General features: G+C 38.1%; 1 protein-coding gene across 5 annotated transcripts; it reads left to right on the forward strand.

Moving 5' to 3' along the window:
- The first annotated feature begins 3,428 nt into the window (after positions 1-3,428).
- ATP6V0D2 (ATPase H+ transporting V0 subunit d2) lies at positions 3,429-60,137 on the forward strand. Of its 5 annotated transcripts, XM_037802341.1 has the most exons (11): positions 3,464-3,715; positions 9,514-9,586; positions 10,926-11,233; positions 21,095-21,266; positions 45,727-45,905; positions 47,827-47,906; positions 49,360-49,437; positions 55,716-55,892; positions 57,117-57,194; positions 57,358-57,518; positions 59,111-59,251. In XM_037802341.1, exons 3-11 carry the CDS (start codon positions 11,104-11,106, stop codon positions 59,118-59,120), a joined length of 1,065 nt encoding a protein of 354 aa, XP_037658269.1. In that variant the 5' UTR covers positions 3,464-3,715; positions 9,514-9,586; positions 10,926-11,103; the 3' UTR covers positions 59,121-59,251. The 5 variants fall into 5 exon arrangements, with proteins under 5 accessions (XP_037658270.1, XP_037658269.1, XP_037658271.1 ...); XM_037802342.1 differs by lacking the exon at positions 9,514-9,586 and having other exon boundaries at positions 3,429-3,715; XM_037802343.1 differs by lacking the exons at positions 9,514-9,586; positions 57,358-57,518 and having other exon boundaries at positions 59,111-60,137.
- Positions 60,138-72,089: the final 11,952 nt, after the last annotated feature.

The following is a 72,089-nucleotide window of genomic DNA, read 5'->3' on the forward strand; positions in this document are numbered from 1 at the left end:
AAATTCTCATTTTTGTTTCCACCATAAGGGTCCATTTCACAACGAAGCTCCAGGTACTTGTCATTTACTGGGTCCCCAATAATCTCTCAGGAATTTGACCCCATTTTTGACAAGTACCATTAGCCAGAGAATGGGACATTTTAGTTCCATCAGGTTGGATGAATAATATGAAAGGAATGGGAAACACTTTGCCTGCATCATACATTGATCTCATATTAGCACTGAAAGTAGGTGCCCATCATTTGTGGAATTTCTCTCTACATATAAATTTAAAATAAGGCATGTTAAAAGTTCTTTTGAAAAAAAAAAAAAAAATCCATTCTTTTTTGATCATTTTGACATGCCAGGCTGGCTGTAGGCAAAACTTTGAAGATTTTGTGATGTGCCATAAGTATTTAACAATTGGCTTTCAAAAGAAGTGTGCATGTATATGTGTGGTAGGTTGAAGCTGTTACAAACCCCAGAAAAGGCCATGTTCTTTTAATCCATTCCTGTGGGTGCAGACCTACTATAAGTGGGGCCTTTTGATTAGGTGGTTTCAATTGAGAGGTGACCCTCCTCATTCAAGGTGGTCTTAATCCCTCTACTGGAGTCCTTTATAAGAGGACAAAACACATACAGAAGCTAAAAGATGAAATTCAGAGAAGCTCACAGAGAAACAACAGAGAAGTTTAAAGAAAAAGTCACAGACAGAGAAGCCAGAAGCCAAAGCAAGGAAAACTGGGAGAGAAGGACCAGCAGACATCGCCTGTGCCTTGTTATCTGACAGAGGAGTCGCAGGTAACCAGTCTTCAGAGAGGGTATCATCCTTTGATGCCTTGAGTTGGACATTTTCATGGCCTAAGCACTGTAAATTGTAAGCTAATAAATCCCCATTGGTAAAACCAGTCTGATTTCTGGTATATTGCATTTCATCAGCTTTAGCAAATTGAAACAATATATTTATTACAAATTTTATTAATATAAAGGACGTGTCACCCAATTTATACAAGTAACAATAAAATATACAATACTCTTTATTGTAAATTCCATATAGTCAATTGATTTGTGCAGAATGCTTTCATTGATTTTTGTTCAACTCTTGTGACTGTAGCCAACCTATGGTTGCAATTGATGAATGAGGTTAATTCCAACATGAATGCTGGTTGATATTTTCGTTTACATTAGTGAGTAGGATGAAAGTGAAACAATGAAGACATATATCAGAACTTCACAGTTCTTCATTAATGTTAGGTGGCTTCTTTACTGAATCAGATGGTAGTTTTCAAATACTGAAAGAATATTTCTTCACATTTTTTTTGCGATTCACAATGTAATGGCTATAGACACCACAAACTTTTAGGTTTAATTTGCATTATTAACATTTTCTTCATCACTTTCTTAAGTCAGTACAATGAGCCAAACAACGAATCAAGCCCTGATTTGTAGTGTTTGCCTCTTTTCCTGGTGTAAATACTCCTCACAATTTCAAGCTACCATCGTGATGCCATTAAACTTGCAGTTGAGAAAAGATACATGGTAGCATACATACCATTATATAGACTATGTTCCAGATATATACAGTAGACATAAATAACCTCAGATGCACAAATTATAGGAAAACCTAGTAAAATAATTAGAAAATGATGTTTTTATAATTTATTTACTTGTAAGTTTTTCATTTAAATTTGAATAATGGCTATATTTAACAATCAGCTCACAAAATTCCTGAAAAATTAACAATTGACTTTCTCAAGACTGTAGGGGCGAGCTGTAGCACACCGTTACCTTTCTCTAACTCCTCCTCTTATTTGAACACCTACACTTGCACCCCGTTTTCAGTAACTTCACCTCCCTAAAGTTGCTCATGCTTTCTCAGAACAAGAAAGCCCTCCTCTTCCTCTGGCTTTTTTCCTTGTTTTCAATCATATCCTTTTGACTTTGCTGTTCTTTCTAGTTACTGCATCAGAATGGGGTTAGGAGGTAAGGGTCACAAGTGTAACTAAGGCCCCCGTCCAAGAGCCACAGGGCAAGTGTCAGTGAGGCTGCAGAAGGGCTCCAGTTCAGCAGCGTCGGTGCTACCACCCTCACCGCACATCCAGGGTTCTCTAAGGGGATGCTAGAAAGGAAGAAAAATTTCTTCTTTGCAGGGAGGGATATTCTCTCCCCTCACCTCCTTGAAGCCTATGGAGGAAGGACCCAAGAAAACCATTCCTAAAGTTTGAGGATACTTGAAAGGAGAACTGGCATTTTATGACCCTTTAGACATCTACTAAGCCTCTGGATGTAAATGTCCTGCCCCTGTGCAGGATTGGGGGGGAAGCATAGGATAATATACTCTGATGGGGGCTGCCAGGTGCAAGAGGACAGACACTGTTCTAAGTAATTTTTCACTGAGCTTGAGAGAGGCATCAGTCCCATTTTACAGAGGAAAAAACAGAGGCACAGAGAAGTTAAGTAGATAGCCTGAAATTACCAGCAGTAAGTGGCAGAACAAGTTTAAAACCTAGGCAGCCTGGCTTCAGAGTTGGTGCTTCTAATCATTATTTGCTCTAGTATAGAAAGATGGCAGTTCTTCCTCAAAAAAAAAGGTGAAGTCACAGGACTAGGTTATTATGTCTCATTGACAGTAATTTCAAATACTGATTGCTCCACAAAAATCAGTCACCTGAAAGAAACTAACAAACAGAAAATGTTGAAACCATAGCATGTTACAGTGGATGTGAAGATGGTAGTACAAGAGAAGGTAAAATCTGGGGGAGATTTTGTGCCAGAGCATCCTGTGAATTGGAGTTGAAAGATGGAATGATGACATATACATGGTAAAGGGGCTAGAAAGCTAAAATTTTACCATCTAGAGGAGATTAGGATGTTTGCTAGCCTCCAAGTTCAATTTGGAATGCGGTTGTGTGATGTTCAACTTTGTTATCATGCAGGGCTGGGTTGATGGAGAGTACCCACACATATGTCCTTGCAGTCTAAATAAAGCAGTCCGGCTCTGTGCCCAACATATGAGGCATTGCTGTCTCCTGATTTAGAGGCATGAGATATCTGTCTGTCAATCTCATTCTCTCTCTCTCTCACCATATATATATGGGTTTTGGTGTGTGTTTTTTTTTTAAGTGAGGTCATTAATAGAATGTTGTGGAACTTGCATAGAAGGGAGACTGGCCCTATTCTAGGGTGTGTAAGGTTGCCAAGACAATTAATTAAGAACAGGAGGACATCAGAAAACCACAATCAGAGACTTCTGGTTGACCCCAATATTCATTGTCCCATTAATTTCAATGTCACGGGGGTTTTAGCTGGGTTGTCTGGAGTGAAGACCACTTTTCTCAGCTCTCCTTGCAGTTCACAATAGCTATGTGACTGTGTTCAGTGAAATGTCAGTAGAAGTGACATTTACACATTTCAAGAAGTGTCCTTAAAGGGAAGGCCACTCACTTTACCTTCTTCTTCCTCCTTCTTGTTGGCTGGAATGGAGGTATGATGGTTGCAGCTAGACCAGCCAGCTTGCCCATGAAGTAACCTTGGGACTGGAGGCAAATCAACAAGATGGTTGGAGCTTATGCCTTGAGGAGAGCTGCTAACATCAGGACTTCCCAAATGTGACAAGAAAGAAATATCTACCACGTGAATGCCACAAGCAGGGGAATCAGTGAATAAGATCAAGACTGGATTTATGGCATCAGCCCCAGTGCTGAATCCTTCAGTATTACAGGAATGGGGAGATGGCGTGAGTAGAATTTCTTATGTTTCACTCTAACAAACATGAATGCTGAGGCTTCTGGTAGAGACCAAATGGTCCCGACCATGCAGGGAAGGTCTGAACAAAACCCATATTTAATGAGAGGAGTCAACTTCAGAACTCTGGTAAAAAGCCAGACTCCATGGATTCATTCCCCACCTCTCCCACTCTGAGCTCAGCCTTGTTCAACTTCTCACAGTCCTTGAAACTCCCCAAATTCTTGCCTACCTCCTCACCTCTGCACATGTTCTTTTTCATGCAATCTTTTCTTACTTTGCTGCTTGGCAAACTCCTACTGTTCCTTTGGGAAGAAGATTGAATGTCACCTCCTGTAACTTCCCCAGTCACCCTGACTACCCCACACCAAGTTCAAAGCTTCTAGTTCTGTGCCCTCATGTCACTCTGCACGTGACTCTATTACTGCATGTCTCACATGGATTGTAATTGACTGTTGGTGATTTTTTCACCTCCAGACCAAGAAGTCCTTGAAGGCAAAGATAATTCCTTAGCCATGTTTTAACCTCAGTGCCTAGCACAGGTCCTGGCACAGTAGATCCTTTAAAAAATATGTTGAAAGAATCAGAGATGAGTAGGGCTGTCAAGTAAACTGCCACTTTTATTAGCCACCTTGCTGTCAATGTTTACGATTTAACTTTGTCTATTAGTGGGTATAACTCAAGACTAAAGTGCTTACACATTGCTGTAGAGTATAAAAATTCTTGAATCCAACTTTTGGTGGCCAAGAAGGAATAGAGGAAAATAGGTGATTAGATAATAGGGAAATACAAATTCATTTCTAATATGGATCCCCATTACCAGAATAACATCCCTAATATTTAAGAATAATACACTGTTACTTTCCATTAGTTAATATATTTTGAGAATATGTAAAAGGCAATACAATATAGTATAAAGGGTGTGAACTTGGAACCAAGAAAGACCTACATTGGAATTTTGACTTGCCCTGTTATTTATTGCTGTGTGGCAATGGGAAGTTGCTTAACATCTTTGAACTGCATCTGAAAGTGGGACAATAAGTTTACTGCAAATTTTGAATGCCCAATATATGGAGAGCTTAGCATAGTCACAGGGTAAATAGAAATACTCAAATTATTGTGACTATCATTATTACTAGATTAGAGTTTATTGTTTCTAAAACTATAAATCAGCCCCTGCATATAACTTGAAGGGAAATGAGAGGAGAGGATTTTATGAACTCCTTCAGGTCTTTTCTTGGACTTGGTCTTCTCGACATATTTATCAAAAACTTAGATGAAAATACAATTGTCAGTCATCAAGTTTGTAGAGGCCACACCCCTAGGACAGAGAGTCAATAAAATGGATTAAAGAATAAAATACTAACAGAATTGAGCAGCCTGGAACATGGGCCAAAACAGTCAGATAAAATTAATGGGATTATTTATAAATTCTTACATTGGGTTAAAAGAATCTACTCTATAAATATAGAATATAAGAATATAAAACCTGGTTTAATACAAATTTCAGTTTAAAGCAAATAAGGGATTTTCATTGATTGTATATTCAAAACCATAATAAGTCAAATTCACAATATTCATGCAAATGAAGTCAGTCTTATGTTGCATTAACAGAAATATAATATCCGATCCATAGAAGGGAATAGCCCTCCTGTATCTTACATTAGTCAAATTATATCTGGAGTCTTGTTTTCAGTAGTCTATGTTATATTTTAAGGCAGATATTAATGAATTCATAAACATTCAGAAGAATGTTATGAGGGTTTTGAAATATGATGAAATTATCATCATCATCATCAAAGTTAACATTTATTGAGGGTTTATTGCATTTGCCAGGCACTGTGCTAAACATTTTATCCTCATTTGATCTTCACAACAAATCATTTGAAGTAGGTTCTATTTTCCCACCCATTTTACAAAGGAGGAAGCTGAGTCTTAAAGTGTTCAGGAAACTTGCTCAAAATCACAGAACTAGTAAACAATGAAGCAGGAACAGGAATAATAACTGACAATTTTCGGTATAACCCTTTAAAATTTACATGACACATTTATTTCCATTATCTCAATAAATATTTATTGACTGCATGAAAGGGTGTAGATCAAAGTGTGCCATTGTTGAGATTAGGAAACTAAGGTTCAGGTGTATGAGAGATCTTGTCTAAAATCACACCACGAGTGAGTGGCAGGACATTAAGTGTGTGTGCATACATGCACACAAATGTAAGGCCTACAAGAGCAGGTGTATCTTTGTCTGTTTTGCCACTGTCTCAGTGCCTAGAACAGTGCCTGACATACAGTAGGTGAAAATAAATATTTGTTGAAAAATTGAAGACCCTCAATCCCAAGGATCTTTTTATTCCAAACTCCTTTATAGTTTCACTATCACAATCCCACCTCATGTTTGGGTAGAAAAATTGAAGGAAGGAGGTATGTCTCTCCCAGAAAGAAACGACATAAGGAGAGTTATTTTCAAATCCATGAGGTGCTGGCATTTGAAAGAGGGATTTTCTTTGGCTTGTATAGTCCCAGGAGACAATATTATGAACAATGGAAGTGACAGGAGTTTTAAATTCAATATAAGAATGAACATCAATCAATGATATCTGCCAAAAAATAAGATGGACATTGTCTATGTCCATGGAATGGGCCCATGTGTCACCAAGACCTATGCTGATTGGGATATGCTGCATTTTATCTGCTACGCTGATATCTTATGGTATTATCTATCACTATAAGATTCAGAATAAATGAACAATGTATCTTTTTTAAAACAATGAAATGGACAGCATTTGGAGAATGGAAACTCCCAGTCAGAGCAGGTGTTCAAGCAGGAGAAGAGCTTTGTGAGCGATGCTAAGCAGTAGATGTTAGCCCTGACATGAAGGCTGTTAGGGGCTGTTTAACGTTCCTTTCCAATTCTTAGATTCTGAGATTTCATGCTTTACTTATTTTCTATACATCTGAAGAACATGAAAGGAAACCTAGATAAAAAGGAGACAATTTGAAGAATACTTATAGCCATTATAATCATAGCTGCAAACAGAGCACAGCTGCAAAACAAAACAAAACAAAACAAAACAAAACCATATAATTTGTGGCCAAGATCTAAATAAACAAACAATTACTATGCAAAAAGAAAATTAAGGTATGGAAGTAATGTCTGCAGTACAATGGGAGGACAGAAACCTGTGGTGAGGAAAGAAGGTTTCTTCCTAGACAAGTGTTTCAAAACCCATTTTTTATTATTGCCTCTATTAAGGAGCCTTTTTAGACTCTTTTCTCCTAATCGAACTTCCCTTCATGAAATTTAAATACCACATATTGGGAATTGAATCATGTCCCCCACAAAGACATGTTCAAGTCCTAACCCTGGATCTTGTGGCTATGAACCCATTTGTAAGTAGGATCTTTGAAGATCCTGTTAGTTAAAACGAGGCCGTACTGAATCGGGTGGGCTTTAATCCAATGTGACTGGAATCTATACAAGCAGAGGAAATTTGGACAGAGGAGTATGCGAGAGAAGGAGACAGGTGGCCGTGTGACGGCAGCAGAGACTGAGTTGTAGATTGCCTGCGAAACACCACCAACATGCTTCAGACTTCAAAGAAGGCATGTTCCTGCTGACGCCTGGATTTTGGACTTTGAGCCTCCCAAACTGTGAAACAATAAATTTTTGTCATTTACACCAACCAATCTGTGGTGCTTTGTTATAGCAGCCCTGGCAAACTCACCACAGATACACTGTCTATGTACTCTATGTATTATCTGTGCTTTTTACATAAAGAGTAAGTTTTTTTGGCTCCTAATTTTCACCCTCTTGGGGGTAATATGGCCTCTGTTGGGAATGCATGTGTTAAATAACTTTGAGCTGAGACTCAAAAGTTAAGCAATTTTTGAGAAAAACAAGTAATAATAATAATAGTTAACATGTTGTTGGATTCTTATTCTGTGCCAGGTGTTTTTCTAGGAGCTTCACTGTATTTACTCTAGAACAGTCATGCAAAGGGATCGAGGCACTAGAGCTAGAGGCCACTTCTGGGAGGATTGTAAAGGGGAAGAGATAAAAGCAGGAGTGGCTGAACTTCAAGGGCAGACAGATTAGCAACACCCGGAAGGATCTTGTCTGCCATGCACACAAGGTTAGAGTTTTATCCTATGCCTGCTCTTCTGATCTGCCAGCTCTACATCCCAACTTAGATTACCCCACAGGCTTCCCAAACTAAACATGTCCAAATCTGAATTCTTATCTTTATAGGTCCTTCCTCACCTTTCCTATTTTACTTTATCTTAGTGTAGTATTTCTCAATTTTTTTATCATGATCCATAATAAGAATACATTTTACATTGCAACTGAGTTAATATGTATGATGTGTATATGAAACAAAATTTTCACAACATTTAGCGATGTGCTAAGCACTTCGAAATTTTCTAGTCTGTTGAATACTGGTGGTGATTCACTATCTTGTGTTCATGATCCACTAATAGGTTGCAACTGCAATTTGAAAAATGTAGAAAATAATCTCTAAATATTTCTCTGCCCCTAAAGCCTGCTTCTGTCCAATAAACATCTAATAAACAAGGTTATTAGAGATACTGCCTTGAGACTAGAGAAACTTTAAAGTAGTAACTATTGCTAATTCAGTGTGAATGTCAATTCTTTCCAAAGGGAGGCCCAATGGGAATCTACAAAGGAGGTGGTGAGGGCATCTAGCATGATGGACAGCACAAGGATTCTCGGTTGTTCCATTAGACCAGTGGTTCAGAAACTTCAGAGTCCATAAAAATCTCCTGGAATACCTGTTAAAAACAGAGGTTCTTCAACTAGAGATACAAATGAAGCAGATGTGGTTAGGACTAGGGCAAATCGGGCCAAAGGACTGCGTTTTAAAACTTCAAATTCCATGTGAAACCAAGGAAAGAGATGTTTAGTTGGTGCAAGATTTATATTTCCTAAACAATTTAACTTGTACAGTTTGTTCAAATACCGTAATTACATAATTATATTCAGGACCCCCCTGAGAAGCCGGGGGGAAATGCAGAGGTGTTGGGCTTCCTCACCTGGAACATTGCTGGTGTTCTCACAAACATTGAGGACTGGTGGTTTGGTGTGCTGAGCCCTCCATCATGGGACACCCTTATGAAGCTCATTACTGCAAAGGAGAGGCTAAACCTGCTTATAATTGTGCCTAAGAGTCTCCCCCTGAGTGCCTCTTTGTTGCTCAGATGTGTCCCTCTCTCTCTAACTAAGTCATCTTGGCGGGTGATCTCACTGCCCTCCCCCCTACGTGGGACGTGACTCCCAGGGGTGTTAATCTCCCTGGCAACGTGGGGTATGACTCCCAGGGATGAATCTGGACCTGACATTGTGGGATTGAGAACATCTTCTTGACCAAAAGGGGGATGTGAAATGAAACGAAATAAAGCTTCAGTGGCTGAGAGATTTCAAATGGAGTCAAGAGGTCACTCTGGTGGACATTCTTACGCACTATATAGATAACACTTTTTAGGTTTTAATGCATTGGAATAGCTAGCAGTAAATATCTGAAACTATCAAACTACAACCCAGAACCCTTGAATCTTGAAGACGATTGTATAGCAATGTAGCTTATAAGGGGTGACAGTGTGATTGTGAAAACCCTGTGTATCGCATTCCCTTTACCCAGTGTATGGATGGATGAGTAGAAAAATGGGGACAAAAAACTAAATGAAAAATAGGGTGGGGGGGATGATTTGGGTGTTCTTTTTTACTTTTATTTTTTTAATTCTTATTTTCACTTTTTCTGGTACAAGGAAAATGTTCAAAAATAGATTGGGGAGATGAGTGCACAACTATATGATGGCATTGTGAACAAATGATTGTATGGTAAGTGAATATATCTCAATAAAATTGAATTTAGGAAAAAACAGGTTCTTGAGTCCTTCCACACACAACACACACACACACACACACACACACACACACACACGTGCGCACGTGAGCATTCTTTGATTTAGGAGTTCTGAGCAATGTCCAGGAATCTTCATTTTGTAAGGTGCACCTCAAAACAATTCTAAAGCAGGTGATCAAAGTGCATTTTGAGAAAACATTGCATTTTTGTATCACAAGTTGGAACCTGTCTAGCCCCAGGTACTAGGTTGAACTACATGAAGTTGCTGATACAACCACCATTTTTTAACCCATGAAAGTGGAAAGTTTATTTGATTCAACCTAAAACATAGGGTGTTAGGGAACGGTAGAATTATTGGAGGCCAGGTGGTATTAATGATAATAATAAGAGCCTCTACACTCTACCATTATGAATACTTTCAAAATGCTGGGCAGTGAGTTAAGCCAAGATTGAGTCTCTGTGATTTTCAACAACTAAAAACAATTTACATTGATTCGGTCTTATCTAGCTTTCTCCAAAAGTTTGGGAATACTGAGACAGAGACTGGAGAATTTCTAACATTTGAACTTCAATTAAGAATTTGACATATATTCTATATCTGAAACTAAATAAGCAAAACATTTGCCTTCAGGATATTGGACACAATTTTTGAGTCAAGTGTATGGGAGAACAAGCACTCCTTTTAGAGCATGAAACTCAACGAGGAAATCTTGGCTTAATTAAGTACTTAGTATTAGCAGCTGTGCGTTTGGAATGACCTCACAGCTTCTGAGAGTTTGTTCCTTGTCTGTGATTCAGGTAAATTTTGCAAATGTAATGGCTTATTATTACAGAACTATATGTCTGTGTGTCTGCTTCCAGAATTGTTTTCAGAGCTCTGCCCCTAGACTGGGTGGGATACAGCTACCTGCCTTTGGGAATTTTAAGACATTACTAACCATTTGTTTTACAAACAACTGTATTGCCAAATTAGCTTCTGATGATTCTTCAGACTACTTGCTCACATTTGATTTATTCACATAAATTAACTTTTTTTTTTTTAAGTCTCTTTCTTCTAATAGTCCTCAGGAAATTTAAGACAAATGTAATTTACAATTGAAAGCTCTGGTGGGGGGCAGGGAGGAGGACTGTTTATAAAACATTTGGGCATTTCAAGCCTTCCAGTAGCAGAGCGGGGCAGGGGTCAGTCGCTGTGGGAGGGGATGCGGTAAACCCCTAACTCCCTACAACTCCCTTACTCTCCCTCTGCCAGTAGTGGTTTGCTTCCTGGTTTTCTTGGGTCATCTGGCTGATTCACTGTTGCTGTAAAAACAGGGTGAACACACCATTGAAAGCCACTGAAACTGGGGGAAACTAGTCATAAGAATCCTGACTATCAGCTGACCGCCCGCCTGACAGTTGCCAGTACTTTATCCAGCCTCGTACCAGTCTCCAGGAGCTGACCGGGACGGCAGGTTTTCTGGAGCCTACATCGCCTGAGTCCTCTTTCCCCATGCCTGAGAGTGCAGAGCTGTACTTTAACGCAGACCATGGCTACCTGGAGGGCCTGGTGCGAGGGTGCAAAGCTGGCCTCCTGACCCAGCAGGACTATGTCAACCTGGTCCAGTGCGAGACCTTGGAAGGTCAGTACAGCTACTCTCACCATTTAAAAAAAAAGGGGGGTGGGGGTGAGGAATGATCTTGCCCTTCATAAGAATGGAGAAGGGATTATGTTCCCAAGGCGTGAGAGTCCTAAACTGGTTCTTATTCCCGGGGTCCAGACTTCAGGGGTCCATGAACTTGGATGAGGAAAAAAAAAATCTCTATTTTCAATATTCTCTAAGTGGAATTTAGTATTTCCTCTAATTTTAGTCTAAGCAATAAATCCTGGTAGTTATTAGCAGTACTTGTGACTTTGTGACCACTAGAAATTCTCAATAGTTTAACATCCCTTTACAGTTCTTGCAGATACCTGGAAATGTTGTTTCTTTCTTTCATTATTTCAGTTACAGTAGATGTTACACTCAGCATTTAATCTTGATATCTAATGTCTTAATAAATACTTGCACTATTTATTACAAATTTTAAAAATGTTTTCAATAATTTAGATATATTGGTTTTCCTTTGTAAGCCTATATATTTTTATTATACACATTTATAAACATTATTCTGAGAAAGGGGTCCATAGTTTTCACCAAATTGCCAAGGAGGCCACAGCAAAAAAAATTAAAAAGCTAAGAAGCCTGGTCTAGAAAATTTTATTCAATCCCCAGCATCTCAGCATCTATCGTTTTGAGAGTTTGAGGTTTGTCTTTAACTGAAGCTTACGAAAAAAAAAAATCAAGAGAAGTGCCTTGGATTGGAAAAAGTCCCTGCATTGGCCTCTGCCAGGTCAAGGTAGGTGATTTGGGGCTCACAGCCCCTGAATCTCATTCTGCATTTGTAAAATGTGATCGTAATGCCTGCATTGCAGAGTTGTAGGAAGAAATAAATGAGGTAAAACATGAGAGAAGGCATCAAAAACTGAGAAGTGCTCCCAGCAAATGGAAAATTATCGTTAAGCCACCATATTTTCAAAATCTTTCTAAGGATAATTTCACATCTATAATAGTATTTTTATTATTGAAAACAGCTACACTTGCTCATTTTTAAATGTTATTATGAAATCAATGTATGTCAACAATAAGGTTTTCAAAACTTCCAGATTATTCTAGAAAAAGCAAGAAAACAGTGGCCATCAAGCTTCCTAGAAATATATTAGAAGGTAAACACACAGAAAAACCTCTGAAGGTGACTTTGCAGGCAGCTTGAGAAGTAGAGCTGAAGGCTCCAGAGGCCACTCAATTAAAGTTCTGACCAGTTAAAGCCAGAGAAAAGCTGCCCAAGTTGAGCCAGCCCTCGCCTTTCAGTGTCCATGGAAATAACTTGAAACTGATTCTCTCAGATGATAACAGTGACTTTGTTGGCTATAAATAATTACCATGTAATCCCAAATCCTAGATCACTTCAGCATTTGAGATTAAGAGTTTAGTAATTGGAGAAGGTTAATAGTGTATAGAAAATTGAAATAAATTGAGGTAAAAAAAAATTTGAGTATACAGGATGGAATAAGTGCCTCTAAGAGAAGCCATTTGAATGAATTCTATTTCGTTTTCAGTCAAGCTTTTAAATGAGCTAAGGAACGCAAATTTAAATGCAAAATACACATGAAATATCGTTTTGTACAAAACACCATTTAGCTCTCTCAAAGAGACCAGAGAGAAATCAAGGGTAGTCATTCTAAAGCCACATAGTGAATTTTAGAAAATAAAAAGGTAAAAAAGATGAAAATCGGGAATTTAAAAGTTGCATCCAAGTATTTTCTGCCAAGGGCCCTTTTGATCAAATGATTCAGTGGAGGGAGGGGAGAGAAAAAAACAAGGAATGAGGTTTTACAGATCTATCATCTCTCCAGGCACTTAGCTGAATGTGGTCCCTTCAGTTTCAATTTGGGAGAGAAGGAAAGGTTTCAGACCCCTTTGAAGACCCGAAGAATGAACCTTTCTGAGAAACAGACACCTAAGTGCATACACACAGAATCACCCACACAATGTCAGGGGCTTCGTGGGCTGCTAGAAGCTCATCCCTCCCTGCATTTGGTTAAGATACCTTGCCGTGGACACATGGCTTTTTCATCATCGCGCCTCATGGTTTCTATCTTTCTCCCCTCCCAATAGTATTTTCAACCATTCATTTCACAAATATGTTTGAATCCATGTGCCATTCTGCTCTTTGGAAATTCCCAGAAATGGCAATTGTGAGTCATCAAACCATGTTTGGCTTATAATGGCTGTGGAGAAAATAAACCTAAATAAGGATTTCATGTCCTTAGTTAATAACTGAGGAAACTGAGGCTTAGAAGGGCAGCCTAGCAGACTGTCACCCATAGAGGACAGAGATATCTGGGTCTCTTTTTTGGCTCTGTTATGCCGCTGCTTCCTGAGTATAAATTGAAGACACTTGATTTGGTCTGTGATAAGTTGATGTCAGCTCCATTTGGATATAGAAATAATAAGGACTGTCCTGATTATTTCATAGGCTGTTGGGAAATAAATAACTTGTGAAAAGCAATGCAGCTATTGCATCTGTGAATGAGAGACCCAGTCAGCTTCTGAGCTGGATTAAGAGTTGAAGATAAATCTAGGACATTTGTTGGGATAGAAGTTAAGGACTTCAGGATTTCTGTTTACTTTTGCACAAAATATGCACGGCTGGAGAAGAGCACATAAAACTGTTTTTATAGGAGTGTGTGTAAAGCAGGCACTTTATGTAAAAGAGAAGCGAATTTGGCAAAGATTAAATTTGCCTTTAGTCTTTTAAAGTTCTCTGGACTTGGACCAAAAAAAAATTGTTCTGATATCAAGAAATTGTTTTACAATGACTTACAAGGAACACAAAAGGTTTGTGGTAAATTTGGAAGAGAGAAAATAAAGATTGTACAGAAAAGCTTTGAGAAGTCTTAGTATTCATAATTGTAATTAATGTGGCATAATTGTGCAAGTGTGGTCAGAAACACGCATCTGTTCCAAGCCTGCTCCTGACTAACAGAAAAACCTGAACCAGTCACCAAAATCCTCTGTAACTCAGTCTTTCCTGGGTACAAAAGAGGGAAGCTGTTTGTGTCACTTTTGTCACTGGTAGAGCTTTGAGGCTATATCCATAAAGAAGTTTGAAGGTCTTTAAAAATGACTGAACCAAAATAACTTCAAAGGGGCATTAAATATTTTCAAAAAAATAAAACATTGCTAGTTTCTTCAGGAAGCTTTATTTATTTATTTATTTATTTTTACAACTAAGACTGGGATGTTATAAATATTCTTTCCTCTTTGAAAAAGACAATGTGGTGAAATTAATATTTTAGGGCTCTAGAATTTAATAATAAATGGTCTTCTCTAAAATCTATGGTGAAAGTGCCCACTTGGCTCTCAGGGAGAGTTAGTGAGAATAGGCTGGGATTGAGCCTTTAATAGTAAAGGCTTCCCTGACACAATTTTTTGGAAAAGAGTGAAGAGAGCTGATTATATTTCACCAACACTTACATCCCTTTTCTAGGACATCAACTTCATCCCTTCTCCAGCTGGGACTTCCATGAGGAATTAATTCAACAGCCATATACTAAGTACTTTCTAGCTAGGGCCAAGGAAGAAAAGATGAATAAAATATAATCCCTGCCTTAAAGAGGTTCTACTCTACAGAATAAAATATTAGAAAAATAAGAAACCCTTAAAGAGGGCAATCATGCAGTACCTATCCAAATTCCAAATGCATATACACTTGGCCCCAGAAATTCCAAGTTCCACATGCACACATGTGAGATGACAGCTGTATGGGGCTCTCCTCCGCTGTACAGCTGTATATAGCACTGTTTATAATAGCAAAAGATGTCCATCTGCAGGGAATTGGTTAAATAAATTACAGAACATTCACTTAATGGAATCTTCTGCAGCTCTAAAAAAAATGAGGACACTCAAAGAGGACTGATACGGGAAAATCACCAAAATATATTCAGAAAAGCAAGGGGAAGAACTATATGTATGGGATGATATTCTCTAAGAAAAATGTGGGGTAAATAAAAAATATATTTTCTCTATGCTTGTCTACATACAAGGTAATTGAAAGGACCCCAAAAAACTAAAAATAGTATTTACCTGGGGCTAGAGTGTGGCAAGGGTGGTGGGTGGGTGGATGGATAGATAGCAAGTTTAGGAGACTTCCACTGTATAACTATATATTCCTTCTACTATATATATATAGGAAGACTCCTCATGGAAGTAATCATGAGCTTTTCTCTTGCTCTCTTAGACCTTATTTGTACCTCTTAATTATAGTGCTTAGTTTTTCCGTTTTGTATTAAAAATGCAAATCCAATCCTGTTACTTTCCTGTTCACAACTTTCCTGTTGCTTTCCTGTTCAAAAACACATCAAAGCTTCCCATCCGGCAGGATAAACTTCACTCTCAGTTTTAAAAATTGAGTAGGCCAATCTCTACTTTGTAAGCATTTTCCTTAGAATCCTTCTGACTTTTTTAAGGCTAATCCTTCAACCACAAATTCCATTCTCTTTCCAGTTTGCCTGGAGAACACCATTCTCTTTAAAGTCTCCACTCCAGTTATCTTCTCTATGAAGCTTTTCCTGCTGTATCCCTGTTAATGTAGAATTGACAAGCCTCAACTTTGGGTTCCATTGTACCTTGTACTGAGCCTAATCTTGCATAGCATATGTTACATTTGCTTAGGTTTGTCACCCCAGAGCATTTGTCTTTCTAACCCTAGAGCCAATCACGGGGGCCTACTCAGGAATGAGTAAATGGATCTATCCTTTCCTATACTGTAGGCATCTCAAGGGCAAAAACTACACCTTTCATTTTTCTCTGCTCCACCTCTCCAGCCTAAAGCTTTGTTTTGCTTATAGTAAGAATCAGAAAATACACTTTAGAAGTGTCTGCATGTTTAGTTTCAAGTCCTGGCTCTCTTTCCTTGCTCTGTGATGTTAAGCCAGCTGTTTTTAACCTTTGGCATGGTATTTTCTTACTTAGAAAACACTTAAAGGATGCTTAGAGGATATCTTCCTGGCCTAAATCACAGTTACCAGGAGAATCAGAAATCTCTGAAGGTTTTCTGCTAACTGTAAATCTTAAATATTCCTAGGATATACCCCATGAACTACAGTGGATATGCAACAAGAATTTGTTTTTCCTCCTCTGCTTGACTTTTGAATTCCTGAGGTAGTCCTTCCCATTTCATTGCCTTTGGTTAATGGTGTTTGTATATGATTCTTTTTAGTTGATTCCATTATCCTTCAGAGAGTTTTGTTTTGGAAATATTCGTTCTGGTGTAGAAGAATCTAAATGGGGTGTTTTAATCCTGGTAATACCCACTGAACTTTATAATGAAGTTCTGTATGTCCATACATTTCCTGGCATATTGGTGCCAGATGATAATCACAAATTATTTCTAATATTCAAGAGTCATCTATATGACAATAATTGTTTCAGGTGCTGTGGAGAATATGAAAAAGAATTAGACTATTCCTTGCCTAAGCACCTCCACAGTTGAGAAGATATTATAAATAATTTTTTTTAAAAATTAATAATTAAAAAACCAAGAACAGTCCAAATTTATAACTAGGATGTGGCCAATAACTAATGTCCAGGTAAGAGAAAGAACACCTCAGGTGAGGCAAAGGTTATGCAGATATAGACCAATGGAAACCAGAAGGATTATGGGCTGTGAAATGGCCAATGAGCTGGGAGTGGGGGGTGGAGAGAAGGAATGGGAAGCCATTCTAGGCAGGCAGGGGGTGAATTACAGGTAGGAAAACCTGGAAGTGTTTCCCATGGGGAGTACAACAGTTTGTCTTCAATGACTAGAATAGCTGGAGATATGGTTGGAATTTAGGTTGGGAAAAATTTTGAAAGACCTGGAAAGTCTGATTATGGTTGTGTTTGAGTCTTCAGTCAAATACTTGCAAGCACAGAAAACTCAAACAAATTACTTCTTCTAGCCTCAGTTTCTTCATCCGGGAAATGAGGATTACTGCTGAGGTTAAGAAATTATGTCCATTAAAACAATTCTGTCAATGGTAAAGCACTCTATAAATAATATGAAAGTTGTTTTTAATCTCCCAAATTTCAGTGGTTCCAGGCTACTTGTAGGATCATTACAAGATGAAAATAATTCTTAGGAAAGATTGAACTTGAGGCAGGAAGCAGATCCTGGAAAAAGGAGACAAGACAATCTATTAAGAAATTGTCACAGTAATCCAGGTGTCAGATGGTCATATCCTAAACCAGGAGAGCAAGGAGTGGAAATTAGAGAAGACATGGAGGAACAATTCAGGGGATTTGGAGTAATAAAGCACCAAAGAGGACATTAGCGTTTCAACACACTAAGAATGGAAATAAAGGTAACAGAAAAAGAAGATTAAGTATCTGGTTTTATAGATACCGATAGTTTTATTAAAACTCTTAGTAATTATAAGATCTGATGGCAGATGCCAATACAATGGCTGGGGAAATTCTGGACTAGAGAATAAAAGCCAAAGCCCTTAGCCAACTGAATTGAATTATTTTGAAAGTAAGTGGGACCAAGCGAGAAGAGAAAAGAATTAATGTTTTGTTGTGCTTTTGTTTGCTGGCTCTTCAACTAAATCATCTTGTTTAATCCCCACAACCACCTGAAAGCTTAGATCCGATATCAAGTTTGTAGATGAGAAACTGAATTGGGAAAGGTCGGATAACGCAGCACCAGCGGAGTGTGGGAAACAGCACGGCAGCCGCTCCAGGGAAACCCCTTTCCCATGGGTACCGCTAAGGGCACTTCTTTAGCATAATCTACCTGGAGTGTGAAAGATCTGGACATTTACCTATAGAGAGGCCCAAACAGGATACTGCACAGAAAAAATAAAAATAATCTCTCATCTTTCTAAAAATTATCTGCCCAAACAAATTAATTGGAAGAAGATCACCATGAAGTCCCAGCCTTTATCCTGATTCATTCATAGCCAGGTGACCTTGGATACCTCCCTTAACCTGGTGACTGCAACCCGCAGAAGAGAAGACACATTTTACATCACGACCCTGGGAACACACTTGTCAGTGCACACACATTTGTGCTACTCTTTGTGGTGTATTTTGGTATTTGCTATTATGGCCAAATCATTCCTTTTGTTCTAATGTGGTTTGGGCCCCATTAAATTGAGTTAGTCAGTAGTGATGCTACAGTTTGGAAAACATTTAATTTCCTCATTTTGAATAAAAGATGGAAAATGTTACTTGCCACAATAACTCTGGATCATTTCTAGGATTAAAAAAAAAAGTAGTGTGATTTTCCACAGTGTGTTCTGAGGGTGGTTCCACTGTTTTCAAGTGACTTGGGAGATTTTCTAAACATTACTCTTTTAAGAGATACTCAAACTGATATATTACAGACTTTCAATTCCTACAGTAAAGAAACCTGTTTATTCCAAACTTACTTGACCACAAAATCCCACCCTTCACATACCTACTTAGAAAGGCATTTGAGGGAGGGCAGAAAAAATGTCTGTGAGCCCACTTGGAAAGCTATAAAGCTATAAGCTATAATGGCAGTCTGTCATCGCTTCAGAGCAAACATTTTAGATCCTAAGATTGTCTTAGAATCTGAATGCAAGAGTCCCCTTGACGGGATTTGGTGCTGGAGAAGATGAATCCTTCTTGTATCCCATTTGCCTCTCTGCCAACTAGTTTTACAAGATTCCTACAGGGACTGAAACACTTGGGACATATAGTTTCAGGATGTCACTGGCAGCTGAAAGGTTTGGAAGTTATTCTATTTAAAAGAAACATATGTCACATAAGCAAAATATCATGGTTTTTAAAGGAATACCATTTGTCATGTCTGTTGGCAAATATTCCTCAGTACTGAGAAGGCAAACTGTCAGATTGCATAAAAATCTGAACTGCCAAAATAAAAGCCAAGCAAAAAAAAAAAAAAAGTGCAATTGTTTTAAATTAAGTTAATTAAATAGATAATTGAGAAAACAAATTCTGTAGTCAGTTAAAGAGCATTTCCTATGCTTAATCTACTCCAGACATTCAGGAAGAATGCCTGTATCCCGAATCTCTGCCACTCAGGAACCACATTATGTCTAACTGCAAACCCCCCTTTCGCCAACTGCCAGAGCAATCAATTTATAATCCACAGTGACTGTCTGTTGTTCTCAGGATCAAGGATGTCATGATACCAAGCTCTCCTTGAATCAACCCCCTTTTAATTCTCTAGCTTCATTTCTTACATTTCCCTGTCTCCCGCTTAATGCTCCAGCAACACTGAACTGCGTAGAGCTTCTTGCACATACCATACCTATACTAGTTCATGGAATGTCTTCCTCCCACTCTGAAGAGCACTTAAAGGCCCATCTCTGGCTTAACTGCCTTCCAGAAACTTTCCTAGGCCTTTTGCTTAATCAATGAACTTGTCACATTGTTTGAATTATCTGTTTGTGATGGTCTTCTCCCCAACCAGACTGTTAGTTTCTTTGAGGACAAGGTGTATATCTGGTTCATCTTCAGTTCTCCTGTAGTTAACACATAATAGATGCTTAATAAATGTTGGAATGAAAGAATTGTGGTTTATTAAACTCCAGGATGCTACATTGGCTCCAGCCGTGTGCTAGACAGTGCCAAAGACCTCTCTGATAGCTTGATACTCAATAACATTTAAGTGTTGGGTTCTGTGAAAGGAGCCACAGATAACTAAAATGGTGTATTTGCCTTTTTGGAGTTAACTTACTTAAGACTATATGAATACACTGATATGGTGCTGTGCTACAGGTTTTGTCAAAGTACTTTGAAATTCAGATGAGTGAGATTGAATAATTCTTCCTGAAAGAAATTAGGCTTTACAGAGCAAGTGATACTCTAATTAAATTGGTTGGCAGTATAATACAGGTTTTAAGTGGCTTTGGCTTAAATCCCAGATAAAACTGGCCTTGAATCCCAGTCTGTCTCTGTGATCTTCAGCCAGTTACCAACCTCTCTGAACTTCAGTGTTGTAATGTGTAAAAAGGTATAAAAGTCATTCCCACCTCACAGGATTGCCATGAGTATTAAATGAGATAATCCAAGCAGCTTATTACAATGCCTGGGACAAAATATATACTCAGTCATTGGTAATTGATTTTAATGTCATGACCCGGACCATGAAGGATACATTATAAGAACCAAGTCTGATAAGGGGATGAAGGGAGAAGGGGAAGGAATTCTGGAGAGTGAGGTCAGGATTAACAAAGGTATAGATGGTAGAAAACACTTGGTTTGTTCAGGAGGAATGACAGCAAATGAGGCTGGAATTCTTTCCTGTTAGCTGGCAACCATAGATGCTGCTATTTAAAGGGTGTATGGCATAATCCAGTGGAAATAATATTGGATTTTAAAGAGTAGGGACATCTATCTCCTAGTTCAAGCTCAACCACTATATAACTCTAGCTCCACTTGCCTCACTTTCTTCATCTGTAATAGAGATTGAAATAGAACAATTATGGTTGCCCATTCCACCTCCCATACCTATAGTAGATGTTAACTAATGAATTACTCTTTTCCACCAAGCTGGGATGGAGCCTTACTGTCCTCAGTAGTTTTCCAAGCAGCTATTTTCAATCAAATAAAACTGGATCTGGGAAAACCTATTGCCATCTCTGGACTAGATGTTTGTTAATGTTCTTTTCAGCTGTGCCTAGTAATATTAAATGTCTTAGGTACTTGAAAAATTTTTGTTGTACTAGAATATCCTTATTTATATTGAATATTCCATTGGTTTGAAGATTAACACTGAAAACTAAATCATACATGGGCCGTATGTTAAGGTTTAGTAAGATAGTAACTAAATATGCATTTAACATAAAGAAAGTTACCATAAATTCAGTTAACATTGTAAAGACTATTAGTGCATGCTCAAAACTGATTTGGAGTTTCATTCAATTTCAGATCTGAAAATTCATCTCCAGACCACTGATTATGGCAACTTTTTGTCTAATCAAACGGGTCCTCTTACTGTTTCCACCATTGACACTGAGATGAGGAAAAAGCTTTGTGGAGAATTTCACTATTTCCGGAATCATTCCCTGGAGCCACTCAGCACATTTTTCACCTATATGACGTAAGTGAAAACAAGGAGCCCTAATAAGCCCCAATTTTATTTATTGAGTAAATGACTTTCCTAACACTACAGGTAAAGTATTAAGACAAAGTAAGGCATAAGACTTTTTCTATTGCTATAAGTTTGAATTCACTCAAATTTTAGCAACTATAAACTCACAAAGCAATATTTGCATTATTAGAAAACAGATTTTGTTTACTTATAAAAATGACAACATAGTTGGTGGCATCCTCCATATAAAGCAGTGTTTTCATTTTCAAAAGTAAATAACACCAATACTTAAGATGCTCCAGCTGTTAGGACTGAAGGCAAATATTACATAACATTTGTGGATTGCGTATTTTTAAGTGGGAGTGGGGTTGAAGTATCAAACATTGTTCTAAGGCCACATTTGACCTTCCCTGATTCTCCTATAACAGGTTAAGTACCCCCATCATAGTTATATACATATAGTTACATAGAGGGTTATACAGTCATATATAGTTAATTTTTTCCTCTCCATTTTTTCCAGTTCTCCAAATTTTTCAATGTGAAAACCCCTTATTCTTAAAAATATTTGAATTCCCACATAACAGTAATTTTTACTTTTATTAATTAAGTTGTTAAATGATATTTAATGCCCAAAGAGGCCATTTGAAATAACTTTGTCTCTCTCCAGTTGTCCTAGCTGACAAGCCGGGAATGAACATTCCCAGTCGATGAGTTGTTTTTTGTGTAGATACAGGTTCGATGTAGGCTACATCTAGGCAGATGCCTGGCACGCAGGCACTCAATATATTTGTGGAAAGAAGTGTGCCGGTTTGAAGCTGTTATGTATCCCAGGAAAGGCTATGTTCTTTAATGCAATCTTGTGGGTGCATACTTATTACGGGTGAGACCTTTTGATTAGATTATTTCCATGGAGGTGTGACCCTGCCCATTCAGAGTGGGTCTTGATAAGTTTACTCGAGTCCTTAAGAGAGCTCAGGGGCCGACACAGAATGACGCTTGGAAATGCAGATAGAAAGATGTTTGGAGATGCTAAGCTAAGAGATGAAGCCCAGAGTTTGTCCCAGAGAAACTAAATGAGGATCCCCAGATACTTGGAGAGAAACACCCTGGGAAGACAAGCGAGAAAGCACAGGATCTGAGAGAGAGAAGCTAAGACAGAAGTCCAGAGACATTCTGGAGAACACCATTTTGAAACCAGAACCTGGAGAAAAGGACCAGCAGACACCAGCCACGTGCCTTCCCAGTGAACAGAGGTGTTCCAGATGCCATCTGCCTTTCTTCAGTGAAGATATCCTTTTGTTGATGCCTTGGTTGGACACTTTATGGCCTTGGAGCTGTACATTTGTAACCTAATAAATCCCCCTTCTAAAAGGCTCTCCATTTCTGGTATTTGGTAAAACAGCAGCTTTAGCAAACCGGAGCAAGAAGCTAACAATGAAGAAAGAATAAGTTGTATAAACCAAAAATGGAAAGAGAAGAAAAGAATAGGGCTTGGAATTAAACCCTGTGTTCAGCACTAGAAATAGGAACTTAGAGAACTGTTGTCTTGAATAAAAGAAAATGGTCATCAGGATTTGCCAAAGCATGGCTTTGGATTTTTATAGGCAGGTTCCAAGAGACTAAGAGAATGGCTAGATGAAGTGGGTGGCAGAGGGGCCTTCTGAAAGGGCAGCTTCAGCCTACACTCAGCTGATTGGGTTTGGTACTGAGTAAAATGATGGGGCTGCCTCAAGGACCAGGGAGAGAAAAGAATCAGCTAATCTGATCACGATACTCTTAACATCTTTCTATCCCTTCTTCCCTATCTATCCATTCCTCCATTCTACAAATAGCATGACTCTGACCTAGAGGCCTTTGATAGTCCAGTAAACAAAAGAATGGAACTAAGAATATCCAAGTGTATCTGTTAAGCTGAACAAAGCTAGAAGGACTCAACTGCTACACATGACTTGGCTTTGAGAGAAAAATAATGTCCAAGTCAGCAAGACTCCCCATGCTGTAGCAGATGTTTCTTGAAATCTAAATATGGCAATCAGAAAATACTCTGGAAACAGAACTGCATTCCCAGGCCTTTGACACAGAAGGAAATCAATGTAAACCTTGTATTGCTGATAGCAGACAAGACTAGAAGTAAAAACCTTTCTGTTTGGCATTTCATGTCACATTATGCTATTCAAATATCAAATTTACTTAAAGAATAATATATTTAAGAAACAAAATTATCAAAGGACATGATTCCAGCCTTCCAAGAGGAAGGCATAAAATAGAAGTATCTCTCTATTCCACATTTCCCCTTGTTCTCCACTGAGTTCCTCTCCACAAAAATAGCTGCTTCTCAGATTCTTATGTAGTTTTCAGAAAAATATGTATGTTTATCTGTGTATATTGATCCTCATTCTCCCTACCCTACCCCTTCATTTCAGATTTATACAAATGGAGTCGTATTCGCTCTGTGCTTTTTTCCCACTTAATATTTCTCAGAAATATCTTTGTCAACATCATTCTTTTAAAAACGGCATAGAATTCCATGTTTTGTATGTATTATGATTCAATTTACCAGTCATCTGTTGATGCACAACTAAATCACTTCTTTTTTTCCCCCTCCATTGCAAAACATTTTGGAGTCAGCTCTCTTCTAAGCTAAATTTATAGCAGTGGAAGTGGGGAGTCAAAGGGATGTGACTTTTAATTTTGGTAAATATTCTCACTGAAGGCAGTGCCAATTTATACTTTAAAAACATACATGAGGGGGCCTCTCTCCCTACACTGTTAGCAACATTAGATATTATCATTTTAATTTTTGTCAGACCTATAGGCTTGAAAATGGGGTCTTTTTGCTTCAGTTTGAAGCATTATTCCACATTTATTAGTCATGTATATTTGTTACCTGTCCAAATACTTTACCTGATTTTTAATTGGCATTTTCAACATTTTTTATTGATACATTAGGGCTTTTTGTAAATTAAGAAAGTTGGCCCTTTGTATTATATGTCATAAAATTGTATTCTCAGTTTGATATATATATATATATATATTTTTTTTTTTTTTCGGTTGTTTAAACACTGAACATTTTTAATTAGCTGCAATTATCAGTCCTTTCATTTGTTGGCTTCTGGTTATCGTACCCTGCTTAGAAACGCCTTCCTCACTCCAAAATCATAAATAAATTCACCTGTCTGTTTTTTCATTCGTTGTTGTTGATGTTGTTTCATTTGTTTTTTACATTTAAAACTTTGGTCTATGTGTAATTTATTTTGGTATAAGGAGTGAGGCTAGGGATCAAATTATTTTTTCAATTGCTCTTCAATTGTTCTTACACCAATTCTACAAATAATCAAGTAGAAAAATGACTGTAGGTCAAGGCAGGAAGTAATCATTGATATAGCCAAGATATTTAGTTAGTACCTCTGTCCCTGGTTTGGTCCAGCTGGTCCTACTATTGGTTAGGCATTATTCTCTCCATTTTATTTGTAGGTGAGACACAGACTGAAATTTTTTAAGAATCCACGAATATACAGTCAGGGATGAAGACTTGATATGAACGTGGATCTGACTCAGTCCAAAAACCCAAGCAATTTCTTCTTCATCACAATCATTATGGGAATCTAAAGGAAGGAGAGGATTTCTTTACAAAATATCCTGGAAAGCCTTCCCAGAAGGGCTGACCTTGTTGCTGAGCTTGAAAATGGGATAGAATTTGGAGACTCAGGAGAAAGCTGAGAACCTGGGGTCACACGTGTGGATGGGAAGGGTGTCCCACAGGTCAGTTTGCTGGAAGAGGAGAAATGGAAGGGGAGGATAGAAAAGCAAATTATAGTCTTGAAGGCCAGGACAAGGAAGTTGGGCTTTAGCATGCCAGAGAGTGTTTTTCAAGCATGTGTGTGTTTTGTTTTATGTCTGCAGAACCTTCTTTTCCAAACAAAGTCTTAAGCAGAAAATCAAAATGTGAAAGATGAAACAAGAGGCCAGGTTTGGTCGCTCTTAGGTTTTTTTGACTGGGAAGAGAAGAGATCAAAGGTCAATTGGAGAAAGTTTTATTGTAGCCATGTGCGGGGGGCGGGGCTGAAGCCTAAGCGTGGCACAGCCTGGAACAAAGGTGGGAATACAGTGTTATAGCTTTTTGGGAGGGGGGTTGGGGGAATAATTGTTGGTGGGTAAGATAGAGAAGTAAGGAGTTGAGCCAGGGGATTGGTTTGCTCAGGGTAGGATAAGGAGTTGATGTCAGGATAAGATAAGGAGTTGACGTCAGGGAGGTTATTATGTTATGGAGAATTTGTTTTTGTCCTTGCTCAGACTGTTACGTTAGCTAAGAGTGGGTTTTATGTAAACAGTCACGTCCATTGTGGGAGAGCTTCCTGCAATATTTATTATTAAGGGTGTGTTGTGTATGTGTTGGGGGTGGGGAGTTTTGCCTAACACTCTCCTGACTCTTTCCCCTCCCTGCTGCTGTCTTCTCAGTAGCATGTAAGAGAGGCTTTGCAAACTGTGATGCTCCTGCAAAAATGTCTGCCCTGGGTAATTAAGGAGACATTAGAGGTTCCTGAGCCCAAGGACAAAAGGGTCCTAGTTGTGAAGAAGTAGAAATGATAATCATGAAAATTGACAACATCCATGGAGTATCCCATACATCAGGTCTCTGCTAAGTGCTTTACAAACATTATCTCATTTAACCTTTGTAACAATTCTTACTCAGTACTTATCATTGCCATTTTAGGGATGAGGGAACTAAACTTAGGCTGAGTAACTTGGTGAGTGTCACAGATCTAACAAGCAGGAAAGTAATGATTTGAAATAAATGTTAGCAGTAGGCTTTTTAAAATTATTTTGCTCAGATCTTAGATGAGTTCATAATATCTGACCAAGATGATTGCTGAGGATGGCCCAATTTTAACAGAGTTAGAAAGTTGTCTGGTTTTGTACTTTTTGGGTTGGGAGATGGATATGATGCAAAGGAAACTTGCCCAAAATATATTGGGAAATGTTCCAGGTCTGAGAATGGCTGAGTCATTTGGTCAATGGTTCCTCTTGAGTGATGATAATGCTGATTTATTGTTTCCTATTCACAGACTTTTAGACCTGGTAGGAACATTAGCATTAATTAAGCAAGCATCTTTATTTCACAACAAACTACACTTTGGTCTAGTTAATTTATAATGTTTCTAAAAATAAACTACTTTAGAAACAAATATTTCTAGCCATTAATGAGATATTAAAAATGGAATGCAAGGATGCAGATGATTACAGGGTCCTGGGTAGAGTGTTAGGGTAGGATTGAAGGTGGGAAGGTAGTTAGGGTGTTATTAGTATTGTTAGAAGTGTTAGTAATGGACATCTTTTAATTAATCTACTCTCCCTCCTGGCAGTAAACTCTTTGGATTAGTTTTTTAGTATCTCTATCTGAACTTGTTAGTACATAATGGGTGTTAAATTTTTTTTTAATTGATATATAATCCTGTATTTAGCAGCACCTTACACAGAGCTAGAAAAATACTTCCAGAAAATTCAACATTTTAATATTTTATATAGCCTTTGAATATTTGGTTTCTATTGGCTAGTATGTTAGGTGTAAGAATTGGATACCATGCCTGCAGATATATTTTGTTTGGTCAGCTCTGTGTTTAAAAAAAAAAAAATTTTTTTTTTTAGCACATTTAGTCAGATCTTGCATTCTCTGGTTAGCCACAGTCACCAATACTTCCTATTGCCTTACAATATTCTTCATGCATTTAAATTACTTACTTATTTGTGAGTGCTGACCTAGATGTTTTACCTTCATCTCTTCACAAGAACCCCACAAGGAAGATGTTTCTATCTACGTTATTAAATGGAAACTGAGGATCAACAAGTTTATGAATTTTCCAATCACAAAATTACTAAGAGCCTTGAAAGTGATTCCCTTCCAGTTTCATCATTAAGATAGCTAATGAGGCTGCCACTGTCCCAGTAGTTTATAACAAGGCGGAAGAATCAGAAACATCTGTGAGCTTTTAGAAAGATAGATAGATAGATAGACAGACAGACAGACATATGGATAGATAGATAGATTGCTGATCCCTACCCCCAGGAGATTCTGATTTAGTAGGCCTTGGAGGGGACCCATCTGTATGTTGCAAAGTTTCCCCAGGTTATTCTAATTTAGACCTCTGATTAAAAATTCCTCAGCATGGTACCCCTTGAAAGGCACTTTCACAAATATTCTCATGAGTTTTTCCCCACAGTTATCTACACTGATAGCATTTTCTCCTTGTCAGTGACAAGAAAGGTCAATTACCCCAAAACTTAGGTCTTCTGATTGGTTGGTCCCATCATGTCATGAGACTTGCCAGCCTTGTCAGCATCTAGCTACTCTCTGCAGAGCTTAGAGATTTAAAATAATAACAAAGGCTGTAGGAATGGGGGAGAGGTGTCCCATGGTTCTGAAACCGTTTTACTATTTTCTCTTTCTTCTAGAATATTTTGAAAAGTCAAGCGTCTACCTAGCACTTACAGGCTTCCATGATATAGGGCACCTCCTGTCCTAGTAGGAAATGCCTAGGGCAACATTACAGAAACACTAAGTCAACCCTGACAGGGACTCTAAAATTAAGTGGGTATATTAAATACAATCTAAGCATTGCACATTTTGGGTGATATAATTACTGTACATGTGAAGCTTGTTTTGAAAATCTGGAATGGATATTTTTAAATACTTAATAGCAGGAAGAGCTGGAGATTTTGTAGACTATAATTACACACAGTTGTATGAAACAAAGGAATGAATCCAATAGCATTTTAATGATGAGACTATTTAATATAGGCCTGAGGTTTTTTTATTTTCCTTCCCTCCTACCCAACACTTCCAGCAACATTTCAACTTCTCATCTCTTTTGAAATTAACTGTCTTTAAAAAATAATCTCTCAAGCATTCAAAGTATCCCACCTTAGGGTCTATAAGTTATTTGGATATAAGATGGTCAAGGAAAAAGGGTCTTCATTACTTACACAGTAGTATCAATCAAAAATCTTAGGTTAAGGCTCATACCCTGAAAAATTTTTTAAAGATTCATTCATCAAGGCTAGTCCAAGTTCTTGACAAATCCTGGGGATGTAGTATAAACTTCCTGTAGGCTTCACACTGTGTGTTACACTTGTTACACTGCGATGCCCCACTCTTCTGGTTTACCCAGGACTGAGCGGTTTCCCAGGATGCAGGGCTTTCAGTGCTAAAACTGGGAAAGTCCTGGGCAAACTGGGATAAGTTGGTACCCCTAGTTCTTGATAGACAAAAAATGAATGATATAATTTTGGGCCACTGGGAGCTTATATTCTAATGAAGCAAACAGATGCGTCTACAGGAGGTGAAGAAATAAGGCAGAATTAAGGAATGGCTATAATAGAGGTTTGAGTAGTCAATTGGAGGAGTCTAGAGGATAGAACAAATAGTTCTGATTTTAAAAGATTTTGCCAAGAAAATAGAATTTAACCCATATTTTAAAAATGGGTGTTAGGTTGAAGGAATAACTTGTGCATTAGAGAGGCATGAAAGGTTTTTGTTTTTAGAAATGACACAGTCCTCTCAGATGTGCCTGGAGTCTAGACAAGAGCAGGAATGTAGTCTGGGCAGGTGAAGGGCTTTCACCCTAAATGAAGGGAGGCTGCTCAGACCAGGTGCTCCCATTTGCATGCCTCTTGTGGGCTCCAAACTGCACCTCTCACGTAACTCATAACCACTTTGTAAGGTGTTGTGGTAGGTTGAATCATGTACTCCAAGAAACACATGTTCTTAATCTTAATCCACATTCTGGTGGGTGTGAACCCATTACAAATATGACTCTTTGAAGATGTTAGTTTTAAAGTGTGGCTATCTGAAGCAGGGTAGGCCTTAATTGGATTACTAGAGACCTTGTAAAGAAAACCCAGAAGTCAGAAAGGAAAGGCCTCACCACGTAGCAGGAGGCAGAGATGCAAGCTAAGGAGCCCAGAGGATTGCCAGCTGCTTGCACCAGAATGCCAGTCTTTGGGGAGGAAGCAAGCCTCACTGAAATCTTCATTTTGGACTTCTAGCCTCAAAACCATAAGCAAATAAGTTCCCCTTGTTAAGCCACTGTTACCGTGTTGTGATAGCAGCTCTGGCAAACTAATGACACGTGAGGAATATATTCCTACCAGGCAGCCATATGACACAGTGGTTGAGCACTTGGCAGTCTTGGTTCTGCAGCCTCCGGCGGTGTGCCCTGAGTACACAATGTCAGAGGAAATCCCTAAGTGTTCTTTTCCCACCTAGCCAATGAGAGAGGATCTGTTCTTAGGATTATTGTGCTTTGTGCCTGGCACGTGGTGCTAATTCAATAACCGTAACTGTTATTCTTATGCTCATTACCTGAGGCATACTTAAAGTGATCAAGCCTCATGGCTACTAAGTAGAGAAGATGACATGTAACATTTCTCTCTCCAGAGGTGATATTTTATCCTTTGTTTTCTTTGTTTTTTATTTTACAACTCTTTACTCTCCCCAAAATGAAGGGAATGATCTGATGTGTACTTTTAGGAAGATGATTCTGTTGATATTGTGAAAGATGCATTGAAGGGATGGGACTTGAAGCAGAAAAATCATACTGGAAGCTATTTAAAAAGTTTAGCTGGGAACTATCGACAGCAGAGGTAGGAAGGGAGGTGGTGGCTGGATCCATTTGAAAGGTAACCTTAACAGAAGTTACACATCTTGACTTATGCCAGGGTAAGAATAAACAGGCAATGCTTCCTGGGAGTTCTAAGCTAAGGGAAGAGAGAATTTGCAAGAATGATGAACAAGTCTAATCAAATCACCCTTAATCTCACTATCAGTTGACATAATATAAACTCTTTTCCATGCATTTTTAAAGTACTAAAATGATTCTGTTAGTACAATTTTGAATCTTAGTTTTTCTTTTGTATTCTATCAGTATCTTTCCATGTCAAAAAAAATTTCTAACATTATGTAACCTTCCTTCCAATCACGAACATTTTAAAAGTGTTGCGTTTGTGCCCCCTTACCTCAAAGTCTGCATAGTATTTAATTGCTAAATTTTGATTTTCTATAATCAGATTCTCAATAATATTGTCTGATTAACCAACTGACACCAAAGTGGATTTGTGACTCTGAATCTTTTTTTTTTCTAATCATGTTTTTTTTTTAATTGTGTAATATAACATATACATAGAAGTGATAACTTCTGAATCTTTATTGGTCAAAAAGTGTCTTCTGAAATCTTAAAGATTATGCTGTCTTAAAGGTATTTTATCCATGGAGTCAATATGAACGTTTCAACTGGGAGCAAATGAAGGGCAAAAATGTCTCAACTGTAGTTGCTGATGAAGTCTTCAGCATTTCCAGTTCTCAAGCACTTTGTGAATTGAAAACCCTAGTCTGCAAAAGCAATGCTTGGTCTGTCTGTAACTTGAATGATGTTCATTGAATCAGCAAAACATTTATTAAGCAACTGCTGTAAGTGAAGGCCTCTGCTAGATTCTAAGATTAGAGATGAATTGAATATAGACTTTGCTCTCCAAGGCAGCCAAAGAATTGTTTACAGTGGAAATTCCAAACTGTGCCTCTAAAAATTCTGATTTAATAGGGCCTAGAATGTGGTCTGAATTTGCATTTTTAACAGGCCCTCCAGGTGACTCTGATTCTCATGCAGGTGAGAAACACTCTTAACAACCTGTGGATTCTTATCTGGCTGCAATATACCAGCTGTGGGACCTTGACAAAAGTTACTGGTCACTCAAAGCCTTGGTTTCTTCATCTATAAAAGAGAAATAATAATTATCTACAATATAGAGTTATGAGTTTAATTTGAAGGCAGCACCAGTACATATTGTGCAGGGTCCCATGCAAAATGAAAATACAAGGCCCTTTGTTAAACTATTAAGAATTTCAAGGGGGCAACACAGAACATTGAGCCAAGTATGGGGTCCTTCTAAGTGGCCCTGTGCCGCTATCAGATCATACTCCCATGAGGCTGGCCCTGATTGAAAATATTATTAATATAAAATATGTGTACAAATACATACATACACAGTGCTCAAAGAGTGTAGCTAACTTTGTGTAATACAGTATAATGTTCCACCTGTGGGAGTGAGAAGTTTTATCAGGGAGGTGATGCCATGCTAAGCCTTCAAGGATGGGAACGTGACGATACATGGATGTGGCTGGGTCAAGGCACCCTGACAGAGTGAGGAGAAACCAGGGGCTTCATCAGGCTGCTGTACGTGGAGGATGTACCATAATGTCAGGGGAGTGAGTGTTTGAAGATTAAGGAAATAATGAATGTGAAGGAGTTTGGGATGCTGTCACTACAACAGTTCACTGGCCGATGGGATACAAACCGGGGCCCAGGCAGATTTGCTGGATTGGTGCCTTATCGACCACCAGGGGGCATAATTGGTCCCAGTAATCTTTTTTCCAAAATACTAATTTTCGTGTAAGATTTGGGTCAGTCCTATAACCTGAGGAGATTGAAATCTACCCTAGTTCTGATCCAGAGATCCGCTGTCCTTGTTTTATATTTATATGTATATATGTATATATTTATATATATATTTTAAGAAGCATGCTTTAAAAAAACAACAGGAAATTAAACTTATTTAGTGTTCATTATAACCCAGCACTTTTATAATCATTTTACATGTGTTAATTCATTTAATTCTCCCAACAACCCTATAAGGTGGCCCTGATATTATTGGCTTTTTAGAAATAAAGGAAGCAGATTAAGCAAAGAGTATACTTCAATATCCATTTCCCTAAAACCAAGAAGTAACCAGTCTTATAAAATTGGTGCATGTCTTTCAAATTTTTTTCTGTGAAAACAAATTTCATATATAGCTTATATTTTTAAGATAAATATAAATATACACAGTTGTTTTAGAAAAGTAGGGTCAAATTATATGTATTGTCTGCAGTTTTTTTACATAACCTATTAGGATTTTTTACTACATAATTACATGTAGATCTATCTTATTTAATGAACATGTTGCATTCGATTGTATTGGGTGTACCATAATGCATTTCGTCATTCCCCATTGACCATCTAGGTAATTTCATTTCTTTGCTATTTTAAGTAATAATGCCACAAACATCATTTGCATCTATTTTTGCTTTCTAGTACCAGAATTTCTTTAGGATGAATTCTCAGAAGTAAAATTGCTTTGTCAAAGGATATGCAGGCTTTAGATTTTGGTAGAAATTACCCGATTGCTCACCAATGATATAGGAAAGTCTTGTTTCTCTCCTACCTTCTCAGCTGTATTTTTTCTTTCTTTGTTAGAGGAAATGAGATTCTCCAAAGCCCCTTATGACTGATGTTTTGAATATAGTAAGGATGAGATCCATCCACCACTACTCTTGCCACTGCTCTTGACCCTGTGAAGGGCAGGCTATGATAAACACACAGCAGGTTTTTAACCTGTCTGATAAGAAGACTCTCCCCATTGGTGTTTTCCTATGAGCTACCAGAATATTCACATGTATGGCATGGGAAAAGGTGACACTGGAGCAACTTCTCTAATATAATGATAATTCTCCTGAATGGAAAAAATGAAAGACAAAGCAAGGACTAGGCAGCCATGACTCCAAGAAAGGGAGTTTAGGGAAAGATATCAGGGAGCTATTATAGTTAATAAAATGCGTAAAAATGGGTAAAAAAAAAAATTTATCTGCAAATAACTATATTTGAAATGAACACTTAAATTGACTTGCCTAGGAGTCCACAGCTACTTAGTGGCAAAATTGGTGCTGGAATCCAGGCCTTATGTCTTACTAGATATGTAAAATCTTTGTATGAATGGGCTAGCTATTTGCTTACGTTCACCAATGTTGCTACCAATGTTTATAGACAATTATATCCCAGGATACATTGAGAGAGAGAGAAAAAAGATATCACTTCTAACTGGAGACATTTAAAAAGCTTAATGAAAAAATGTTATTTGAATATGGATCTGAAGGATGGGAAGTATTTCAACCTCTAGCAATTGATAAGTGAAGGGAGGCTTCATAATTCTAGAGAAAAGTAGGAACAAAGATAGCAGGTGGAAAAAGCCAAACCAATTTGAGGAATTTTTAATCCAAACAGATGGGTTAGACTAAGATCGTAGAGAATCTTAAATAAGAGACAAGAGTTTTCTAAAGATTCCAGAGCTACCAGTGAATTGGGAAATACATAGTGATCAGCATTCTTGTTCTAAAATAAGCTAATATGGGCAATGCTGACTTCTGAGTAATTTTTCCAGTATTTTATTTTGCTAGAAGGAAAACTGATTGTGACAGCAAGATTAATTGCTTTAAAAATTATTTTAATTTTCACTTCCTCTCTTTTAAAACAGGGTAACTCAGGGGAAGTATGTTACCACAAATGTCCAGTTTCAGAAGGAGGCAGAAAGTTGATGTGAATATTCTAAATCTCAAACTATTTAGCAAATCAGGCAAAATGGCAGGGCTGCCACATCTGAGCATATGTGGTTAACTTGGGATTGATTACTGATGTAATCAAGGAGAACTTTCATTTGAAAATTCATACATTGGAAGAAAGCATTTTATCCACTTCTGACATGGCCCTCATCTTCCATGTCACGACAAGTAACTGTTGGGCTTGTTAAGAGAAGATCAGCACATGAAGGAAAGGTAACTGAGCCTCTGAGGAAACAACTTCTAAAAAGTACACCAAATATATTTCACCTCCTCCGCTATTGTTTCCATGTACAGTCACCTCTAAAGATGCGTTTTACGTCTCTGCATTTTCCATATGTACAAGTGTGACCCAACTAACATATCACGGAGTTCTGGTCACCAAAAACAGAGATTGTCATTGATGATATAATAATATGTGTTGCAGATGAAAGGATGCTGACCCTGTCTCCTGGGTAGAAAGGAACCTGTAGCAAGTCAAAGCCTGACATAAAGATGTGATTTTGCAGATTCCTGAGATGAAGCCAAATCTTAGTTATAGAGCTTTTAAGTAATGAGTCTATTGTAACCACCGAGTTATTTACTTTTCAATGTAAGGGTCTTGAAGTGCCTACATTTAACAAAGAGATTTAGGCGTTTTTATATGTGAGTGGTTACTATTTATAACAACCTTTTAGCAAGCATTGTTTTGAGATTAATGATTACATTCCCCAAGAGGTGACAAAAGTTTTTGAAGTTCGGATATCTCAAGGGAAACCTTAAGTAAAATAATCATAACAAGGACACTTCCTATGGTTCTAAGATTCAGAACAGAATGCTTACAGTTTTATAAAATGTGTAAATCAGATTTGGGGCCCAGTATCCCAACCAGTAGCAATGTAGATGGTTTTGTGGATGTTCACAGTCCTTCAAATGGCTGTACTACTCAGCTTCTTGTCTACAAACCCCACCTGGGTTGATAACCCCTTTTCTTCCTAGTGCAGTGTATGAATTTAGAAGGGATTCTATTGACTAGAACTAAATGCAAACTCAGAGGTAAAGACTCAGGTTTAATAAGCAAATATAAAAAGTGTACTCAAATTATATGGCTTACTGTTTTCTGCTCCCTTTCCTGCAAAGTCCGTTTGTAGGAAAATATCTTCCTCTAAAAGTAGACTCTCCTTCTTTATACCAAACTCTTCTGGTGCTGTCATGGCTATTACTAATCCCAATGTCAACCATTCAAAGTTGAATAAATATTTCCATTTTAAAGCTGAGAAAATGGAGCTCTTGTTAAACTGGTTTTTAAGTTGCAGAGCTGGGCATAGAATCAGGTTTATCCTTTTGAAAGCCTGGACTCTTTCTACTGTGACAATTTCTCTATGGTTTACAAATTTTTATTTGCATGATTTAATTTTCACAGCAACCATGTGAAAACAAAGATATTCTACACTCTATCCCCCTCCACTTGTTGCCAAGCTTCTGGAAAAAGAGTCTATACTCACTCTCTCTACTTTCTCACTTATTTACTCAACCCACTTCAGTCTTGTTTCCTACCCTATCATATCAGCAAAATCACTCTAATTGCTAAGTCCAGTGGATATTTTTACAGCCCTTGCATAATTCACCATGGTATTTACAACTTCTGACTTCCTTTGTGTCCTGCATTCTCTGGTAACTTTCTCTCTTTACCATTCTGGTCCCTCTTCATTCTTCTTTGCCAGGTTTTCCTTCCTGGTCCTTAAGTGTTTGTTGTCGTTGTCGTTGTTGTTGTTGTTGTTGTTGTTTTGGAGTGGGGGTGAGGGAATCTGTCCTGTCTTCTAAAATACATACTTTTGAGTGGTTTTATTTGCATCCATAGCTGGATGTAATCAGAGACCAACTAATAAGAGCCTTGTATACAATGATAAGAAATTTATTTTATTCTAAATCCATTGGCAGACTTTTAGGAAAGAGAGTGACATGATGGGATTTAAGAGGATAGATTAGAGTGAGTGAGACTAAAGATAGGAAGTTATGACAGTGTTCTAGGAAGAAAATCTGATGACTTTTACTGAAACTGTAAAAGAGAACTAAAACAGTGATTTAAGAGATCGTAAGATCAGGACTTTATTGATTGAAAATCGTAGGCAAGGAAGAGTTTGAAATGACTCTTAGTTTTTCTCTTGGATGATGAGTAGGCCGTGGTAGTGGTCAAGATCGGGGATATAGAAAAAGGCGGCCTTCATGTTTTGAGATATGTGATTGAGGTGTCTGTGCAAATCAGATGTCCACATCCACAAAAAGGAAGTGAGAACATGAATCTGAAGCTGGGGTAAAGAAGCCTTGATTAGACCTGAAGATTTGCAAGCAGTCAGCTTCTGCATGATAGAAGAAAGTATGGCTTGGATGAGGTCTTTGAAGGTGAACCTCCTGAGTGGAAATGTTAAAATGGAAGCCTTGCTTAGTGCACTCACACATTGCTTTGCTGTGTCAGCTGAGAGGGCCTAAAAGAAATGATGCCTTAATGATATCTAGTGGCCATATCTCGATTTCTAATACCTTTCTCCAAAAGAAACCAGAGCTCCTTAGAGAAATGGCTGATTGTAGAACCAGGATAGGAAATATACAAGATGAACTTGGGGTGTCTTGTAGTCCAGAAGGTAAGGAAGTGCTAACACACACACATTGGGGTATCTCACAGGAGCACAGGAGCCAACTGAAAGAGCTCCCAGTGGCCAAAGCTGGAAACAATTTGAACAACAAGATAAATAAAATAGTGTTGAACTGTAATGCAAAGTATAAAATAAATGTCCATGAGACCATACTGATAGCAATAATGATTAAATAAAGTGGGGGAGAAGACACAAATCTCTCAGGCAGAAGAATTCTAAATAAGTCTCTACCCTGAAGGAGGGAGAGCATAATTCCCTGCAAGTTGGGCTGAACAATGTGACTTCATTCCAAAGAGTACAGGATGGAAAGAGGGATATGAAAGGTTTACAGTAGAGACACTACCTCAGCCTGGTGGTCAAAGTCAACACCAACAGCCAAGTCATGTTAATAATATGTACCCTTGATATGATGTGATGAAAATGATACTGTTTTTCATCCTGATAACCCTAAACAAAATGAAAGAAAATAAGACAAATTCATCCTATGAAGTGCCCGACCGTTCTCAAAACTATCAAGGTCATCAAACAAGGAAAGTCTGAGAAACCACCACAGCTAAAAGGAGCCTAAGGAGATGTGACGACTAATTGTGATGTGGTTTCCTGGATCGGATCCTGGAACAGAAAAGGACATTAGGCATAAACTAAGGAAACCTGAATAAAATATGGAATTTAATAACATATCAATATTGATTCATTAATTATGGCTCATCAAAACATACCAAACTAACGTAAGATACCAGGAATAGGGGAAAGTGGGTGCATGGTATATGGGAACTCGACTATCATTTCAGTTTGTCTATAAATCAAATTGTTCTAAACACCTATTAAATGTAACAGAAAAAAATTGGACCCTTATAATCCTGGGTTAACAACATTTAAGGGACAGAGGAAGAAGAAAACAACAAAAGGGCTGACTAAAAATGACTGGCATGAGAGATGAGCAAACTGTAAGATTTGCTTATCACAGAAGTCAAGCCAGGAAGAAGGTGCAAGGAGAGAGTGTTTTACACCCATCAGACATTATTGAATTTCTGAGTAGGCCATGCCTGCGAGGTGCTCTACCCCCAGAATGAAGTCTTCCTTATTTTTTTAGTGCCTGAGAACAGCTCTGGTGCCCACCTGCTTGGCTCCTGCCTTCCTTCCCATATGCCCTCCAGGGAATCCTTGGAATATTTCATCTGACCAGAGCTGCCCTTCCTCTCCCCACGTTGTAAAGGCCTGAATCCACCTCCATCTCTGCTCACTCTGATTAGTGCTCATGAGCACATCAGAATCTTAACCATCGTCTTCACTAGCTTACAGGTCATTTGTCGTTTCATCTTAGGGGCAAATGATATTGTGGCCAGTGGCTCTTTATTACATAGTGGCAATTGTCCTTCTGCCCCCCTTAGATTAGTGATCATCTACCCCATCAATTAAAAAAAGTACCACACATGTAAACATATTTAATAATAAATTATATATATATACTATGCTTTTAATATCAATTTTTAAAAAGAAATTAAAACACATCTTAATGAATAACTTTGAATACATCTAGGACAGTGATCTTCAAGCAATGGTGCACACTTCCTAGGTATACAGCATGGCTTTCCAAGGATTATGTACACAGGGATCATTGTAAGACAACCAATTTCCAGATTCTCAATGTCTGTACATATCTGTCCTAAAGGTGCTTTAGAGTTTTGTAGTCAAGGCATTATGCAACATTCCCCTTTTTACCTCCCTTTTCATAACTATCCTTTTTCTACCTTATAAAAGATAGGCAAATGTCTTGATCATTCTAAACCATACTACATGATACATAGCCCCAAAGTGTAAAAACCAAGGTGCTAAATAAAACCAAGGGACAATGTGAAATTTTGCTGTCTTGGAGGACCCTAAAGACTGAAAGGTGGGGAGAAGGTAGATTGGCTAAGGAATTTGAGACCCAAGGAATAACACACAATGAGTTCCCCAGGTGTTCCTCTTATGTCATATACCCTGCACCGGATGCTAGAGATGTCTACAACCTAGAAATGGCAACAGGCACCGACAAAAGAGCCCTTCAAAAAAGCTTGTTTTCTCTATCCAGAGGACCAGGAAAGAGACAGCATAGTAAGAGAGAGTAATAACCACTCTATTCCCACAGACACCTTGGAAAAAACTACAGCCTCACCCCTGTCAGCAAAAGCTGAATGGGGAGCATAAATTTCCCCTCACCTGGCTGAGGAGTCATTCCTCCCCACCAGCAGGAAGGTGTCAGAGGGGCTGAGTGGGACACTGGGACTTTGACCACCTGTCAGAATTAATGAATACGGAAGGATAATAGATGGGGAGAGGTTGGAAAGTTGTTCAAAGAAATAATGGCTAAAATTTCCCCCAATTCAGCAAAAAAACCCAAATCTGGTTCAAGAAGTTAAGTGAATGCCAAACAAGAGAAAGATCAAGATAAAGAAACATAAGCTTCTTAAAGCTGAAGACAAAGAAAAAAAAATCTTGAAAGCTGTGAGAGAGAAAGGACACCTTACCTCTAGGGGGAGGGGAATTTGAATGACAGCACACTTCTCATCAGAAACCATGAAGGTCAGAAGGAAATGGGACACCCTTTTTCCAATGTTGACAGAAAAGAACCGTCAACCCAGAATTCTGTATCCAGAGAAAATATCCTTTAGGAATGAAGGGGAAATCAAGACATTCTCAGATGAAGGAAAACAAAGAGAATTTGTACACCAGCAGACCTACCCTAAATGAATTGCCAAACAAATTTCTTAAAACGGGAAGGAAATGAAAGAAGGAATCTTGAAATAAACAGAAAAGAACAACATAGGAAAGTAATGAGCAAATTCAATAGACTTCCTCCTCTTGAGTTTTCTAAATTATATTTGACTCTTAAAGCAAAAATTATAACGTCTGTTCTCAAGGTATGTACTAGAAATATTTGACAATTATAAATATGGAGAATAAAGGGACTTAAAGGGAGGCAAGATTTCTACACTTCACTAAAATGGTACAGCCACCCTGGAAGGTAGTTTGGCAGTTTCTTAAATGAAACATATGCTCCCCATAAACTCAGCAGTTCCATTTCTGGGCATTTATCCCAGAGAAAATAAAACTTAAGTCCACTTAAAAATAGGTACATGAATGATAGCAGCTTTATTTGTAATAGCTAAAAACAAAGAAACCCAGCTGTCCTTTAATAGGTGAATACTATTCAATATCATGGAATACTACTCAGCAATAAAAACAAACAAACAATTTACACACAATAGCTTGCATGTACTGGATGTATTCAATAGCATTAAACTGAGTTAAAATAGCCAACCTCAAAAGATCACACACTGTATGGTTTCAGTTATATATTATTCACAAAATGGCAAAATTTTAGAAAGGGAGAACAGACTAGTGTTTGCTAGGGATTAGGGATAGTGGGTGGGAGGGAGGTGGGTGTGATATAAAGGGTAGCACAAGGGGGATCTTTGGGTGATAGAACAGTTCTGTATTTTGACTGGTGGTGGTTATATAAAACTGTGTGTATGACAGAATAACACAAAATTAAACACACGCATTGTGCCAATGTCTTTTTCCTGGTTTTAATATTTACTATAGCTATGTAAGGTATAACCCCTGGCAAAAACTGGGGGATAGTTATACAAAACTTCTCTGTCCTATTTTTACAACTTCCCTTCACTCTATAATTATTTCAAAATAAATTTATGTTGTGCCCAGGTAATAATAATAATAGTGACAACTCCATAGCCTATGATCACATGGAAATGAAACAATTTTTATTTAATTTTTATATGTTGGGTATGAAGAGAGGCATAAAAGACTCTCAAACTTAAAAATATAAATGTTACATTAGGGTAAAATTTCATGAGCGAATTGGTGTATGCAGTAGGTTGAATTATGAACCGCAGAAAAATACATCTTCTTGGTCTTAATCCACATTCCTGTGGGTGTGAACCCATTTGTAAATAATGTCTCTGAAGATGCTACTAGTTAAGATGAACACAAACTGAGAATAAGAACTGAAGTCCTTATAAGCAAAAGAAATTGGATGCAGAAGAAAAGGCCACAGGGAGAAGATGGAAGTTGATGGAACCTGAAAGACAAAGAAGAGGACATCACTACGTGATGGGAAAGCCAAGAAACCCAAGGATTGTCAGCCGTAGAGAGTGCTACCAATCCAGGAGGAAGTAAGCCCTAGCCTCTGAAATCATGAGCCAACAAATTCCCATTGTGTAAGCCAACTCATTATATAGTGTTTGTTTTAGCAGCCTGGGAACTAAGCCAGTGTGGAAATAAGTTTTCAAGAAGAACAAAAAAACAAAACAAACACACAAAAAAAACAAAACAAGGAAGGTAATATCCTTCCATGCGTGTGTCTGTAAATGACTAATGGTGGGTATCCCATCTCTAGTGTATTGATATTTCATTGGATAACTTAAGAATGATTTAACAATTTTATTTTAAGTGTTGACATTCAAGCATTCACAGTAAATCAGAAATTATATTTTTTGCAAAATTTAAACTGGTGATAAAATTGTTTCCATGTCAACTTAAAATATGTGAATCGTGCATAGCTTTTAACAATTTTATGTAGTTCCAGGGCAGAAATCTTCAAACTTGCTGCTTTGGGGCATTCACACCCCACTTGGGAGAGCATTTCCCTACAGAGTGATTTTAGTTTATCCACATCTTGTCTCTGTTCCTGAACAAGTTGAAGCTTGGCATTTTCCTTGTAAGGTTCCCATCTTTGAGGCTGCTTTCTCATGTGTACATTCTGACCTGACTTCTTTTGCTCTTGTCTATCAATAAGATCCTGTTTTAGATTTTCTAGAAACTTAACAGAAATCTTTGGTCCACTCATATTTCCTCATGTCACACTTGTGGTGCGAAGCTTCCTTTTCAAAATATACTTGCACGCCTCAGTCTGATTTGAGAATGGCCAAACCGTGCACATGTGTGTTCAGTCCATGATCTGGCTCCAGACCTGAATAAAAGTCCTCCAGCTTTTATCTATACCCCCCTGACCATCTCGGTAATTGTGTGTTCAGAAAGGACTCGGTCAACATCTTCTGAACTTGTCTTAACTTCATAGAACAGTTTTTCTCAGAAGACATTGCTCTTTTTCTAACTGTTTCATGCCAGAGTCTTAGTGAAAGACAGTCATTCCTCAGCTATTGCTAATGATATTCTAAAATTTTTATTCAGAAAGAAACAGTTCCTGTAACCCACCAAATTATGGCTCCACATTACTTGATAATTTAACAACTGTTGTATCAGCCCAGAATTGGTGCTATTATACAGGAAATATGTTTTAGTTATCCTCAAGATCCTTAAAGAAATTAGAGAGCAAGAGGCAAAAGGAGTTCTGAGACCAAAAGGGAAATATTATAATATTGATTGTCTTAAGCTGTTTTATCTGAACCTAATGAAGAGCCAAGGCATTGATTTGGGGGTGTCTGATCTACCACTTTCTAGCTTGGCAAGGTCTTAACTCCTCTAAGCCTCAGTTTTGTTATATGTAAAGTGGTGATTATAGTGGTCCTTACCACACTAGAATGTGAGGCTTGAGAAAGAATATGTATATAATTCCTGGCACATAATAACCTCCAAAAGTTAGCATTTTTAAAAAGTTATTACTACCTAAGTGTTGAAGTTAAGTAATTTACTCTGTCATTGTTAGAGGTGACTTCATGATTTTCACAGGTACCAATATCAGAGCTATGGAATAAAATATTTAGAAAGGGCTAAAAATGAAGGTGTATATCTAGACCGTGAGTAGGAGAAAAATTAATATGATCAAATGAGCACTGTCTTAGTTTGCCAGGGCCACTATAACAAATACCACACCCTAGTTGGCTTAAACAACAGGAACTTATTATCACACACTTTGGGAGGTCAGAAGTCCAAAATTAAGACATCAGCAGGCCATGCTCTTTCTGAAGTCAGTAGCATTCAGGGGATGGCTTGCCTGCAATCCATGACTCAATCTCTGCCTCCTTCACATGGCCATCTGTCTCTTCCTCACCCTACTCCTGTGTCCAAATTTCCTCATCTTGTAAGGACTCCAGGCATATTAGAGTAAGGCCCACTCTGATTCAATTTGGCCTCATCTTTATAGGATTTTCAAAGATCCTATTTACAAATGGGTTCACATCACAGGGCTGGAGGTTAGGACTTGAACCTATCTCTGTGGGAATGTGATTCAATCTGTATCAGGCACTAATCCTGTCTCTGTCACTACTTGAGAGCACGAGTGTCTTATAAAGTGACGATTTTCAACTAGGTGAATACCCAGCTGTCTTTGGGCTCAAAAATGACTCAGGAAACATCAGCAATCCCCCTGCCAGCCCATACAGCCAATTATAATTATATACCTTGTACAAATTTATGCGGGGGGGGTGGAGGATAGGAGGGAGATCCCCTCCCATGGGCCGAGCCCCGGGTTCCCCCTTTGTTTCCTGAGCAACACAATGAGAACTGGTGTTATTGTCCAATTTTAGAAACAAGGACACTTAAATACTGAGTTGAAACAAATTTGAATCCAATCTACAAAACCATTGCCCTTTGCAATATAGGGCACAGTCTCCCTATTAGTAAAAAATGAAAATACTCAGTATATACATCTGCACACACACACTGAACAGTCGTAGGCTTGCATGCTACGTGTAGGTTAAGTCCTTATTTGCAGCATTGACATTGGTTGTCCGTCAACATTGATCTAAGGGTTCTAGCAGTACATATGCTTTCACAATACAGTGGTGCTGTGGGGAACAATTAAATGTCTGGAGCCTGCTAAAGATTATTAAGTGCTGGCAGTTCCCCTCTCAGGTAATTGCTTGGAGCCATAAAAGGACAGTTAAAGAGGTACTTCCATTTTAATATCATTTTCAAGAGATAAAAAGGATACTAAAATTCCATGGTGTCTAAATTTGGTACTGCTCTTTGGGAGATGAAGAAACTTTATAGTCCTGCTCTTCTTAATAAGGCATAATATCATGCTTCACAACTTCTTTAGTTAGAACTTCTTTTGGAGTAAATTGTAGAAGCTCCACAATGAAGGAGACTCTTTTCTAGTCAGAAGTGAATTCTTACACAGGAAGTGTGTAACCCTTGCAGCATACTTCAGTGACAAAGTTTCCAAGTGTCTAGGTTAATTTTTATCCAATGAAAGTTGTAATTTTTCAAGCCTGACTTGTGATGGTACTTAAGACTTCCTGCACTGTAAAACCTAGAGGATCTCAATTCATCAGTTGATTGTCCCTTCTCTTTTCTGGATCTGCACTCTCACCCTCTTCAGTCTTTCCTTTCTGCATTTAAACATGTTCATTTCTCTTGCATCTTAAAAATAAAAATCAAAGGTTTCTTTGGCCCCTGGGTGTTCATATACTTCTTTTCCCCTTCCTTTAGAGTCAACTTGTAGTTTTTTATTTTGTTTTATTTTTTAACCTATTTACTTCCCATTCTGTTTAAACATCCAGTGATTAGGCTCCTGCCTCTCCTTCACCCCTAACCCACACTCCCTGAAAGTGTTTCCCTACATTCTCAGATGACCTCATCTTGGCTGCATCATGGACCCTCTTCACCTCACATCTATCCTGACCTCCCTGTTGGCTTGGATATTCTGATCACTTCCTCCTGAACCCCTGTGATATCTCTCCCCTGGTTTACCTTCAACCATCTGGTCATTCCTTCTCAGTCTCCTTCAAGGTCCTTATATGTTGGGGATCCTAACTTCCCAGGACAGAGCTCTTTACACACACTCTAAGATGTGATGCCAGTCATTCCCAAGACTTCTACTTCTGCCTTTAAACTACCTAACACCCCCCACCCCCCAAACGTCCCTGGTCCACAGCTGTCTTCAGGATTCAGACTTCCGAGGTCCACTTGGCATATCCTGGATATCCTATGTGCACCTTAAATTCATTCTGTCCAAAGCATCTGCCCCCACCACACCTGTTCTTCCTCCAATGCTCTCATCTCAACCTGACTATTAAACCTAGAAACCTATGCCTCATCCTTGACTGCTAAACACAGCACAGTGTAAGAGCTAAGAGTAGGATTCTGGAAGCACACTGTCTGAGTTTGATTCTCAGCTCTCCTTCTTGTCAGCTGTATCATCATGGGCCAGATTTTTAACCTCTCTGAACCTCTTCTGTGAAATGGAGATCATAGTACCTACCATAAGGTGTTGTTATCATGATTAGATACGTTGACTTCTGTAAAGCATCTTGCTATACGTGTTTACCTTGTCACCTGTTTTAATCCTTGTTCTACATGGATCATAACACGTCCCTCTGTTTAAAGCCATTTAGAGTCTTCCATTGCCCTTACTATCGAGATTCCTCAACTTGTCTTTCTAGACCCTGTATGCTCAGCTGGAGCCTACCTCCAATACTCAACCCTGGGCAATAGAAATATCTTTGAACAAGTCTTCTGATCTCCCTCAGTGCCTTTCATATGCTTTTCCTTCTGAAACACTCTTTCCACAATTCCCAGCCCCCTTTACCTGGACAATTCCTACTTATTCTTCAGGTTTCAGCTTGGATGTCACTTCCTTAGAAGTGTGATTCCTGGACTAATTAGTGCCCAGCTATTAATCCCCACATCACCCTATGATTTCTTTTGCATAGATAGGTACTTCATTGTAATTTATTATAATTGATTCTTTGTCCAATTCTTCCCTTAAATGGTATTAGCTGTGGAAAAAGAGACTGTTTTTATTATTTTTCACCTCTCAACCTCATTGCTTGGACTGTCCTAGGTGCTGAGCAAATGAGCAGACAAGCACAAGCACCCAGAGTATCTTGGGAAGAACTTGAACTGAGTAAACAAGTCACATAAAATATGAACCAACCAACTCTTGGGGATCTGTGTAAAAAATACATATATACATATACATATACATATACATGGCTAGAAAATTCACCATCTGGCCTCAAAGGAGAAAAGGAATACAGAATACTTAATAGTATTAAATTTTGAATCCTCAGTAATGGGCGTCATTGCAGATTCAAATGGCCAGCTTTCAAGATAGATGTAAGATTGTCTGGGTCTGTGTTCCTCAATATTCCAAACCCATAGCTCTCTCTGATGAAACCAAGCAATTTCGTGCCCTCACCCCCGTCTTCACCACATTTGACAATTACTGTATAGGGTACATCTAGTGCATACTTCACAATAGCCAAGGTTTTATTTAGCTTTGATTAGTTACTATAAAAGTGAATGTTTTTTCGGACTATGACACCCTATACACACACCATTTTACCCACCCAACATCTCCCAAACCCCAGAGTTTAAAGTAAAATGGGACTCATACATTTCCTTAATGAAAGAATGTGCGCCTGAACTGCATGTGTTTTTCACTTTAGGAAGGTTCTTATTCTCAGTGCACTTATTTCCCTAACAATTGTGATTTCTAAACCAGGTGCAGTTACATGATAGACAACGTGATTCTACTGATGAATGGTGCATTGCAAAAAAAATCTGTGAAAGAGATTTTGGTGAAGTGCCACCCACTGGGCAGTTTCACGGAAATGGAAGCAGTCAACATTGCAGAGACGCCCTCGGATCTCTTCAATGCCGTTCTGGTTGAAACACCATTAGGTATGAGTACAAAAGCTGCCTGTGTGTGTTATCAAAGTCATCAGAAAATATACCTTCACTTTGTTGTGAATACAGCATCAAACAGATTTTGAGACGTGGAAAGGACATTAGGGAATCATCTAGTCCATCCCTCTCGTTTTCCTGATGGAGTGTAGAGAAGCTTGCTTGGGCTCAAATGTGAGCCATCTGAAGCAGCAAAGTCACTGGGGCTCATCTCCCACCCTCCAAACCTTTGTACTTTGGACCATGCCATGGCAAACAAATGATGGCATTTCTAACTTTTCAAAAACTTAATGTGCTAGCTGGGTTTTATATGATGAGTTCCTCTCCTATCATTTTTAACTTTTGTCTAAATAAGATTTCATAGAGGAAGTTTAGGGAGGGCGTTTTTCTGAGATGCTCTGGAGTGTATGTCTCATGACCTGAAGCAAAGATGAAATGAATGTTAATTTTATCACTGAAAATAGTTGTATGTTCAAAATGTTAAAGGGTTAGTTTTAGAAGCATTATTTAATATTGTCAGAAAATCTGTGTAATAGCAATTTGCTATTATACAAAATCTGTTCTAGTTTGCTAATGCTGCAGAATGCAAAACACCAGAGATGGATTGGCTTTTATAAAAGGGGGTTTATTTGGTTACACAATTACAGTCTTAAGGCCATAAACTGTCCAAGGTAACACATGAGCAATCGAGTACCTTCACTGGAGGATGGCCAATGGTGTCTGGAAAACCTCTGTTAGCTGGGAAGGCACATGGCTGGCATCTGCTCCAAAGTTCTGATTTCAAAATGGCTTTCTCCCAGGACGTTCCTCTCTAGCAAGCTTCCTCCTCTTCAAAACATCACTCACAGCTGCACTGAGTTCCTTCTCTTTGAGTCAGCTCATTTATATGGCTCCACTGATCAAGGCCTACCCTGAATGGGTGGGGCCATGCCTCCATGGGAATATCTCATCAGAGTCATCACCCACAGCTGGGTGGGGCAAATTCCAAGCAAATCTAATCATCACCAACACATCTACCCCACAAGACTACATCAAAGATAATGGCGTTTGGGGGACACAATACATTCAAACTGGCACATTCCACCCCCTGGACCCCAAAATGACATTATCTTTCCAAATACAAAATACATTCATTCCATCACAGTATCACAAAAACTTAAATCATTTCAGTAATAAAAGTTAAGTACAAGATCCTATCAAAATCCATTACAGGCATGGTGGGTCCTAAGGCAAAATTCTCCTTTAGCTTTGGATCTGTGGACTTAGAACAAGTTATATGCTTCCAATATACAAAGGAGGGACATTCATAGGATAAACATTCCCATTGCCATAAGGAGAAAGAGGAAGTACGTGCCCTTTAAAACAAAAAAAAATTTTTTTTTTTTTGTTATCATTAAGTACCCAACACTTCGGTGGCATAGCATGGTGGAAAGAGGGCGAGCTCTGGAATTAGACAGATATGGATGCGAAGCCAGGCTGATGACCTGGGCAATTCAGTTTTCCTCAGTTCCCTTATTTTAGAAATAATGGGGTCTTACTGTAGCACAGTTTTGAAAGCTAAATAAGACCATTTTTGTACAACTTAGTGCCTGACACATTGTATGGCCACAAATAGTAAATATTACTCTTAAATAACGGAGACTTCAAAAAGTAAGTCTTAAGTGAATAGTTCCAAGGTGCTGTGAGGATTAAATAAGCTAAAGTGTATCCAGTGCTTGGTGTGGGGCTCTCGTGAGTCAAGTCTTAATAAAGAATGCCTCCTATTGTCATCATTACTGTTAGCCTGATCCAGTCTAGATTGCAGCCCCAAGGACTTCCATCAGGAGTGAGCACAAGGTGATGTGTTTGGGAGACACTATTTTTTACAGTTTATAATCATGCTTTTGATTAATTTGTTTTTCATAACTTCTGCTTTTAGCTCCATTTTTTCAAGACTGCATGTCTGAAAACATTCTGGATGCACTGAATATTGAAATACTGCGCAATAAGCTGTACAAGGTAACTGTCCCCCCAAATATTGTGACTTTCTTTGTTTGACAATATATCAATAACTAGAGTTCTTTATTAATAGTTGCTTTGCCCATTAGCCAGCTTCTACAATGAAGAAGTTATGTATATTTGTAATATAGCTCATACAGTCCTGACCTGTCTTCTAGTTAAATACATACTTGTCTTTCCCCCCAGCTAGCAAGATTTCTGGAGAGGAAATAACATGCCCTGTTGTTATCTGCATCCCTAGCTCCTTGTACAGTACCTGGAACAAAAAAGGAGCTCCTTGGATGGATGGGGGTGGGGGGGTGGGGGGAAAGGGGTGGGAGATGGAGAGATGAGTGGGGTGAACCGTAGCAATCCATTTTTAAAAGCAACCCAACATACATAGTGATCCTTCTTTTTTTATTCCGGTTCATCTCTGTCCTTGATCCTCCAACAGATTCTCTAGATCTTCCAATTCAGCTGCTCACACAATGTTAATCTACTGACCGTGTGCTGCATGTTGGGAGGACCATCTTGTACACCACATGTCATACACATCACTTTCCATAATCTGTCCAAATGTCTGTCTGGACTGTGCTGCCACCATTTGAGTAATTCTATATTATGGGCCAAGCAAAAGATGTCCATTTTCACTCCTACAACCATACCATCCTTGGATTCTGTCACAGGAGTAATTGAATATATAGTATGGTATAAATGTATATATGTGTGCATATGAAATACAGGAACACACAGTCCCCCAAAAGCATTGTACTACAGGCAGGTTTCCTTTTATAGAAAGACTTCTGAGTTCAGAGGAGGCATCCTTGAGGTATATCTAACAGAATGTACTGTTCTAAGCAATTTAAACATATGAACTCTCTCTACTCAGCAAAACTGAGGAGTTTGTACTATCCCTTTCCTCAGATAAGAAAACTGAGGCATGGAAAAGAAAGGTTTACTTAGCATAAGTCTGTTGGCTACCAAGTAATAAAGTCGGGATTCAAACACAGGCAGTCTGGCCCGGCAGCCCAACTCCTGCCTTTCCAATATATCCACATGCTCAAAGCCATCCCAAGTGTGTCTCCTGGGCGCTAAGAGAGACTAAATGTCAGCAGAAGACCAGTTATTTTCTGAGCTTGATTCTGGATCCTGCACATAAAAGAGCTCAGCACTCCTGTTAGAAGAGCAAGACTTACTCATGTGCAATAATACAAGAACCATGTAGAAAAGGGCTTGTTGAGTAATTATAAGGTGTGGTAAGTATAATTGAGTTTGTTCTTTTGTGGAGTTCTTTTTTAGTCTGTGCAACATGTTATACTGTGAAAGTTTGTACCAAATGTATTATAAAACATCTCCCTATGGGAGAAGTAATTCAGTTTCCATTAAAACATTTAATAAACCATGAAAAGCTGATCTAGAAATTTCCAGAAGGAAAATATATTCATTTTATTTTATGGTCTTTCTTCTTTTTAAGTCTTACCTTGAGGCATTCTATAAATTCTGTAAGGATCATGGTGATGTCACAGCAGACATTATGTGCCCCATTCTTGAGGTAAGAATGAGTCCTTTTTTCTTTTTTTATGCCAGATAATGTGCTTACACACTTCATTTAACCTTATTTCTGTTTGTTTTCTTTAATCTTAGAAGCTCCTTTATTTAGAGATAAAATAAATATATTTTATCATATACATAATTTGAGGTCTTTAGTTAAGAGTGATATGTTCCAAGTTTCTACATAGAGGAGTTATTTTGGAATTAGGACAAAATAATGCTTCAGGAGTTTGATCATTATTCATTTTGATAAAGAAAGTAGATTATAATTAATCAAAAATTTAGTATACTGCAAGCAATTGGTAGACTATAGATACTTTTTTAATAATCAGAGTCCTTCTAGTAAGAGTACATTAGGCAGCCAGGAACCCCACAATATGACGTCAAAGCCTACTATGGCTCCATCCTTTTATATAGTTCCTTATATGAATCCTAAAATAGAGTAAGCAATTCACAGTTGACAAGCATAGTTAATTATGTCTCAGATGCCACTGTCTTGTTTCTTCCTTTTTAATTTGTTATCATCTTTTTAAAATTCCTCTTTATTACCACGAATTTCATCTGTGCTCAGAGGTCCTTTGCTTGCTAATGTTGATCTACAAATACATGGGAGATTTGGAGGCAGAGATAAAACAGTTTGAGAGTCATCCTGGGCACAATTTGTACTGAGTGTTTTACATAGATCCCTTGTTGGTTTCCTAATTCACTTGAATAAAAAAAAATATTTTGTGTCTGACTTATTTCACGCAATGTGATGTCCTCAAGGTTCATCCATGTTGTCGCATACTTCAAGACTTCATTCCTTCTTATTGCTTAGTAATATTCCATCCTATGTATATACCACATTTTGTTTATCCATTCATTGGTTGGTGGACAGATAGGTTGTTTCCATCTTTCGGCAATCATGAATAATGCCACTATGAACACTGTTGTGCAATGTTCGCATCCCTGCTTTCAGTTCTTCTGGGTATACCTAGTAGTGGGATTGCTGGACCATATGGCAGCTCTATACTTAGCTTCCTGAGGAACCACCAAACCATGTTCCACAGTGGCTGTACCATTTTACATTCGCACCAGCAATGAATGAGTGTCGCTATTTCTGTACATACTCTCCAACACTTGTAGTTTTGTTTTTTTAATAGCGGCCATTCTATTAGGTGTGAAATGATATCTCATGGTTTTGATTTGCATTTCCCTAATAGCTAGTGAAGATGAGCATCTTTTCATGTGCTTATTAGGCATTGGATTTCCTCTTCAGAAAAATACCTATTCATGTCTTTTGCCTGTTTTTTAATTGGTTTGTCTTTTTGTTGTTTAGTTGTAGGATTTCTTTATATATTCTGGATACCAAAGCCTTATCAGATGTTCTCTCACTAATATGAACTAATTATAATACGTAAACTCATAGAGATAAAATCTAAAATATAGGTTACCAGGAGATAGAATGAAACTAGAGAATGGGAAGCTAATGCTTAATGTGTGCAGAATTTTTAACTAGGTTGAATTTAAATGTTTGGCAATAGATAGAGGTAATGATAGCACATTATGGTGAGTGTAACTAACAGAGTGATTTGTGCTTGTGATTGTGGTTGAAAGGGGAAGCTTAGAGTCATGTATGTCACAAGAAGGAAAGCTAGAGGTTAAATCATGAGACTGTATAGCACAGTGAACCCTGTGGTGAACAATGACTGATTAACAGTACAAATATAAAAACATTCTTTCATGAACTAAAACAAATGTACATCACTATTGCAAGTAGTTAATAATAGAGTGGTATGTGGAGAAGAATGCACCTATTCCAAAGCTATGGACTATAATTAACAGTAATATTTCAATATTCTGTCATCAACATTAACAAATGTACCACACCAACACTAGAGGTCAATAATGGGGAGGGGAGTAGAGGGTATGGGATGTTCTGGGGTTTTTTGTTTTTTCTGGATTAATGAAAATGTTCTAAAATTGATTGTGGTGATGAGTGCACAACTGTATGTTGATACTATGAGCTGACCGTTTACTTTGGATGGATTGTGTGGTGTGTGAATATATCTCAAAACTGCATTAAAAAAAGAAAAAGACACTGCTTGGGGCTGTTTCATAATATATGGTATATGCACCATATTGCTTTTATAAAATATATTTAAAAAAAAAAAACGTTTTGGGCTTTTCTAGGTCCTCACTTTGCCCTGTGAAACTAAGTTTTGTCTAAAGAAAGTCTTTAGTCATTAGATTTTCTATTACAGTGATTTTATTGGCCCTTAGATATTTAGATAAGCTCAATGACTTCTCTGATTTCTGATTTCAAGAAAAGCCTGATAAGCATTACCCTTTGGGCGAAAAAGGAAAAAAAAAAAAAAAACTGAATAACTTCATCTACATATATTTTAGCTTTATGATATGAAACTACATATGATAACACTAGTTCCCCTCAGAGCATCTAGTCATTAAAATTTTACAGTTGAAGATTCCCTGCTATCCTCTTTTGAAAATCTTAAAATAAATCCAAAACAATCCTTGAAGTAAAAATCTTATCCCTGGAGAACTCCAAGGAATATATTTTTTTGTCCTTAGCTATACTACACAGAAAGTAGGCATCAAATAAATAAAATTTTTTTCATGGCATACCAAACATCAAAAGTAGGCTAGTCTCTTTCAGACATGTGGATCACATTTATAATGAAACGAAGTGACCTTATGAAAAACTTTCTTTTCATAAGCTTAACTACTAGTCATGCTATAAGAAGTCATATTATTTATGGTTAAAAAGTATAGTTTTTACCTGGCATAATTTCTGTGATTTAGAAATGGTTTAGGTACTTTATACACACAAAATATGTGACATAAAAATTTGCTAAAATTCCTAACTTTATAAAACATACGCTATGACACATAATGGCTAACATTTATTATGTGCCAGGTACAATCCTAAGTACTTCATATGTATGAATTCACTTGGACCTCAAAACAGCACAAGGTGACTACTTAGTATTTATTTTTCAGAAGGTGCAACTAAAGGACAGAAAAGGCTATTAACTTATAGCTAGTAAGTGGTAGCATCAGGATTTGAACCCAGGCAGACTGGCTCCAGAGTCTATATGCTTATCCAGTATGCCATGTTGCTGCTACAGTAAATTTGCCATTCACCATTCTTTGGTATGAAGTAAGAGCCAAATTATATGCAAAATCATAGTGCATGTACTATAAAAATCAGAAGTAGTATAGAATTATGTCTTTGTAATCCTCAGTAATATAAAAAGGATGATGCAGTATTACAAGAATGCTTGTCACTGAGAGGATTTGATCAAATTACAATATTACTGGTGTTCTCATTGCCCTTCTCACCCTTACAATAGTGTCATATTAGATAAAGTTAATTTTTTTTTAAACGGAATTAAAATAAAAATCCATTTAACTATCTTCATATGTGTGTATAGAAATATCAGCTACACGTGACATGCAATTATAATCTTTCCAATGATAACAGAACTGCAGGGCATTTAACAGTTTATGAAATTCTTTCATATATATTCCCATGTAATCTCATTTGACATGAGACTTCAAAATACTTAATATGATAAATGAGAGCATTAACCTAGGCTTGCATGAGAAAATTTGACCTAATTACAATATTGTAACTTAATAATGAAAAAATATTTTCAAGCAAGTGCACTGAAGTGCTCTTTTTTCCTCTCTTCCCACTCTCTATATGGTTAATGAGACACAGTGAAAAATAAACACATGTTTGTTTTATCTCCCCTGGTCAGCATAGGCTGCTAATAAGGCTGGGCTTGACTGCAGTTCATGTCACTGTCTTCCATTGCCATTGACACCTCCAGAACCATACAACTCTATTATGTCAACTTATGATTTTGAAAGATTTATTTCACAAGTCAACAGTACGTTACTACAGAAGATTAAGTCATGGTTTTAAAATGAATGAGTACTTGTAGGGAGGAGTGAGAGAGGTAAGAAGGGAAAGACTGAAGACATCCAAGTAACTGTGTCATGCAACATTCCAGCCCTCTGCAAAGAATACAGGGTTAAGTGGGACTGATACCACCCCATTTACTCTCTATTATAGTCAGATGTAGTGTCAAACTGATTAGGAACTATTAAAGAACAGTATAGTCCTTTTACAATTCCCAAATATAGTTCTTATCAAGAAGAGGATGACACAAAACTTCTAGACTAGAAGAGGAGGAAGCAGGTAGATTAACAATTACAATAAAAGAGAGTAATAGAAATGTAATAGGAGTTCAAAGAAAATCTATTAGAGAAGAAATGGGGCAAGTTATCATAAAGAAGGGATTTGAGTGAGCCCCTCGAATGCAGGTAGGATTTCAACATGCAGAGTTATGGAACGGAGTGCAGGCATTGTAGGCAAGGCGGAGAAGCATTAGCAAAGACAAGGCCTTGGAAAGTATATAGAGGATTCGGGTGACTATTGCATCAATCGTATGAAACTCTTCATGTTTTCTCCCCAGCCACCTTTCTATCCTGTTCTCCAGCCTTTTCCCAGTATTTGAGTTATGAACATCTCCCCAAAATGTCACCCTTTTCCTCATGCAGCTTCGTCCTCCAAATGGCCTTCTGCTGCCCACATGTCTACAGTGCTGCCTGCACTGCCTGCTTTCTCTCCTTACATCGTAGGATCTTAAAACTAGAAAGCATGTTCAGGAACATCTAGGATGATTACCTCCACTGTTGTTCCTCCTGCTCTAATTATTTCAAGGTTTCTCAAGCCAAGGTTTCTTATTGCCATGAAATCTCCATTTTTGCATTTCTTCCCTCAACCCTAGGTCTAAAATTATTGGCAGGACTGGTTATATTTAGTGGCCAGAGGCATCTGCCTTTGCTTTCAAACAAGGACACTCCCTGTTTCTGCTCACCCATAATTTCCATGCAATCAAAAGGATCAGATGGAGCTAACTCTTGCTTTTCTTCTGATAGGAGACACCTGTTCTAACGAAAGAACGCCAATAAAATCTGTTGCAAATCTGGTTGTGTTACTACTGGTCAATTAGTCAAAAAGTAAACTAACTGAAGGATGTTGTAGGAGCAGTTCTTTTCTGGCTTTAATGTGCATATGAATCATCTTGGAATCTTGTTGAAATACTGTTTCTGGTTCAGTAGGCTGGAGTGAGGTCCAAACCTGCATTTTTAACAAGATTCCAGGTGATGCCAAAGCTACTGATCCATGAAACACACTGAGTAGCAACATTGTAGAGAATACTAGAGAATCTCAAAAGTGGTGGAATCAGAGATGGTTTTGTGTGATTTAGTAAATAATTAAGATCTTTCTTCATGCCAGTCACTGGACATTAAAAAAAGAACAGTGAAGAGAGACATGGTCCCTCCAAGATTTTAAGATCTAATGGAGAGAAAAATACATGCCCATATTTTTTCAGTATATAAAATGGTAGGTGCAGAGTGCTTCAGGTATGTGGTAAAAGGTTTCTTAGCCCAAGAACCCCATGGCAAACACCATGTGGTGGGTAGGGCAGGAGCCCATGGAGAATAGACTGAGATGAAATGGTCAGAGAAGGCAGGAAGAGAACCAAGAGACAGTAGAAACATGGAGACCAAAGGAATAGAAACAAAATTTTAAGAAGGGAGCTCAGCCATCTAGTATGGTTTTCAGCAACAGAAAAGACAGCCTTGATTGTATGCTGACCTACCTTAAATATCATGTAGCCAAACCCCATCCCCTTACAATTAAGGAAACTGAGGCCTTGAGAGGAAGATAACTTGCCGTCAGTGACATAATTATTTACTACAGAGCTAGATTTATGGACACCAAAATAGAAAAAATCATGACAGTGCGAGCAAATGGTAGGTAGCACAAAATTTCATTATATTCATCATGTTAAAATTATACTGACAGATAATTGACATGTACGACATGTAGTTTTTGTTCCAAACACCCCAAGAAGTAGGTATTATTAGTCCCATTTTTCTGGAAGAGACACTTGTGACTCCGGTGGCCTATGTACCAGAGACACATGAGCAAGTAATTGCAGGGTGCCTGGGGAATACTCAGTGGCGTTTCCAGAATCGTAGGCCATCATCTCTGCCAAGGGCTCCTCTTCTGGCAAGTTAAAGTCACTCCATCATAAGAAGAGACTGAGAGAACATTAATAACATGTGCCTGTATTCTAATTAGACATAGATCCAGAAAGGAAAGCAAATCACTTCGGAAATGAATTTGTCTACTAGGGTTCTGTTTATGGTGTTTAGTGGGTGATTAGATTTCACTGATTTTCTCTCTTGTAAATTCAGTTTGAGGCTGACAGACGTGCTTTTATCATCACTCTTAACTCCTTTGGCACTGAACTGAGCAAAGATGACCGGGAGGCCCTCTACCCAACCTGTGGCAAGCTCCATCCTGAGGGGTTGCGCCTTTTGGGCAAAGCAGATGACTTTGAACAGATGAAGAGTGTAGCGGATCATTACGGAGTACGTGATTATACTGGGTTCCCTGGAGGTCGGATGATCCTCCAATGGCAGGCGTTATTTCATCATGTGTACTTTAGAAGCTCACCCATCATATTTACACTTCTTATCTAAAGCAGTTATCAATGTTTTTAAGGTAGCAAGCAATGTCCCTTGCTGTAACTGCCTCTCCCAAAGAAATACTTACAGTTTCAAGCCCAATCCGGTGTGTTAAGGTTCCTGCCAAGCAAGTACTTGTTTAAATCTCCAAGGAATGGTCATTTGAGCACTTCTTTTGAAGTGCTTGATAAAGCAAGTTCCCCAAGAGATTGCTGCAGTGTTGTGGAAATATGAGCCCATGCCAAAGTTATATAAAATAGTCTGACCCAGTAGTCCTTTCCAGTGCCCATTGAGTAAACAAGGTTAGGTACAAGAGTGTCTGTGGACTACAAGGGAGAAGATAGATGCATCAGCATATGTCCTTCCCTTTGCTGAGTGGCCAGAAATAGGAAAAGGAAAGGGGGCTATTTATCTCTTCCCTCAACTCCTGCTTCTAGCTACTCTTGAAGAGCCTAAGGCATCTCAGCTCAAGGTTATACAGGGTCCTTCTCCACCACCCCACCCCTCCACCCCCACCCACCCACCCCCGCCATTCCATTTCCTCTGCTGTGCAAACAGACACATACAAACCCTCCAGGTAACTTTTCCAAGACTAGAATAACATCCTCTTATCTTTTCCTGTGTATTTCTTAAGCCCTCCAGGAAAGATAAAAGGCAGCAAACTATGCATAAACCTTTGTAGCATCTCATATGTATTACATGAGGCTCTTTAGCATAATATTAAACTTTGAGCCTCTCCCCAGTTTCCACCCCTTCCATACTTGAAATTGCATGTCATCTCTAAAGTCTCATACTAATCAAACCACAAGCATTCACTGCATCTTTATTATGTCCTTCCCCAGACTTAAGAACCTGAATGTGGAAGTTAGCTCAAACAGTTTACACTGAGAGTATAATTTCTTTTGCCTCTTGCCAAAGGCTAGAATTTCATCCACATTCTCTTATTTGGATTTTTTTTTTTTTTTTTTTTTTTTTTAATTTCCTCAGAGGCCAAAGATCCTACAAAAAACATTCAGGCCTTCCAGTATAGATTTTTAAATAAACGCAAAATCTCTTATTGCTAGGAAAATATATTCTATACGTTTATGAAATGGAAGCTTCTTTTAAAATACACTCTTTGTTTTTAAGGAATACAAGCCTTTGTTCGAAGCCATAGGTGACGGCAATGGGGGAAAGACGTTGGAGGATGTGTTTTATGAGCATGAGGTATGATATAAGTAGAAATGATATTAGCTTATACACTCTTTTTCTCTTACTGGAGATTTTAAAGGATTTGTTTTGTTTTTACACTTTCGTGAACCAATTGATTAGGCACATTCATAGTTTGATAGGACACAGTCCATAGTGAGTTAGTATCTCCTCCTTGCAGAACCAGGGCCTGTGGCTCATGAGTGATGGCGGCATGTGGAATTGCCATATCCAACCAGATGGGCACCCAAGGGGTCTCTGGAAGGAATGCAGTGAATACATCATTAATTCACACAGAGAAGCAAAGTTGGGCGTCCTCAGGATCAATGGACTATCCCCATGGTATATACTCTCTTACGTGTTTCTCCTCCATCCCTTCTTCAAAAAAAGACTGATTTACGGTTATAATTCTTACTCATGTGCACAATTATAATCCTTAAGATTATTTCTAGGGGATCTAGATTATTGTTTCCCTGAAGAATGCTTAACCCACTTACAGTCAGTTCCTGGGCCACTCACGGTACAGTTCAACACAAATGCATATCTCTTGGTACCAGGAAAGGCCCCTCAAATCTAGAGAAATTTTCTCAAGTATTCTATTCATTTCTCTGAAACCATTGGCCCTTCTGTCTCAGTCTGACTGGAAATAACAGAGAACCCTGAAATATACCCAAGCCTTAGGGTTAGGCTGGCTGCAATGGAAACTTTCCCCTAAGGTCTGCTCTTTAGACATTTTCCAGCAGCTCTTTAGTCTCTGCCCTAGGAAGAAGTAAAATCAGTGAAAGTTACCCAATGTGTTGGGGCTGTTTCCACCTTGTTGCACTATTGCTGCAAAGGAGGCTGTTAAGGGAGTTATTCTCGGCAGGAAGAATGAGTCTTTTTCTGAGAGCAGGAGCCCCCACTTCATGATTACTTGGCTGACTGCTTTACTTTTCCAAGGTGCATGAGGACTCAGTACCTCTCATCCTTTTTCCATCATCACTGTCAAAATGGAAAAGAAGAAAGGCGTTGTTCAATTTCAGACTTTACCCCAGTTAAATACACACTATTTGAACATTTTCTATTGCTCACCTACCTTGTACAGAAAAAAATAATAATAATTCACTATGTAAAGTTGCTGCAGAGCATCCCAAGAAAGCTTAGAATATCACTCAGCCTGAATTCCAGGGGCCTGGGTCATTGTCCTAGAGGGAGTTAAACAGCTTAAAAACCTTTTTTTAATTGCAAAGTCACGGCCAAGGAGAAATATTTTACCTAAATTAGATGAGCCCACTGGCAAGAAGCCGAATAAATATTACTGCAAAGGTGCACACACATGCTGCTCCCCTGCTCCACCCCAAAGTTCTCCTAGCAATCTGTGCCAGTGGTACTGCTGAGATTTGGAGTCTGTCTTGTGAGTCTACAAACTTTCTTTCTTAAAATGTCACTTCTTTATCTCTTTTCATTATGGTAACACCACAAAATTTCCCATTTAACCACTTTCATGAGTACAATTCAGTATTAATATTATTCTTCTATCACTACCATCATTACCAAAACTTCTTCATCCACCCCAAGAGAAACTCTCTACCCATTAAGTATTAGCTTCCCTTTCCCCACCCACCCACTCTGCCTCTGGTAGCCTGTAAGCTACTTTGTCTCTATGAACTTGCATATTTTAGGCATTTCATATGAGTGGAATCATACAATTTTGCCCTTTTGTGCCTGACTTATTTCACTCAGCATGATATCGTCAAGGTTCTACAAACTCTCTACATCTACCTGCAGATTGACACTATCCCATTAGTACTTACCAGGTTGCCACAGTTTTCTTCTATCTGGTCCAACTTGGACATTGTCTATTTAAATATAAATGAGCATTGCACAGATTGGGTGCCAATCGTAGCTTAATATTATTTCGTAAATGTAGCATGTTCCTTTTTTTCCTCCCTCAGGTACAAATGAATGTGCTGGCATTCAACAGACAATTCCACTATGGTGTGTTTTATGCATACGTAAAGCTGAAGGAGCAAGAAATGAGAAATATTGTATGGATAGCAGAATGCATTTCACAGAGACATCGAACTAAAATCAACAGTTACATTCCAATTTTATAACCCAATTTGGGGGCCCCGAAGGCAGGAAAATCATAAATGTTAAAAGGAAGTTACAGAGGAAAATAAAAGGAACTATGTGATCCAGGCTACACAAAAGTAAACCAGTTTGCACGTTCATAAATTTCAGACCCACTGGAAACACAGTAAACTGATCCTGAAACAAGGCATGTTTTTTTTTCAAACAGCCTCAAATCTTGTTTCCACATTTGTCTCATTCTTGTTTGGTTGTTAAAAATTAGACCTAATAAAAGCATTTTTGTCTTGCGTTTCCATGTAGTTCCACAGGCCCAAATAGAGAGTTAAATACTTTTTAACACATCTTTCCTTCCCTATGTCCATACAAGTCCAAAACCGTATGTAGCCAATATGGACCACATCTTATGTGAAATATTGTATCTTTTTTTTCTCTGATGAACATTCATCTGGTATGCTTGGAAAGGCAACACAATTCGAAATCATATTCCCTAGAGACAAGTAGTGTTAAATTTATCATTGTCTACCACTTATAAATTAGTTTTGCACAAATTTCTTTAAATAAAAGGTACATTTCTCTCTTGTGATTCCTTTTTGCTTTGCTTAAGAAAAATACCCAGCTATGAGTATTCTTTTATTCATTCAAGAGTAATTCACAGGTTTGGTTTGCAGGGTATGGATTCTCCATAAAATCTATGTAAACTGGTTCATAGGGCTACCAAGAAAAAGAAAAGGAAAAATAATTTTAAATAAATCACTGCTCAACTCCTTCAAAATAGAGATTTCTAAATATAAGCTCTATATTTGTTATATTTAAAAATTGTTTGTTAATGGGATTATAAGTATCAGAGATATATTGAAGGTGAATAGGATTGAAAGGGGCTGTTTAAAGGCATGTTTCCCACAGATCAGCCCTACAAATATAGATAGGTGCTTGCATGATGTACTTCTAAGGTATGACACTAGCACAGAGAGTTGAAAACAGAAGGGTATATGGGAAAAATCTACCTATTGCATACTAGGGATTATGATTAGTAGGAATACCATACTAGTACCATACAAATACTAGGGACAAATAAGGTCTGAAAAGAGCTACGAGGTGTGCTGGGTCATGAGAAAAAAAATTAATTATATATACATGTGTGAAAATCCTACCAATAAGAATATTTTTGGAGAACATTCAATACTAGAATCTAGATTTAGATGCACAGACCAAGGACTAAGTCTGAAAAATCCAACTTTTTTTAGTGAAATAGTTTGGTAATTTTAGTGATAGCATTCTTTAGGTATAAGGAAATATAGTGACCCGTAGAACTTAAGGAAGCTGAGTGCATCACCTCACACCTGTGTGGGAGGCCAGGCCTTCCTACCTGAGTCGTGGTGGAGTCTGGATCAGTGCTCTGTGGAGGGCTCAGTGTAGACCGATCAGCTGGGGCAAAGAAGCCTGTTCCCAGGTGCTGCCTTTAGTCTGGAAATCTTCCTCCCGCACCTGTTCCTAGTCCTTGCAAGGGGCCATAGTGCAGAGGTTTACATTTTAAACTTGGTGGCTGTGGTGGAGGGTTTAAGGCTTAGGTCTACTTTAGAGGTTGGGAGCAAAGATGCTGATGGGAAAGAGGCAGCTTGGAGAAAGGAATCCATATGACTCCCAGACTGTAAACATCTCTATCTGCCGACCCAGCTCACCTCTTCATGATACATCTTAGTTTCCCGGCTTCTGTGACACATACCACACAGTGGGCTGGCTTAACAGGCTTGCTTCCCCACATTGGAAGTGTTCTAGCTGGGTTCCTTGGCTTTCCAGCATGTGGCAATGTCTTCTCCTTTCTCTTCCAGTTCCAGTGACTTCCCACTACTGCTCCATGTGGCTTTTTCTTCATAAAACCTCCAGTAAAGGATTAAGGCCCAATCTCATTCAGTTATACTATGCCTTAATTAAAATAGCATCTTTTAAAGGTCCTATTTACAATGGATTCATACCTACTGGAATGGACTAAAGTTAGGAACTTTAATTTTGAAAAAAAATATATATATATATGTATATATATATATGTATTTTTTTTTTACAAACACCCCATTTTGCCTTCCTTTATTCCCCCTCCCTCAGTAACCTCTAATCTGCTTTCTATCTGCAAATTTGCTGTTTCTGGTCATATCCTATAAGTGATATCATATGATTTTTGCTCTTTTGTGTCTTGCTTATTCACTGAGCATAATGTTTTCAAGGTTCTTCCATGTTGCAGCATGTCTCATAAATTCCAACTTCCTTTTTTTCTTATGGCCAAATAATGCTGCATTGTATGTATGTACCACATTTTGAATGTTTATGGACACTTGGGTTGTTTCCAGCTTTTGACTATTATGAATAATACTTCTGTAAACATTGGTACAATTATCTGTTTGCAAACGCTGTTTTCACTCTCTTTGGGTACATACCTAGAAGAGGGCTTGCCAGATCATATAGTAATTGTATATTTAACTTTTTGAACAACCACCATATTGCTTTCCACAGTGGTTGTACCATTTTACATTCCCATCAACAATGCACTGGAGTTCCAGTTTCTCTGCATCTTTTCCAACATTTATTCTTTTCCTCCTTCTTTTTTTTTAATAGCAGCCATTCTAGTGGATATGAAACAGTATCTCGTGGTTTTGATTTGCATTTCCCTGATGGCTAATGCTGTTGTGCATCTTTTCATATGCTTTCTGGCCATTTGTATATCCTTTTTGGAGAAATGTCTATTCAAGTTCTTTGCCCATTTTTTAACTGGGTTGTTTGTCTTTTTATTACAGCATTGTAAAAGTTCTTCATCTATTCTGGATATTAAACCCTTATCTGATATATGGTTTGCAATTATTTTCTCCATTCTATAGGTTGTCTTTTCACTTTCTTGTTACTTTCACTCAATGCACAAAAGTTTTTAATTTTGATGAAATAAAATTTGTTTCTTTTGTTTCTTGTGCTTTTGAATCCATTGTCAAATCCCAAGTCAAGAAGATTTGCCCTCATGTTGTTTTCTAAGAGTTTTATAGTTTTAGCTTTTGTATTTGATTCCTTGATCAGTTTTGTTGATTTTTGTTTATCGTGTGAGGTGGGGTCTGACTTCTTTCTGCATGTGCACATCCAGTTTTCCCAGCAGCATTTGTTGAAGAGACTATTCTTTCCCCACTGTATGAACTTAGCACCCTTGATGAAATTCAATTGGCCATAGATGTGTGGGGTCTATTTCTGGACTTTCAATTCTGTTCCGCTGATCTATTTGTCTGTCTTTGTGCCTGTACCACCTATTTTGATCAGAGTCCCTTTTGTAATAAAATTTGAAATTGGGAAGAATGAGTCCTCCAGATTTGATTTTCTTTTTCAAGATGGTTTTGGTTGTTTGGGGCCTCTTTCAGTTCCCTATTAATTTGAGATCAGGTTTCCCATTTCTGCCAAAAAAAGAAATAAAGAAGATGGGGGTGGGGTGCTGCTGGAATTTCATTCAATTTGTATATCACTTTGAGTAAGAAAGTTAACTCTTCCAAACCATGGACATAGGATGTCTTGCCATTTATTTAGATCTTCTTTAATTTCTTTCAGCAGTGTTTCATAATTTTCAGTATACAAGTCTTTTTTATCCTTAGTTAAACTTATTCCTAGATATTATATTCTTTTAGATGCTATTGTAAATGGAATTGTTTTCTTAATTTCCTCATCTTATTGTTCATTGCTAGTGTATAAGAATACAGTTGATTTTTGCATGTTGATCTTACACTGTGACACTTAGCTGAATTAATTTTTTAGTAGTTTTCCTTGGATTCCTTTGGATTTTCTATATATGAGATAATGTCTGCAAAAAGAGATAGTTTCACTTCATTCTTTCCAATGTGCATACTTTTATTTCTTACCTAAGTTCTCTGGCAAGAACTTCTTTGTACACTAATGAATAGCAGTGGTGAAAGCAGGTGAAAAATATTTTATCTTCTATAAAATGAGACCAAAAATCAGATATATATATAATCAGGTATATATAACAAAGTAGAAAACAGTGGAGCAACAATTTATTTCTGAATAACTGAAACTGAGACCCCTAACTCTCCCCACCATTCTTCCCTATAATGTTTCATCAAACCCTCAAATGCCAACCTCTGTAGTCTGCTGTAATTGGCCTTCGAACATTGTATTCCATATGAATTCTGTGCCCAGAATTCTTTGCCATCTGTCTCCAGTCCTGCCTGCGCACTCAGTCTTTCAGCCAGCTCCCACTCTCTCCATTCCTCACTCCCTTTAGCATAGCTTTCATAGGTTCGTATGTTGTTTCTTACCAGTCTATCTATGAGCAGGAACTTGCTAGATCTCTAACAAGGTTTGCTATCAGGAGAATTTGTGGTACTCCATAGGATTCAAAAGTAGCAGTTGCAATTCTCAGGACATTTGGAGAACATTTGAGAAAAAAACACACTTATTTAATTTGTTATGAGGAATAAGAAACATTGGTTGAGGGTCCATAGAAATAACCATTCTCAATCAGGGTGAGTTCAGCCAAAGGCTGAGTGTTGTTGGACAATAAAGGAATTCAGTCAACCAGTCTGAAGACTTGCCAAGCATGGCAGCCGTGTGGTAAGCCATTGAGACGGTTGAGAAATTTTTGTAAAGTGAAGAAAGACTCAGGGATGATCAAATTTGGACTTTATTAGTATTAATTTCTTAAGTCTACCACTTAAGAAAGTGCTGTTAATAATGTCTTAGATCTTAACAGATAAGACATAAATATGAGAAGGAATATGATTACTGTTTCACTCTACTTTTAGTTAATTAGAGAATCAAACTTCTCCCTATTTGATTCTTGTCATTTATTTTGAATAATTTTCTCTCCACTTCAGCAAATGCTAGCATTAATAATTGTATGCATTGAATGGACTTGCTGGGGAATATATGTGACATTATCGGAGAGTGACATTATCAAAGAGTACCATTCCTACTGATTTCATGCCTTATGTGTCACAGTAGCTGGTCCTAGGAGTTTTGATGTCACTTTGGGTGACTGGATAGTCATAAAATACATAAGCATTATATCTACAAAAGTAGGATGTAGAAACATAAGGTCCAAGCTATCTGTCCTAAGTAATTTCCTATCCTTTCTCCTCACTTACACCCATATTTATTCCACCTGGTCTCCCATCAGTTACTTTTTCCAACCTTTTGCCCTTTCTCATCAGTCACCTTGTGCTTCAGTTTTCAGTTTCCCCCCAGTGACTGAATAGCAGTGGATCTCCTCTGAAATCCAGTTTGCCAGACCACTGCTCAACATAGACAACATCTGGCTGCTTGTGCAAAGGAAGGCAAGCTGGAATTATCTTTGGAAAGAAGGAGAGTAAGAAGGTGCATGTAGAGACTAGTGTGAATACCAATATATTAGAAAGGAATTGTCCCCCAGAGAATTACCACTCTGACCAGATCCACAAATGCCATTTGTAAAGCCAGGATTACTGACAAATTGTAAGAGCATATAAGTAGCTGTGTGACAATAGTAGAGCTACCAGTAGACCTCTGTTCCCCTAAGGCTGGTAGTACTTGCTAACCAGTGTGGATCTCTTATTGACAACGTTGGAAACGAGTTTTTAAAAAATACAAGAAAACACAGGACTCTGTTTCAAAGAAGCAAGGGATAGGAACCCAATAGAGCTGTCATTAGGGCTGGCTGTGGTAGTTTTAAATGTCTGCAAATTCTTTGATACTCACTAAGAAGTGGGGCCTTTGTACCCTCTCCTTGAATCTGAATTGACCTTAGTGACTTACTCATAACCAACAAAATACAGAAAAAGTGATACTGTGTAACTTCCAAGCCTAGGTCATAAAAGGCAAAGCAGTCTCCACTAGTGCTTGAAGCCCTGAGCCACCGGGTAAATAGTTCCAACTTCCTTGAGGTTCCGTACCATGAGGAAGTCATTCCACATGGAGAGGCCAAGTATCTGCACTTGGGATGACAGCCTCAGTCGAGCTCCAACCAATTGTCTCAATTACCAGTGTGAGAGAGACATCTTGGGATGACTCTAGCCCAGTTGAGCCTTCAGATACTAAAGCCCAATCTAGCACCTGACCACAACTACATGAGACACCAGGTGAGAATTACCTGGACAAATCCTTCCCCAATTTCTGATACACAGAATCCATGAGCAAAATAAAATTGTTTTAAACCACTAAGTTTATGGTACCTTTTAATATAATAATACCCTGTGGAACAATGGTGTCAGCATTCATCATTGAATGTGGATTTTGTGGTCACTCTGAAGTCCTTTCCTGATGTGCCGAGGTCATCCAGTTCTCCAGCCATCTATGCAGGTAGTCAGAACTTATGCAGCTCTTCACACATGTCACTACAAATGAGCCTCAGCTCTGATCTAGAGGGATCACCTCTACACCATGTGAAGACAGAGTGTCATTCCGAGAGCCAGATTTGTCCAAGCAACACCAGTTGACAAAGCAGCCGTCTTGTTTTCCAGTAATTCTTGGCAATACCAGATTTATGGGCATTGACTCCAGCTCTTCAGAGGTGAAAAGACATTATGATCTTCATCTTTTTATTAAATAGAATTTCTACATTTTAAATAATTGTACGTCTTCAGATTCTACTTCTGCGTGTTTTTCTAATTCAGTTTTGTTGAGATATATTCACATACCATACCATCATCCATGGTGTACAACCAAGTGTTCACAGTACCATCATATAGTTGTGCCTGCATCACCCCAATCAACTTTTGAATACTTTCCTTACACCAAAAAGAATAAAAATAAGAATAAAAAAAACTAAAGAAAGAACAATCATTCCACCTTCCCCATCCCACCCTATTTTTCATTTAGTTTTTGTCCCCATTTTTCTACTCATCCATCCATACACTAAAGGCAGTGTGAGCCACAAGGTTTTCACAATCACACCATCACACCATGTAAGCTACATAGTTATATATCGTCTTTGAGAATCAAGGCTACAGGGTTGCAATTTGACAGTTTCAGGTATTTCCTTCTAGCTATTCCAATACACAAAAACCTAAAAAGGGTTATCTATATAGTACATCAGAATACCCACCAGAGTGACCTCTCAACTCCATTTGAAATCTCTCAGCCACTGAAACTTTATTTTGTTTCATTTTGCTTCCCCCTTTTGGTCAAGAAGGTTTTCTCAATCCCACAATGCCAGTTCCAGACTCATTCCCAGGAGTCATATCCTGCGTTGCCAGGGAGATTTACACCCCTGGGAGTCAGGTCCCATGTAGGGGGAGGGCATTGAGTTCACCTACCAAGTTGGCTTAGTTAGAGAGAGAGACGGCCACATCTGAGCAACAAAGAGGCACACAGGGGGAGATTCTTAGGCACAATTATAAGCAGGTTTAGCCTCTCCTTTGCAGTAATGAGCTTCATAAGGGCAAGCCCCAAGATCAAGAGTTCGGCGTACCAAATTGTCAGTTCTCAATGTTTGTGAGACTGTCAGCAACAATCCAGATGAGGAAGTCCAACACTTCTGCATTTTCCCCCAGCTCCTCAGGGGGGCCCTGCATATGTATTTTTATTCTCTGCCCAAATTACTTTGGGATGTATCACTATTTCACACTAACCTGTACAAACCTATCAGATCTCACTTCCTATTCAAAGTTCCATGTAATTATGGTGTTTGAATAAACTGACCATACAAGTTAAATTATTTAGTGTGGTGTAGAAGATATATATCCTGCACCAAATAAACATCTCTTCCCTTGGTCTCACACAAAAGTTGAGGTTTTAAAACACAGTCAATATTGTCCTTTACCCTTGGCCTGATTTGCCTTAGTCCTAACCAGATCTGCTTTATTCATATCACTAACTGAAGTCTGAACTGTTTTTCAGCTTTTTTGCTGTATGCACTAATACTGACATTCATAGCTGCTGAGCTCTAGCTCTTGAGTTTCAGGTGTCACACAGATACCCAAAGTTCCAGAGACTGACCAGGTTATACACAGAGTTCAGCATCTCAGAATTTGGAGATAACCATTACAATTCAGGAATAGATGTGACTGCTGTAAGAGCTTACAATCTAGAGACCATTACAATAAGCGTTCCCCTGATAAGCTGTGCTCTAAGATTGAATTCTCAGAGTTTACACATTGTAGTTTGTCCATGTTGGTGGGGCATTATAATGCTTGTCTTTTCTGGTGTGCTTCACTCAAAATGCTGTCAGTTTTTTTTTTAATTAAAGCATTTAATTCTTTATTCAGCTATTAATACTGAGGTGCATATTTCATTATGTAAGATGCTCATCGTTTTACATTTTTTGGTTTGTTTCAGGTTTTTTTAAATTGTATTTTTCTGTTTTTTATGTAAGTGTCAGTGTGGAATGCTAATATATATTCAGTTTATTTTTGCATCAGGTATTTTTAGCAATTAAAAAAGACTGGAGCATTTTCCTTTTGAAAATAAAAAAAACTTAGAGTTGAGACTTGTATAATCTTCATGATTAGATTTAATTCAACAGTATATTTCTCAGGATTTTTAGAGACATGGAAGGTTGGGTGACTATGACTCTCAGCTCCCAGTGTCCAGATCGTGTGATTGTGCACAAGGATCCATTCTGGTGGCAATGATGACAGGGGTTTCTGCTGAAAAAAATCCTTCAGAGTCTCAAAGTGTTTTTCAGTAGAAATACTAGAGGAAAGTTATACAAGAAACATACATGCAAATCATGTATAGGAAATTAATACTTTGCCGTTCAACTGTCAATGAAATGCCAGTCATAGGATTTCTAGTCATAGGACTTAACATTAATCCTTCACAATGGTTTTAATATTTGGGTTCAAATAATATTTTAAGAATCTGATGAGCACTAAGGAGCCCTCCCTCAGAATGATAAACATCTGTACATTCACCCCAAATTTTGCACACTGTTTCAAGGAACTATGGACCCCCAAAAATCCATTCATGGACAATGTAAGGGTCATAGATTCCAGTTTGGAAACCTCCATTGCATAGATTGAGCAGCTGAAAGAAAATGAGGGGTTATAAAGTAATTGATGAGAAAAGATTTTAATTTGAAAAAATATAGGTAGTCATATACCCTTCCTATCTCTTAAAAGGACATCCTGTTCAACTGAACAAGCAGCTTTGGGTCTGAGACACATGCTTTGGTGGAGATTCCCCATCTGGCCAGCAAAATCAGTCACAGCAATTGTGGAAATGAATGGAGTGACAGAAGTCACAACCAGTTTGCCCTTATACTAAACTGAAATTATAAGCCAAAACATTTGTATTCAATTTTTTTAAACTATTGCTGTCCATATACATCAAATACATTATCCAATGAGATTGATTTGTTTGTTTTTGCAAGAGGAGTAGGTGAAAACTTTGTGAATTGATTAAATATAAATGCTGAACAACTGATGTTTTCTGAAGCTTATCATTCAGAATTGAATGATGAAGTGGGAAAACTACCTTTAAAGCTTCATCTTTGGTGAAATAGAAGAAAATTTTGTTCTTATATTCCCTTGTGGCACCTAGAAAATGAATCTTTCCCATCTTTTTAGTCATCTTTTATTGCTTAGAACCAGATAAAAATAAGTCAAATGGTAGAGCGACAAGTGAGCAACTCAAATGCATAACCTCCTTAGTAAATATTATAAATCCAGGAAGGGCAGGGGGAAATTTAAATCAATATATTTCCCATGAGGAAATATATATCTTTGTGTTCAGATAGCCTGTGCTATCCTGCATTGACGAGGCCATTTTCAAGCAAGACCGTGGAGAAAGTGATTCTGTGTAAATCAAAAGCAGCTGGTTGCTTAAAGGATAGAGACTTTCTGTTTTGGGTGATGAAAAAGTTTTAGTAATAGAAGTTGGTGATGGTAGCACAACATTATAAAAGTAATGCCACAGAATTGTACATTTAAAAATGGTTAACATGGGAAATTTTAGGTTATATATGTATATTATGCAATTAAATGCAAATACCCCTGGAAACTTTGCTAGCATACCCCCCATTAAGTCACGTGGAAACCATAAATTGACTTAAGACAGGAATAATTTTAAGATATGGGAAGGCAGTAGGAAGGAGAAGAGGAATGCAGAAATCACCAGTATATTCAGAGGAAACCTCAAAGAGCATATGACTTTTTTCAAAATTAACTGGGTTGAAACCATGAGAATAGCCAACTTTGGGAGTCACCTTACTTGAGGAAAAATAAGTGAAAGAAAATGGCTTGTAGATGTTCAATGAAAAGCATATCTTTTTAAGTCAAGTTAATGCTTTAACCTTTTTCCCTATGTTCCTTTGGATTTCCTCTCTGTATTTTCCCATTAGAATATAATTATTATAGGCACTAAATTTAATTAGTAGACTCAGAACAAGAAAATAAATGCTGATTTCAAATGTAACTCCCTGGCACCCTGGAACCAACAGGGTTTGACCTCTTAGAGACCAAGATATGACAGCTTTTGTTGAACGTCCAAAGGACCCCCTGAAATAAGTAAGTGCTGTAATATACCTTAAGGCTCCCCTCAAATTCAACAAATGTAGGTGGTTAATAGAAGGCAGTCCTCCACTTCTGGCATTGTATGAATGTGGCTGCAGATGCAAAGGAAAAATTTCCTTTATATTAAATAGAAGTTATAAAATTGATTATTTTATAGAACTAGTTTAAATTGAAGGATTTTTCTTTTCAAGCTTGCAAAAAGTGCTAACAGCCCTATTAAACTAGGTTTTAGGGACTACATAATACTGCCAACTGATGTAGGCCCAGAGCCAGAATTTTTTTTTAGTTCAATTTTATTGAGATTGTTCACATACCATACAGTCATCCAAAGTGCACAATTAGATGCCCATGGTACCATTTTACCGTTACCACAATTAATTGTTTTTTCAATTTTTAGCACAATTTCATTACTCCAGAAAAGAAATAAAAACAAAATAGAAAACTAAATTCCTCCCATACTCCCAACCTCCTGCCTCCATTATTGACTCATAATATTGGTATAGTACATTTGTTACTATTGATGAAAGAATGTTAAAATACTACTAACTGTACATAGATTGCAATAGGTATATTTTTTCCCTGTATACCCCTCTATTATTAACTTGTAGTTATAGTGTCATACATTTGTTCTAGTTCATGAAAGAGATTTCTAATATTTGTATGGTTAATCATGGACATTATCCACCACAAGATTCACTGTGTTATACATTTCCATGTTTTAACCTCCAACTTTCCTTATGGTGACATATGTGACTCTAAACTTCCCCTTTCTACCACATTCACACACCATTCAGCACTGTTAGTTATTCTCACAATAATGTACTACCATCACCTCTGTCCATTTCCAAACACTTAAATTCACCCTAGTTGAACATTCTGCTCATAATAAGCAACCGCTCCCCATTCTTTACCTTCATTCTATATCTTGGTAACCTATATTTCATGTCTATGAGTTTACATATTATAATTAGTTCATATCAGTGAGACCCTGCAATATTTGTCCTTATGTGTCTTATTTCGCTTAATATAGTGCCCTCCAGGTTTCTTCATCAACTCGTTTTTTTGTTTGTTTGTTTTTGTTTTTTAAGATGGTTTTGTTCACACACCATACATTCCGTCCTAAGTAAACAATCGATGATTCCCTGTATAGTCATGGATTTATGTATTCACTACCACCACCATTATCTATATAAGGACATCTCCATTTCTTCCACAAAGAAGGAGGAAGAGTCAACGAAGGTAGAGAGACAAAAGAAAAAGAAAAAAAATGACAGCTAAAAAGCAACAAAAGGAAATATAGAATTAAACTCAAGTACAATAAAAGAGTCATACATCACCAATGCCAAGAGTCCCATACCCCTCCTTTATGTCCCCTTCTTATATGCATTTAGCCCAAAGCCAGAATTTTTAAAGGGGGCTTCTGAGAAGACATTAAAAAAAAAATTAATGGAAACATATAGGTCACGTATATTTTTTTAAAACCAAGAGTTTCTCAGCTAGTATGTCAAAGCACACAGCTGTACCTTAGGTGAGTTGTTGGTTCCTGCCACCTCAGGGTGCCTGAGGCCTCCAGTCTCCTCTGACCATCATTAGCCTCTTCTGCCTACCCCCAGGCACCATACAACTGTTATCATTTTATATGCACACGATGATGTGGAAGGTAAGGGAGGCACTGTTTTATTCAAGCAAGATAGTAGATGCCTAACCTATGATTTCTCCAAAGAAATAAATAAAAGTCTAGACCAGCAGACCCCATTTTTATATTTTTATGATACCCTTTATGGACCTCAAAACACCTGGTCAGCCCAGTTTTGATTGTGTGTGGTCCTGAGATTGGCATTGTTTGCATTCTCTGTAGCTAGGTCGTTATGCCGGTTTGAATGTATTGTGTCCCCCAAATGCCATTATCTTTGTGGTCTTGGGAGAAAGATGTTTTGGTGCTGGTTGGATTTGCTTGGAATGTGCCCCACCCAGCTGTGCGTAATGATTCTGATGAGATGTTCCCATGGAGGCATGGCCCCGCCCATTCAGGGTGGGCCTTGATCAGTGGAGCTATATAAATGAGCTGACTCGGAGGGGAGGAAAAACGGAGTGCAGCTGGGAGTGATGTTTTGAAGAGGAGCAAGCTTGCTAGAGAGGAACGTCCTGGGAGAAAGCCGTTTTGAGGCCAGAGCTTTGGAGCAGACGCCAGCTGCCTTCCCAGCTAACAGAGGTTTTCCGGATGCCATTGGCCATCCTCCGGTGAAGGTACCCGATTGCTGAGGTGTTACCTTGGACGCTTTGTGGCCTTAAGACTGTAACTGTGTAGTGAAATAAACCCCCATTTTATAAAAGCCTATCTATCTCTGGTGTTTTGCATTCTGCAGCATTA

The sequence above is a fragment of the Choloepus didactylus genome, chromosome 14 (assembly GCF_015220235.1).
Source record: "Choloepus didactylus isolate mChoDid1 chromosome 14, mChoDid1.pri, whole genome shotgun sequence".
Taxonomy (NCBI): domain Eukaryota; kingdom Metazoa; phylum Chordata; class Mammalia; order Pilosa; family Megalonychidae; genus Choloepus; species Choloepus didactylus.

Coding starts and splice junctions, on each gene's coding strand:
- ATP6V0D2 (XM_037802342.1), top strand. CDS start 11,104: ATGCCTGAGAGTGCAGAGCTGTACTTTAACGCAGACCATGGCTACCTG. Junction 21,267..45,726: donor ACATTTTTCACCTATATGAC/GTAAGTGAAAAC, acceptor TTTCTAAACCAG/GTGCAGTTACATGATAGACA. Junction 49,438..55,715: donor TTATGTGCCCCATTCTTGAG/GTAAGAATGAGT, acceptor TTGTAAATTCAG/TTTGAGGCTGACAGACGTGC.